The 71,775-nt window shown below is 43.5% G+C and overlaps 4 protein-coding genes across 5 annotated transcripts; 1 reads left to right on the forward strand and 3 right to left on the reverse strand.

Moving 5' to 3' along the window:
- Positions 1-2,358: 2,358 nt before the first annotated feature.
- LOC109772039 (cytokinin hydroxylase) lies at positions 2,359-5,001 on the reverse strand. The gene is made up of 5 exons (XM_020330731.4): positions 4,646-5,001; positions 4,325-4,554; positions 3,991-4,232; positions 3,123-3,522; positions 2,359-3,008 (listed from the first exon to the last, which is right to left on the reverse strand). The coding sequence occupies exons 1-5, from the start codon at positions 4,929-4,931 to the stop codon at positions 2,580-2,582; spliced, it is 1,587 nt and encodes a 528-aa protein (XP_020186320.1). The 5' UTR covers positions 4,932-5,001; the 3' UTR covers positions 2,359-2,579.
- Positions 5,002-10,560: 5,559 nt separating this feature from the next.
- LOC109772038 (probable ubiquitin receptor RAD23) lies at positions 10,561-16,322 on the forward strand. Its single transcript, XM_020330730.3, has 11 exons — positions 10,561-10,799; positions 12,804-12,965; positions 13,296-13,349; positions 13,943-14,031; positions 14,396-14,458; positions 14,592-14,769; positions 15,022-15,159; positions 15,248-15,364; positions 15,453-15,565; positions 15,647-15,725; positions 15,959-16,322. Exons 1-11 carry the CDS (start codon positions 10,734-10,736, stop codon positions 16,085-16,087), a joined length of 1,188 nt encoding a protein of 395 aa, XP_020186319.1. The 5' UTR covers positions 10,561-10,733; the 3' UTR covers positions 16,088-16,322.
- A 1,223-nt stretch (positions 16,323-17,545) lies between these two features.
- Positions 17,546-24,017, reverse strand: LOC109772037 (uncharacterized). 2 transcript variants are annotated; one of them, XM_073500329.1, is made up of 8 exons: positions 23,618-24,017; positions 21,672-21,824; positions 21,511-21,574; positions 21,346-21,429; positions 21,128-21,249; positions 20,724-20,791; positions 18,414-20,080; positions 17,546-18,332 (listed from the first exon to the last, which is right to left on the reverse strand). In XM_073500329.1, the coding sequence occupies exons 1-8, from the start codon at positions 23,752-23,754 to the stop codon at positions 17,946-17,948; spliced, it is 2,682 nt and encodes an 893-aa protein (XP_073356430.1). In that variant the 5' UTR covers positions 23,755-24,017; the 3' UTR covers positions 17,546-17,945. The 2 variants fall into 2 exon arrangements, with proteins under 2 accessions (XP_073356430.1, XP_045084846.2); XM_045228911.2 differs by having other exon boundaries at positions 17,546-20,080.
- Positions 24,018-48,910: 24,893 nt separating this feature from the next.
- Positions 48,911-51,180, reverse strand: LOC109772036 (cyclin-dependent kinase B1-1). Its single transcript, XM_040390363.3, is given in 4 exon segments — positions 48,911-49,263; positions 49,389-49,509; positions 50,530-50,814; positions 50,817-51,180. Coding segments are annotated over 4 exon segments (672 nt in total). The 5' UTR covers positions 50,895-51,180; the 3' UTR covers positions 48,911-49,075.
- Positions 51,181-71,775: the final 20,595 nt, after the last annotated feature.

Raw genomic sequence — 71,775 nt, forward strand, 5'->3', positions numbered from 1 at the left:
TGTTACACTTACATGTGGGACCGAACCAAAAAGAGATGAAATAATAACACCTCTCACACTTACATGTGGGAGCGACCTAAATAGAACAAACACACACACACTCTCTCTCCTCCGTCTCTCTCTCTCTCACTCACTCTCTGCACGGCATGGCGGCGATGCGGGGGGCACGCGGGAGCGACGGGAAAGATGCGGTCATTTTGCCCTGCATTTTCTCTCTCCCCAAACCCATGTCTTAACCCTCTCCACCGGTTCCATGTTGCTATCTCTGCACTTATCCTCCTATGGCTCGCCAAACCGAAGGCTAGGCGAGAGGGGCTCATGTCCTCCACTTTCTTTCTAGATTTGTGTTAGTTTGCGTCCTATATGGTTTGTTTGAGGTATATATGTCCAAATTGGAGGATCCAGATAGATTGTTTTGTGTCGTTGTTGGGCGTGGTCGTCTCCTTCGGCCTTAGCTCCACTACGATTATCCCTAGTACTTCGTACGATAACCTCCACGGTCTAGTGCTACTGGACATGTTCCCCCTCTATTTCTGATCTTCATAGGTGGATTTGAGCATGACACTATGCTCAGAGCTCGCGGTCTTTGTACCCTCTACTTTCCTTGTCTTGATCAGATATTTATCTTGCCAGAGTTGTCTTCCCTTATTTTTCTGCACCAACAAATTTCTCTATGTTCTTCATTAGCTTCCGTTTGAAATTGAATATATGGGTCCTGAGATGGGGAATGTTTCTCCATCTAATTGATTGGACTTGTCTCTTTTTATCTTACTTGGATTTCTATTGTTATTCTTATGTGCTAGAAGGAAGCCTTCCTTAGCACCGGTTTTCTTTTGTCCATGGCCTTGCTCCTTTTCAACCTTACGCTTGGAGGTCCACTTAACGGTCTTCTTGGGGTGTCCATACAAGCGGAGGCGTGCTAAATCTTATGGATTTGAAGTTCTCGCCAAGTTCAGGGGCATCATCTCCTGACTGTCAATGCAAACTTATTTTTTTCATAGGGGATGGTCCGGTTTGTTGATCTTGGTGTGTAGTCATCCTTCATCCACTATGACGCTAACATTGTCTTCAACCTCGGCCTTTGTTGACCAGAGCCATATGAGGCCTTGGCCATGGTGTCTGCGCCCACTAGTGGTCATGAGCTCCTGACGCTCATAGGTGGCGAGTGGTGAGTTGGTAGGCGGTGGGACAGAGATCTGGCATGCTGCTACACCAGGTGGTGATGATTGCACCTGCGTGCATATGGGCGACTTTCCATTCGCTTGTTCCAACCCTTGCTGATAGTATCAACACATATATTTTCTTCCTACAAGTGCTTAACTGTTGAGCTCAAATTTCTTTTTCCTTTTTGCCAGAATTGTAATTACAAAAGGGGCTTTTTGGTCCCTCTCATGTGCTTTCTAACCATAATAATATATGCAGGGAAATATGCCAAAAAATGAAAGTACAAACCTCCCGACGTATGAATGCACACAAAGAAACCACCAAAGAGTACCCCAAAACTACCCATGAACAAAATCATAACCAAGAACGTGGTACTCAAAGACAACGCCTTATAAAAGGAATTGTCGTATGTACACTAATGTTGCTAGGTCTAACCAAGAGGTCAAACGGCGTGGTTATCACCCCTAAAACGAAACTTTGAGCTAACACCTTCAACAAGAGTATCATGTATGTATGTCGACCCTTCTTACTCCAATCGAAAAGCCTAGGCCTAGTGTTTTCACCCCCAAAAACACATACTCATTGCGGACACTGTTGTCATCTAACCTTGTTGCACGTGAAGGTCTGAGCATCACAAGCCCGTCTTGATGTAGAATGAGCTATTAACCCGCTCGCTTCAAAGGAGAGCGACAAAAGCATGATGCCATCATGTCCACCATGTTTGGCATGCTGCACCGTCATTATGGACCGCGTCATCGATTTCAACCACACCCACATCCATTGCCCCAAAGCCTACCCGAGATCCACCGCCCACACCAATTCGGGCATGAACTCGTCCCGACCAGGCGCAAGTCGGTTTCACCCATGGTCACAATGCCATCGAGAAGGAGTCATTACCGAGGTCGATGACCTGACGTGGAGACCCACCCCCAAGCGACAACACTAGCGAAGCCGGGATCATGCGAGGAGTGATGTATTGGATCACCTCCAAGGTGAGGCAACACATAAATTAGCTGCATCGGCGGAGGAAGCGGAGAGGATTGAGTTGTGGCAGTTTAAGATATCTGCATGGTCTCTACGGTCTGCCCGGCGGTCGTTACACGCGGATGTGAGGTATCATTTGTTGTTTTAGAAGGTGCACATGTATCTTCTTTTTTTTTGTGCATAAAAATTCTTCTTTGTTTAGGATTACCATAACAAAAATTGTCATGTCGTTTGCATACATTGTAAGTAAATAACTAGTGCAGGAACTCCACTCTAGAAAGAATAGCAGCATATACCAGCCGGGACAACTGACAGGCCGGCCTTCCCAGTCAGTCAGTCAGACAGGTAGGGCAACCAATCAGAAAACACAAAATCTTTCTCTATAGCCGATCGAGGCGCGCGCCAAAGGAACAAAAATAAGTATGGAGGCCCTACGGCCGCAGCGGCCGGAGGTGGACGGGCACGCCGTACTTGGGGCGGAGGGTGAGCACGTTGACCGGCGCGTGGCGGTAGTCATCGGAGATGGTGAAGCGGAAGTTGGCCAGCAGCATGGCGAGGACGACCTTGGCCTCGAAGAGGGCGTACGCCTGCCCGACGCAGTTGCGCGGCCCGGCCGCGAACGGCAGGAACCGGCCGGCGCCCGCCGATGAGCGCCGCCCGGCGGCGAACCGCTCCGGGTGGAACTCATGCGCGTCGGCGCCCCAGATGGACTCGTCGTGGTGTATTGCCAGCACGGGTATCCACACCGAGAGCCCGCGCGGCAGGTGGAGATCCCCGAGCCGGATGTCCTCGAACGCCATCCGCGGCAGCAGCGTCGCCGGCGGGTACAGCCGCAGCGTCTCGTGGATGATCATCTGCAGCTGCAAATTCGCGCGCACACAAGAAAAAACATTAAGATTTTCGCTAAGAGCCGAACGATCAAATGACATAAGACCTTGCTTACGCATGCACGTGCACAGTACTGTAGGACATACCACGGTCAGTTTGGAGAGCTGGTCGGCCGACGGCGGGTCGTCGCCGCAGACCTGGGAGACCTCGGCGCGGGCCTTGTCCTGCCACTCGGGGTGCGTGGCGAGTAGCATGAGCGTCCAGGTGAGCAGCAGCGCCGACGTCTCGTGGCCGGCGAAGAAGAAGGTCTTGCACTCGTCGATCACCAGCCGCGTGTCGTAGCTGAACTTGCCGTCGTCGCCTGCACCCTTCTCCTTCTTCTTCTCCATCTCGGCGAGCAGCATGGCGAGGAGCCCCCGGCCGTACGTGGAGGTCGTCCGGCCCTCGTCGGCGATCTCGCGGCTCCGGCGGATGGACTCCAAGACGACGCCCTCCAGCTCGCCGTTCAGCCGCCCGATCTCCCTCCTGTACTTGCTGGGGAAGTACCTGCACGTACGGCAGCAACACGGATCGATGAGGCCATGATCGGCCGAACACACTCGTCCTCGAGCACATGTAGTGCACACTTGTTTACTCGTATGTGCGCGTACGGCAATGGACATATGCGCACGCACGGATGCGCCAGTGGATGATGGAATCAAACCAAAGCGCCGGACAAATTGGAGTCAGTGCCACTGCCCAAAAACTAACTGGACAGGGATGGGCTGCGCCTGCACGTCACATAGTTATCTAAGACCAATTACTGTGCTATAGCGGCTTAATCGGCTTGTTTATCTTAAGCTGTTAGGATAATTCCACACATTAGACTCGCATATGCACTATGCGAGATGTGGCTGCAAGTGAACCAAAGTGGCGACAAGGGCCAGGCAAGTAGCGAGGGAGTGAGTGGTGTGTTCGAGGCAGGCAAGAGAGGATCGAGCTGGCCGGCCTGGACGAGAGGTGATCGTGACTCACTGGCTGCCGGGGATCCAGAGGTAGCGGCTGGAGCGCGCGGTGAGGCGCTGCAGGTCCTCCAGGAGGTGGAAGATGCGCTTGCCGGTCTCGTAGCTGGTGTCGAACTCGGTCCGGGAGATGATGTCGCCGGTGAGCCGGGTCATGTGGCCGCCGATCTCCACCTCGCCGCGGCCGCGCGCCGCCGCATCCCGCAGCGACAGGATCGTCTGCTTCGTGCACTCCACCATGTGCCCCACACGCCCCTGCGTGCACGTACGTGCGATCCGAAGCTGCGGTCAGGAAAACGAACCGGTAGGCAATGCCACCATGTGTTCGACGAGGTGCGGCGACGTACCTTGAGCTTGTCAGGCATGAACGCCGGCGCGACGACGTGGCGCTGGTGCGACCACCTGGCGCCGTTGGCCATGAGCAGGCCGCGGCCGATGAAGTTCTTCGTGCCCTGCCGCTGCAGCCACGACTTGCCGGTGGCGTGGGCGTACTTGGACGACAGGAACTCCTTGATCATGTCCGTGTCCGTCAGGCACAGCCGCGGCTCGCTCCCGTACCAGTACACGAAAAGCTTCCCTGAAACGCGGAATCCCCATCGGTCAGTACGTACGCACGCCCGGCGGCCGGCGCGCAAGAGCAATGCGGTGGGGCTGTCTTAAATTCTCACCGTATGTCTGCGACCAGAGCACGTAATGGGGCATGAGGCGGCCGACGATGTCGTGGCTCAGGGACGTCATGTCGCCGGCGTTGGCCTCCGCAACGAGGGCCGACACCTGGCGTAGGTTGCCGACGAGCGGGCGCGGCGGGGGACCGTGGACGCCCTGCGCCGCCATGGTTCTACGGATCCTCATTGGCGTCAGGAAGTAGCAAGATAGGGTCACCCATACCGCCCTCAGAAGCAGCACCGAGACAACCGAGGCGATGGCGGTGATCATGGCCGCCACGAACGCCATTAGAGAATTGTATAGGATGTAACAAAGAGAGAAACTGAGATAGCGAGAATTGGAGGCGTTACTCTTAGCTGCCGCCTGCAATGCAGGCTTTCCCTGCGCTTCCCTGGGCTATATATATACCGATAGAGCTGGAGATTACTGGCACGTAGTAATTCCCAAATACCCTATTAAGATATTCTATTTCCTAAGATCGGTTGCCTTCTTACTTTTTATTATTTCCTAAAAAACGTATATCTTCTTTTCTTTCGTATCATAAACGGGCACGACTTGTTTACTGACTGATAAGGCGAGAGACAGTGCATTACCGTGTGAGAGAAAGGTTATTCTCCTTTGGTGCGGTCACTACATGAGTGGGCGCCTTAATTAGAGACTAATCTACGGGATTGGATTGCTATGCGCCGAGAGGGTTTACTCTTGTTTATTTAGAAGCAATTGATGTGGTCAATCTATCTTTCCACTAGCAAAAAGTAGTAGTGTATCACTCATATTTGGAAGCCATTTATCTCTCATAAAGATTTTGGGATATAAAGGGGGCGATTCTTAATTAGCTGCTAATAATATTCGTCCAACCTATGGCCAGAGTCTATTTCAAGATCGGTAGAGATCAGGCGCAAAGATCCTACCAAATTCATATGCCAAAAGTTGCATATACACATACAGGAGTCCCAATACACATAAATATATACCCACACAAAAAATACACACGTACATATATACAGAACATCTGCAATCGCTGACTGACAGGTGTGCTCCATGGACGCCAAGGAACTAGACGACCGCTATACAATAATTTTTACTCAATTTATTATGCAAAATGCTCCCTTTGTACGCATAGCTTACGTACCACAGAAGAGACAGCAATATAGTACACTGAGAAATTCCAAAATGAGCACTCGAGGGCAGCATCACAAGGATGGCACCAAATGCTGTTCTGCTAATTATAAGGCTTAGGCAGCGGCATTGGAGGTCCAGCCCCAGGATTTCTTGTCTGAATCAGGCTTAATTAAGAGTATCAGTGTACCATCATTGCATAGAGTATGCAATAACCTGGTCAATCCCTTAAAAAGAATTGGCAAATCTCATTCAGCATCGATAGCTTTATATATTCTCCATTCCCTCTCGCCGCACTTTTCCCATGGACGATTCCGATAGGAAACATAACCCATGGATGGTTCCGAAGCAAAGTTTTTCTTCTTCTGACAAGAGGCATAAACTAGCTTAGCAATCCTGCAAACGGAGCCTAAAAAGTGCAAAAGGAGGCCATTTTTGTTTTTGTTTTTCAAGAGCAAGCCAATTAAGCCTAGCTAGTTCTCTGCACCTCCGGCAACTTGGAGAAAGAAAATGCTGTGTGCTTGGGCTTTAGGCATGCGTACAAAACCTTAGCCTCACACAATATGATTGTTTAGTGTGGAGCTCTCACATTTATATATGCCAAGAAAGGAGAGAGCTCACAGTTCAGTTGGAACAGAAAACAGCGTGAATGAGCTGTATCCGATCGAGGCGAAGTCGGTGCGCCGGCAAATCCTGCTTAGTGCTCCTGCTAGTGACGGTTTAAGAAGAGCAGTTTAGTTCTCTGCGACTAATGATCTGATTTGGCAACTCTTTCCTATGGAAGATTTGGTTCACACACACTCTTGCAGAGAGAAAATATAACTGAAGGCCGAGTCGGTGCTGCTGCTCTTTTGCTGAAGTCTCAGGCAGTTTTCGCTGTTGTCGGTTTTCGGTCAGCCAGTAAAAGTAGGAAGCGCTCGCCGTAAGACCGGCTGTCAGTTGTAACCTCCTCTCTGGTCAAGAATTGGTCAGAGCACCTGCCATTTTTTCAAAGAAATGAACTGCAAGCTTTTTGTTGCTGAAAATAATGCGTAACGGTAGTCGAAAGCTGAAACTGAGCCTTTTCCCCACTGTGTAGAACAAGCAAACTCTGTCATGACTGAGTCATGACGCTTGAATTACAGTCTCTTCCTTGCTGGGAATGTGGATGACCACCTGGAGCATGCAAGGGGGCCACCAGACACAGTGTTGAAAAATCTCTCGCAGAAGTTATTAGTATATTATAAAGATAATAATGAAAGAATCATCCTCCGGTCTCTGCACAATTCGCCTTTACTCACATACCCCCGTTTCTGAAGAGATCAGACATCGTTCTCCTTCAGTTTTACTCTTCTGCGCAGTGCAATGCTACACCGTATCCACTCGACCCAAACCCGCTGCAAACGCTGGCCATGAGGCATTACAAAAAAAAATGATTGGATATATATGCAACCAATTCAACACAACCAAGGACGTATCTTGGAGCCGTTCCATGGGAGCGATTCTGGTATGAAATATCCTGCACGCATCATGGGCAAGAAAATCCATCCCTCGTGCCCAAATTTTTATAGCTTTACGTACTTATATCACACGATATCTTGCCAATGCCGGTGGGCATCTCCCAGCTCAGCGACTAAACTTGGCCAGCTTATGGCAAGCTAAGACGAAGAACTGGTCACCAGTTAGTGAGACTGATTATATTTAGCATTTAGCAAGCACATGTCCACACTACTAGTTAATGACATCTGTGGAGTGTGCATGTAAATATAGTGTAACTCGTACGTCACAGGGATCTCAGAATCTCAGTGAGACATAGCATAGCCACAGAGAACTCTGACTTGTGCAGTGGTTTTGCTTTCTAGAATGTTTATGGCAGCTATTAGCCGAGCTCTGCATATTCAGGAAGCAACTTGTTGCTAGACTATATCGGTTTGATTTTTCTGAACCTTTCAAAGAAACTCGGCGACGAAAGCCGCTTATAAACTTTAATAGGACTTTGTTAGATTAGTGGCACCGTTTGTCTGTCCACCATTCTTTTTGACAGTTCCTCCAACTTGGCAAATAATTTTATCTATGCCATTACAGCTCAAATATGTTGTCTATGTTACTGACTAAACTAAACTTCAGTCTTAGCTTAGCCGTATGTCCTGGCACTTAGAAACCGTGTGGCGTTAGTTTTTTTTTATTGTAAGCTAGTGCGGCGCTAGGTTTTTTTAGCTAGTGTGGCGCTAGGTGGACTGCTTTGTTTTTCTGAGGAATAGCTAGGGTTTTTTTAAGGCAAACTGAGGAATAGTTTTTTTTTTAGAAAACTGAGGAATAGCTAGGTGGACTGCCAGCCCAGTTTCCCTTCTTTTTAGAGGAGAGGCTACTAGGCCAGCTGGGCCATACATTCAGGGCCTGTGGGCCAAACCCTCAGCCCATTCTACTACTGCCGCGTACACGTTTGGGCCTAAACAGTGCACCGCATCGGACAACTACTTTTGGGGTAACTTTCGCCCGGGCTCGAACCCTATATTTCGTGAGGCGAAAGGAGGCGTACGGCGCCTGGAAAAGGATCCCCGAGTACAGCTCAGAAAGGCAGGATACCGAGGGATCCCCTGCGGACGACGCTCCGTGTGCACCGCGTGTGGCCGGTGAACCTCGGGCCGTGGCTGGGCACGCGCCGCGGTTCCGTTGGTCCCGCACGGTGTCTGCTGTTACGGAAGGCATGAAACAGCACACCGAGTTAATACGCCGCCGTCTGCTGCTATTTGGGAGGAGATCTTGCACTTACACCCCTGCGTTGATTGAGCTGCTTTAGCTGGCTAAACTTATGGGCACAAGTATAATTCTTTCCTTGACAAGCATAGGAAAGAATGATCCGGTGTGTGTATATAGCATGTACAGTTGCTCTCTTTCTTTGAGTTTATTCGGACCAAGCTGATTGTACCTAGGTAGAAGTTACAAATCGTCCTTGTTCTATGTGTGGCAAAGACAATACGACAATCTATGCAACTATAGAAAAAACAAGAAACACAATATACCAGTGAAGATTTTCCTACAAAAATCATTTATGAGCCTGGGCTTAGCTGCTCTCGACATCATAATCATCAATTCTCCTTGAGATTGGCGGTGTATGCTGTATTGAAGGTTGTATCTCTCCCGTATATTCACTAGAATTGAAAATGCCCCATCGCATTAAATCCTGGTAGGTTACGTTATGAGGCTTCCAGTACATTATAGCGATAGATGGCCATCGAACAATCGTTTTGTAAACATATCTTTCACATCCATTATGGAGCTCAAATAGGTCTGCCAGTGAGAGGACTTGCGGCCAACTTCATTGTATCATGTAGTCCGAAACCTGTGCGGAAAGTGGTTGGCTGGGTGAAACCAAGATATGGCTATGTCAAACTAAACGTTGATGCCGGATTTGACAGTGACACACTGGATGGTTCAGTCGGCGCAGTTCTTCGGGATCATAGCGAGCAGTTTATTGTTGTTGCTAACGAAAAACTTGATACTTGTTTTGATTCATTTACAGTGGAGGCAATAGTTGTCCGTTTGGTTGTGAATCTTGCATGCACCGTGGGTTGCAACAAAGTTGAAATTTGTTTAGATAATGTGGCTCGTTGAAGCTCTGAAAGAGGGTAGTTCTACCTCTGTTGCCAGTGCAATCTTCGTTGATTGCTACCTCTGTTGCCAATGCAATCGTCGCTGCCACTTTCTTCTCAGACTCACGAATCAGATGATCTCTGATTGCCTTGTTGGCGTGACATTGGAGTGAACGTGCAAAGGACAGACCACTCCTGCCTCAGGGCACCTGCCTACATCACCAACACAGAGCGACACAGAAAACTAAATCAAATATCTATCAGCCAAAGCTTGAGAAACTCAGGTTTGGGGATTGGAGATTGTTGTGCCTATCAACTAGATCTAGTGGGAACTTCATCCCGTCCTTCGCCATGGTCATCCGCATAATTCACCCCGGTGGACGCACTCCCATGTCCAGCGAGTAGTCTACACGAAGATGAGCAGTGCCGCGTGGCAAATTGGGCCATGTCTTCGATAGATTAGATGCTGCTTTTCCATGGACCAAAATCGCAAGACAGACAAAAAACGTCTATCCAAATTGAATTGCACTCACGCCGTACACAATGACCCCATCATACGAAACTGTTCCCACCAATATATCTTCAATACTATACTTTTCAGTGGAACTGAACTGACACCTGAGCCTCCATTTGCCAAATCCCAGTAGCACATGCAACGACCGTGATTACAGGAATATGAGCCTGGAAACCAAAACACCCCTCTCATTTTTGTACGCTTACTCGAGAAACCGATGGAGGTGTAGATTTCATGGCATTTGATTATGTGTTAAATTTATAATGATAATCATCGTGTATTTTTTTTACAACAACAAGGTAGTTTCAAGAATTGTGATGTTTAACAATTATATTGATTTTCAATATCTTTCATGGCGCACTTAACAAATTTACGGTGTATCGTAACTCTCTTACTGGAGTAGTTTTTTTTTAAAACACACAAGTAAAGAGCAGTTTGTTGGATGAAAATAGCATAAGCATGACAGATGCTTGTCAGTTGGTGAGAGTTTTTCCTTTTGAGACACGGAGTTGTCTGTGTTTGTAACACGCCAAACGCACATCACTGACATTAATCAGCAAGATGCCCCCGTCTAATCAGTGTCCCTGTCTATCTACTCTTTAGCTTTGAAGCCTCCTCTCCAACGTGAAAAACAAAAACCGATCAAGACACCAAAAGCGACCCTTGCAGAGAAGCACGGCCGTCTTAAAAATACAACAAACCAGAGGGGTTAACCCGCAAAACCACCCGTCCACGCACGGTGCGCCAGGGGCCCAAATAAAAAACAAAACAGAGAAAACTCGCCGCCTCCTTGTTCTCTCCCCTCTCTCTCTCCCCCCCCTCCGCCTCCGCCTCCTCTCGAACTCGTCGAGCGCCGCGACCGACGCACGCGCGCGCGGCGGCGAGATGAAGGTCTCCGTGAAGACGCTCAAGGGCTCCAAATTCGAGATCGAAGTGAACCCCGCCGACAAGGTACGGCCGCTCCCGCCCCGCCTCCCGATCTGTCCGTCTGTCGCCGCGAGGGTTGGCGTATCTGGGCGAGATTTAGGGTGTGGGTTATTGGGGTTGCCTGCGGGGCACGGTTTTCGCGCCGAGGGGTTGGTGGAGTTCGCGGGGAGCTGGCGAGGCGCGAGTCGTGTGCAGCGCGAGCGATGGTCCGCGAATCCAATCTGTGGTTCGTTTGGTTGGGCTCTGCTCTGGGCGGAGCGGGGAGCAGATGCGGAGTTCGTCTAGGTTATGGCCGCGTCGATGTGTAGGTTATGATTGTTTGGCGAATATACAGGGGTTTGGAATCTGTGAGGCTGTACTGATTGGTGTGTTACCAGATGCACAGCCAACTTGAATCCTGACCATGAACCAAAGTGTAGAAGCCAAGGGTCGCTCTCTTGGGACTTTCTCCTTACATGCTACAGGTGGCATCTATTGATGGACCTTTTCATTTGTGTGTGGATGAAACTCTTGAAATTGCAAGCCCTTAGCTGCCGTATTTTAGTGGCGGCTGGTGGTCTATGGGTTATGCTGTCATAACTGCAGAGAATTAATTTATGCAAAATGTAGAATGTAATGCTGGATTATTTTCCTCTCTGTCTGCTAGAGCAATTGAAGCTTTAGAAATACATACATTTGTTGGCTGGTAGAGAACAAGCCTTCTCTGGAATATGTGAATTTCCGTAATTGTTAGGACTATGTGACGAAGGTGGTTGTTCTTTTTTAAGTATTTTGCATCAAACCCAAGGAATGGAATACTGGCAACTATTAGAGGAAAATCAATGTTACAAATTGGAGTCAGTATTGGAGACAGGATTCCGGCTGGCCACATCTTTTTTATCTGTGGACTGTAGTTACCTTTTCTTGGTATGAATGTGCAAGTGCAGTTGCAGTACATAGTGTAGCAACAGAAAGGGAAGGGGCGTTATTAATTATTACTGTATTGCTACTTAGAATTTTGTTACTCATGTATTGTCTATCACTAGTGAAGCAAATAATAAAGAAATATTTGGGTTGACTAACTGAAATGAGATAATTATTTATAGTGACACATGTCATCACTTTATGTGCAACTTCCTTATGGTTGGCCCATTATGGACCATGACATGCGTAAACAAATCGTGACGTTTGAAGGTGGTTGTTCTTTTTCAAGTATTTTGTATCAAACCCAAGGAATGGAATACTGGCAACTATTAGAGGAAAATCAATGTTACAAATTGGAGTCAGTATTGGAGACAGGGTTCCGGCTGGCCACATCTTTTCTATCTGTTGACTGTAGCTACCTTTTCTTGGTATGAATGTGCAAGTGCAGTTGCAGTACATAGTGTAGCAACAGAAAGGGAAGGGGGGTTATTAATTATTACTGTATTGCTACTTAGAATTTTGTTACTCATGTATTGTCTATCACTAGTGAAGCAAATAATAAAGAAATATTTGGGTTGACTAACTGAAACGGGATAATTATTTATATAGTGATACATGTCATCACTTTATGTGCAACCCCCTTATGGTTGGCCCATTATGGGCCATGACATGTGCAAACAAATCGTGACGTTTGACGTTTCACAGTAACATACCAAACACAAGTTACATCTGGCTTTGTTTTCAAATACAGATACACCACTTGTAAACTATTTGCATGACGTTGCTAAAAGCTACTGCATTTGCTAGCTAGGGCCAACGGCAGGCGCATGCAGTCACTAAGTAACCAAGGATCTTTGCCAAACAATCATAGGTGTAAGATACTGGGGTCTTTGCCGTGTGGTTACATGGTATGGGGTTATGTAGGCTTTAGATTCTACCAGCATGGTAGAATCATAGGTGGGTCTTTGCCAAACAATCGTAGGTGTAAAGATATGGGGTCTTTGCAGTGTGGTTACATGGTATGTGGTTATGTAGCATTTAGATTCTACCAGCATGTGAATTCCTGGTTCTTTGGATTCTTTGCAATTGGAATGCTGTAACTTTGTAATTGATTCATTGATTCAGGTTTCTGATGTAAAGAAGCTCATTGAGAGTTCACAAGGGCAGAATGTGTACCCAGCTGATCAACAAATGCTCATATACCAAGGGACAGTTCTTAAGGATGAGACTACGTTGGAGGAAAACAAAGTTGTTGAAAACAACTTTCTTGTGATAATGCTTAGACAGGTATGCATCCTGCTTGATACTAGTTTATATATGTCATAAAATTGTGGAGTAGCATAGCAATGTGTAGAATGATAAAAAAATCATAACAATACCTTGTGCATCGGAAGTATTTGTTTCGGATATCAAGATCTTGAACTCTCGGAACGTAATGAACTTCAGTGTCTATTGGAATTGTCTTAAAAGTTGCAGGTGTTTCTATTTCTGATCCTAGTTTTTGTTAAACTTCGTTTTAGTATGGCTACAGCCTAGAGTTGCTTCAGGACTGTTTCTATTAACTGATCATACGATAGATGATTGTTATTATTGCTTCTGACTCTCGACCTTTCACAGAATAAGGGCTCATCAAGTGCAGCTCCATCTAAATCCAAGGAACCCTCAAATCAGGTGAGTTGGAACTTGATTACACTGATATGGGTTACTCACCACTAATGTCTATTTATGCTCTTTTGGTGCAAAAAATTCTTTCACCCGTACCATATATCCAAAACTTTGTCGTGATTCTTTGGGAGTTATTTGCAGACAGTACCTTTTGCCATATTTTTTCATTGAAACTATGATGGTACAGTTTAAGTTCGTTGTTTCTTTAATTGGCAGATAGTTAAGCTCTGAGCCAACTATATAGTTGAATTAGAATGGCAGATTTTACGAAGTACACAACTATGAGCTCCGACTCGACGCATTTTTGTCATATGTTTTTTTTTTCTGGTTAAGTCAAATTTCTCATTTCCTCACAAAAAATATATACTACTCCCTCCGTTCCTAAATATATGACCTTTTAGAGATTCCAATATGGACTACATGCAGATGTATATAGACATATTTTAGAGTGTAGATTCACTCATTTTACTCCGAATGTAGTCCATATTGAAATCTCTAAAAGGTCTTATATTTAGGAACGGAGGGAGTTCTATATATGACTTGCATTATGTGTTTTCTATTGGTGAGATTCTACTTTTTGACCTGCATTTATTACGCAGGCACCCCCTACTCAGACAGTGCCTGCTACTCCTGCCTCTCAAGCACCAGCCACGCCAGCACCTCAAGCAGTGGCTGCGCCAGCACCTATGTGAGTTTTACTCATATTAAAAAAAAACTGATTTGATCTTTTTCAGGCGTATTCTGTTGTGTTCAGGTTTTTTTTGGTCTCTTTAAAGATATTTTTTGTATATAAAATACCACCTTGCCATTTTAAATGACATGCCATGAGATGCACAAGTCTGTATTTCTTTCTTTTTTATCAGTCACAGAAGATGTGATATTTTAATATCTTGGTATAGTTCCTTTTTAACTTCAGCAGGAGAGTCTCAAAAGGTTGTTAGTAAGTGATAGCCTCCTATCAATGATTTGTAATTTTGTATTATTATTGTTATGCTATATGTCTAGTGGTTGTTGGCAGCTAGATAACCCTATCCTTACCTTTACCGACGCAGTGTACCTGTCAGTGCTCCTGGTCCAGCTGCCACCGCCTCCCCAGCTCCTGCTGTTGCTGTCTCGTGAGTTGATTTATGTTCTTTATTTCATCTTATTTTGATTTGTAATCTCGTAAAATGTTTTTCCAATTTGAAGAAGTTATATTACTTCCTCTTAACCCATTTGACATGATCTTTACTACCATCATTTGTACAGCACTGAAGCAGAAACTTATGGTCAGGCTGCTTCGAACCTTGTCGCGGGAGGCACCCTAGAGGCAACAATTCAGTCAATTCTAGAAATGGGTGGTGGAACATGGGACAGAGACACTGTGCTGCGTGCCCTACGTGCTGCATTCAACAACCCGGAGCGGGCTGTTGAGTATTTATATTCTGTAAGAAGATATATTCTCCCTTAGTTTGGTTATGACTTAATGTTCTTCAATATACACAAATAACTATTGCAGTGAACACATCATGTCTTGCTTACAAATGAGTAAATGACTAGATTATATGATCATGTGTCTTTTACAAACTTAGTTGTCTTCGAATCTATGTAATATGTACTACAGTAACTGCATGTTTTACACAACTTATATCGCAGATCTCTTGGCTATACAACTAATACCCTTCGATCTTTAATGTAGGGTATTCCTGAGCCGATGGAGATTCCTGCACCACCACCAAGTGCCCAGCCAGCTGATCCTGCCCTGGCTTCACAAGCAGCTCAACCTGCAGTTGCCTCTTCCGGTCCTAACGCTAGCCCCTTGGACCTCTTCCCTCAAGTACTCTCTCCCTCTCTCTCTCTCCCTCTATGTGGTCTGCGGTTACCTCTTTTACATATTTTTAACACTTGCCCTTTGTACCTTGCAGGCCCTGCCAAATGCTTCAGCAAATGCTGCTGGTGAAGGAAATCTGGATGTTTTGCGTAACAATGCACAATTCCGAAGCTTACTTTCTTTAGTGCAGGCCAACCCTCAAATCTTACAGGTACATTTCATGTTGGCTTGTTGCTCTTTCTCCTGTGTTAAGTAGTCTACTTGTGACAGTTGACTAACAGGATAATTTTTTTTTACAGCCATTGCTTCAAGAGCTGGGAAAGCAAAACCCTCAGATTTTGCAGCTGATTCAGGACAACCAAGCAGAGTTCCTTCGTTTAATCAATGAGCCAGCTGAGGGCGATGAAGACGAGTATGAATCTTTTTCATCTCCGTGACGTTTTACTTTGGGCTTTTTGCATGTTGCTTGACAATCCCATACTTGCTGAACCAGGAATCTACTAGAGCAGTTTGCTGAGGGTGTGCCTCAGACCATAGCTGTCACTCCTGAGGAGAATGAAGCTATACTTCGTGTAAGCTCATAGATCTTGAGAAAGTTTCTCCACAACTACCCGCATCTGCATTTCCATGTACTCCCTCCGTCCGAAATTACTTGTTGCGGAAATGGATGTATCTAGACGTATTTTAGTTCTAGATACATCCATTTTTATCCAATTCCGCGACAAGTAATTCCGGACGGAGGGAGTACTTTGTTATGCTTATTTGTGGCACCATGAAGAAACCTCACTGCATTTTGCATATGCAGCTTGAAGGAATGGGCTTTGACCGGGCGCTTGTTCTGGAGGTGTACTTCGCCTGCAACAAGGACGAGACCCTGGCCGCAAACTACCTGTTAGACCACATGAACGAGTTTGACGACGGAGCGCCGCAGTAAGACAAAGCAGGTTGTTTCTGAATACATGCACAAGCCCATGGGAACAAGGGTGTGGGGAGACTGATACTCCTGCACTCGCAGGGCAGGCCTTAGAGATCTTTTTGAGATTTTGTCTCGTCCTTTAGTTTGTAATTCTTTTCTGCCTTGCTATTAGTACATACTCTAGATCGTCTTTAAATGTTAATTCACAGACTTAACGACAGCGTATAAAAGTTCTCTGTCAGTTTTTACTGGATCTGCTGATCTAGTGATAGACGAAGTGGCTGTTTCTTCAGGTATCCTGGGTCCTTCGCTTCTGAACAAGCGCGGAACCCACCGGGTGGTCTCTGCGATTGAGCCCGTTCCTGTTGGCTTGTTGCCGTTACCTGCAGTGCCTATATTTGGCTCTCCTCTCTTGGCACGCTTTGATCGCTAGTGTTAGTTACGACTGACAAAAGCATGCAGCTTTCATTAAAATGAACATAGGTCTACAGGGGATTATCGACTTTGTCTAAATTTGTTTTGCACATTAAGAAAAAGCGCCTGTTGGGGCATATATAGAGGCCAACGCTTGCAAGCAGACTGCAACATTGCTAGCAACAAAACAAGCTTGTAGTGTGTACTAACGTATGCGGTGCCAAATTCGCGAAATCACTATTCTTCCATTTCCGGAGAGTGGGGTCTGGCACGGTGAAAACCCCACCGTTGTCATGCCCGTCACAGTCGAGAAAATCGTATATTTGCCACTTTGAACATGTGGCTTCGCAGAAATGCCACACACAAGATGGGCTTGGCAGAAATGCCACACAGCTAGTGGAAAAGGTTGCCCAAACGTCTTGTCTAGGTCTCAACCGCGACGTTTGAGAGCTTTTATTGTTGGAAAAGGGGTGGAGGAGCAGCGCCGCCGCGCCAGAGGAGAGGGCCGCTCGCACTCGCAGGGGATTTGGCGCGGGTGGAATCATGGCTCTGGCTCAAATCCGTCGCGGGTCTCCGTCGAGCCACCTTCGGTTGGACGCGCGCATGAGCCGTGCGTGCGTGGCGGCCGATCGATCCACCGCATCTGTTCGTCGATGGGGACCGTCTTCCAAAAATACAGTATCCCTGTAAGGTAACCTCCAGAGCTTTCATACCATGGTTCCTACTGAGAAGTACGTATATCAGCGAGCATGTTCAATCCACATTCTCCCGTTTCTCTTCACCTTTCCGTTCCCATGCTCGTCTCTATTTGACCCAGGATAACAGTAAGATGCATTTCAATGGTGCATACGGCATAGTCATATGAACATATGTTTCACGAGCAAATGGCATGTTCACAAAAAGACCATGGCAAGCAAGGAGCAACAACATAACCAGTAACACGGCACGCAGAATGATACTTCCTCCGTCCTATAATATAAGAGCAATTTTGACACTATTGTAGTGTCAAAACGCTCTTATATTACGAGACGGAGGGAGTAGATGTGGAGCAACAATAACCAATTTACCACACAGTATTAGACAGAGATTTTCTCGAAGCAAGAAGAATGATAGACGACATGGCGCAAATGATCCAGCGAGTACAACGAGTCTCAACTACCTCCATGCTTCAGTTCACCATGCCCAGGCCACCGTCTCACAAAAAATTACAGCGCATGCTTCAGCATTACAGTGCAGCTAACTCCATGCTTCAGTTCGCCATGCCCAAGCCACCGTCTCGCAAAATATTACAGAAAGACATCTATAGGAGGATGTTTCGCCGTTCAGATCAGAGCTCTATGCCTCCACAGCAGAATTTAATGAAACGCCAGTTGATAAGTTACTAGTACCTATCTATGGTAACCACTGATCAGCAGTTTAATCCAGAATAAGCAGAGTATATATAGAGTGACGGAAAAGGAGTTCATTCGTCGTCGTCGTCGTCATCATCATCAGAAATGTCTATCACGCCAGCCCAACTGCTTGGATTTGAAGGAGGTAAACCGGGCAGGTCGGCCGAACGAGGTGGAACCACCTGATCAGCGGCGATGGAGCAAGGAGCTGGTGGCTGTGACTGATCCATAGGGGCTTGGGTCATAGCTGGAGGCACAGCAGCAATGTCCATGATCGTAGATGGATCGGACCGATCTCCGTGGTCCGCAGGAGGGACGGCAGTGTCCATGCGCTGTGCTGCTGGCTGGGACTGGCCTCTAGGGGTTTCAGTCATCACCTGATCAGTGGGAGGGACAGCAGGAACGTCCTTGGATGGAGCTGGTGTCTTCGACATGCCTCTAGGGGCTTCAGTCATCACCTGATCAGTGGGAGGGACAGCAGGAACGTCCTTGGATGGAGTTGGTGTCTTGGACATACCTCTAGGGGCTTCAGTCATCACCTGATCAGCGGGAGAGACAGCAGGAACGTCCTTGGATGGAGCTGGTGTCTTGGACATACCTCTAGGGGCTTCAGCCGTCACCTGATCAGCGGGAGGGACAGCAGGAACGTCCTTGGATGGAACTGGTGGCTTGGACTGACCTCTAGGGGCTTCAGCCGTCACCTGATCAGTCGGCGGGACGACAGGAACGTTCATGCATGGAGCTGGTGCCTTGCACTGTTCTCCAGGGGCTTCAGTCATCACCTCATCATCGATAACAATGACCTCCAAGTGTCCAGATGAGATTTCCTCATCCAGTTTGGCCTTGATGGAGCTGATCCCACTGGTGCCTCGCTTCCTTGACCGTGAATATGTGATCTGAATCGCACGTTCCCTCTCTCTTTTTCTCCGCACACTTCTCTTGTTTACAAGCGGCTCGTCCGATCCACTCGAGCATTCCGGTTCATAGAAGTTCTGCCACAGACTAAAGCAAACATATTCTTTTTTCCCAGCACAACTCTTGGTTTTGCTCCTTGTCTTTTGCCTCTCCGACGCAGCACGGTTTGGTTGCTTCAGTTTACTCTGAGGGGCGGCAGGCTGAACAGTTGCTTTCCGAAAGTCTTCAAACTTATGTTGCTTTGGTGCCTTCACTGTGGAGCTGGTTTTGTTCGGTTGCTTCAGCATAGTTTGAGGGGCAGCATGCAGAGAAATGTGCTTCTGAGCCCCTCCATGCTCAAGTTTCTTGTGTGCCATCTGTGAGGAGATGTTGTCCGGTACTTTTGCATTGCCGCAACCAAAACTCTTCTCCGATGCAACCAAGTCTGGCTTCAGCTTTGTGAGAGGTGCAGCAGGTAGGCTTCTTGATGTTGCCACCCCATGTTTCTCGGATGCAACTGGGTCCTTCTCTAGCTTCAGTTTTTTTAGGGGCGTGGAAGGCGGGACACCGGAGTTCTCAACACCATCCGGCTTATGCAGCTTGCCTACTCTGTCTGGGGTGATACTTTTTGATGGTTTTGCAACCCCATGTTTCTGGAATGTAACAAAACCCTGCAACTGAGGAAAAGGCCCTATGGAGTAAAGGGAAGAGTCTTGCTCAAGCTTCATTTTCTGAGGGGGCGCAGCAGGCCATGGGACAGTGGATTTCTCAACACCCTCGGACTTGCACCACTTCTCTGCATTCCTGGATGTGCTGCTTCGTGGTGGTTTTGCACTGTTGCAAGTCCCTAGAGAGAAAGCTCCATATTCCTCCGATGCGGCCAAGTCCTGCACTAGCTTCAATTTTTTCTGGGATGCATAAGGCTTAACATCATCTGGCTCATGGAACTTTCCTGCCTTCCTGGAGGTGTTACTTCCCGACGATTTTGCATTGTCGCAACTCCCTAGTGAGAGAAACCCATGCTTCTCTGATGTAACAGATGTTTGCTTCCGTTTCAGTTGGCTCGAAAGGACATCCTCTGCCTTCTTTGAGGAGCTACTACCCACTGATTTTGCATTACTGCGACTCCCCATAGACAAAAGTTCAATATTCTCCCATGCAACAAACTCTTGCTTCGGCTTCAATCTTCTCCGACTGCGAGGGGCTGCAGACAAAACAATTGCTTTCTGCACTTCATCTGAATCTGATTGTTGTACAGCTCCTTGTGACTTGGTCATTTCAGTTGTTCCAGTCCGAAGAAGCAACTCTCCACCTGAAGAAGCCATGTTGTAAGTTGATGTGGCAACATGAATTTACTACAATAACAAGTTACCTATAGCAAGAATTGTCTTTGGTTTTGAAGTCTACGCGAACAATATTTCACACTAGTGTTGGAAGCACCAAAGTTCACATAATGAAATGATTAAGCAAAAAAATCACTATAGCAACATGTTTACACGACCCACCAAGTTACTCAAGTGTAAGTGTTCTGGAGTTACCATACAGTGGACTTGATCCTTCATTCGTAAGGCAACAGATGATCTATTTTTTGTCAGACATCATGGTTTTAGTTTCAGTGCCACTCCTGACACAAACATCTTGCTTTTTCACTTAATTGTATAGAATAAAGAATATATAATAGATAAACACCTACAACATCAGCAAAGAATTTTCTAATACAGGGCAACTATCTTGATTCTTGAATGCATTGCTACAGAATTAAAAATAAAATGTGGGCACAGACAGTTGTATGCTGAAAAATTAAGACACAAGAATGCAAGAATAGTCATATACCAAACAAAATTTAGGCGTAATAGTAAAACTGAAGCACGGCATCCAAGTTTGACCTTGATACTCTTTATGGTTAGTTCAGAGCTCATAACCAAAAGTGTATTAGATACTGATTCTGACTGTACCTTTTCGGACCATCCTTTGCCCTCGTGGTTTGGTTACCACATATGTACCACCACAATCCATCTTGTGGCTGCAGAAAATAGCATCAGTCAATACACCTTTGAAGTTCACCTTGCAAACATTAGTCAAAAGTAAATATTATCTAGAAATACATTAAGAGAAGTCATGGAGAGTATTAAAAATAACAAACAAGTGGCATATGCATCTAATTATGAGTTTGAGAGGTTATTCTGCATCTAAATGATTCAGAGCAATTAACAAGAAGAAATGCACCACCCAGAGTCCAAGGGCATATCTTTATCGACTTTGTGGGAGAAAACAACAATTAAGAATGTAAGGTGCAACTTTACAACTATATCGATAAACATCATGAGTTATATGTCAGGGTAAACTTATGCAGTCTTACTTGTGCCACTGGCAAAGCATGTTGCCACAGGTTGCATCTTCGCTAACATTCTCGATACAGCAGGAATCAGATGGAGGTCCCAAATTCGTTGCCCTCAGAAGTGTAACGCCACACCATTCACACTGAAATTTAACAATTTGAACATGCTAGTAAGAGGTAAACTAGAAAGAAATTTAACAAAAAGGAAACAATAAAAAGAGAACTATGGAAAGCAGTACCTTCCATGGAATCCCCTGGATGTTGCAGGATTTTTCCTCACTGAAATCATGGGTAGTGGTGATACGGTAGCCACCCGTCGGTCTCTGGGTAGGGTGGTGCAAGCATAAATCCAAATCATCAATGGGCCGTAATGGTTAAAAACATAGCTGCCAGAAAATACTAACCATGAGATCCTCAGCAGTGCAAGTGTTGATAGCATCCATCCAATCACGGAAAACAGGACCATGGCTGGTACATGAATGCACAGAAAAATTAAGCTACAGGCAGGCTGGGCGATGACTAAAATTTGAACACGTAACCTTAGTTAAAAGGAATAAGCATTTACCCGAGGTTCTTCATACCATGCTTTACAAATATGATTGCATGAATCATCAGATGCAGCAGGGCATTCTTCATATCAGCATTTGTGCGCCATTGCAGCATTGGCTCATAGAGTATTATTTTGCTCAGGTCTCCAAAGGAACAGGATCCGAAACAACTGCTTATAGACAATCAAATCAGTGCTTTCTTTATTTTATTTTCATATAAACTTTCTAAACACAATTTAATAGTTGAGCACAACACTACATAACACACATTTTATAGTTCAGAACCAACATATAGTAAGAAAGTGCTCTTGCTAAAGTCTATCCAGCTATTGGAATAATGAGCTCATTAATGATGTGTTGCCATCTACGTATAAAAAATGAATGTTGAGCTTAGCTCAAGCAAGCAGACAATGGGGAAAATGCTACTATATTTGAAAAAATAAATAATATTTGAAGTCATAGAGTGTTATGGTTTTGCTCATGTCTCCAAAGGAACAGGATCCGAAACAACTGCTTATAAACAATCAAATCAGTGCTTTCTGTTTTTCTTTATTTTATTTTCATACAAATGTTGCAAACACAATTTAATAATTGAGCAGAACAGTATATAACACACATTTTATAGTCCAGAATCAACATATAGTAAGAAAATGCTCTTGTTGAAGTATATCTAGCTAATGTGATAATGAGCTCATTAAGTAAAGTCCGGAATCAACATTAAGGATGTGCTTAATGTTGTCCAGAATCAACATTAAGGATGTGCTTAATGTTGTCCAGAATCAACATTAAGTATTTATTGTCATCTATAAAAATGAACGTTGAGCTTAGCTCAAGCAAGCAGTCAATGGGGAAAATGCTATATTTGAAAAAAAAAATCAAGGTTTGAAGTCATAGAGTATTATGGTTTTGCTCATGGCTCCAAAGGCAGAAACAAGTCAACAACTGCTTATAGACAATGAAATCAGTGCTTTCTTTATTTTATTTTCATATAAACTGTGCAAACACAATTTAATAATTGAGCAGAACAGTAGTATATAATACACATTTATAGTCCAGAATGAACATATAGTAAGAAAATGTTTTTGTTAAAGTATATCTAGCTAATGCAATAATAAGCTCATTAAGGATATGCTGCCATCTACAAAAATGAATGTTGAGCTTAGCTCAACCAAGCAGTCAATGGGAGTATATTTGAAAGCAAACACACACACACACACACAACAAGATCTGAAGTACCTTACTGTAAATAGCATCTGGAGCACAAACAATAATTTTTGTAGGAATACTTATTTTTTCCTGTATCTATAGACACACATGCAAAAATTTAAATACACCGATTTGACGTAATGCTGTAATAGCCAATGAATCATTTCCTTTTCCTAGGCATTTTTGCACTGTGAATAGATACGTACAGCGAAGCAATAACCTCTAGCAGAGTCTGCAATGCACATGTATTTACGCCTTACGAAACATGAGTTTGTAATCCTATTATTAAGGTTTTTTAATCTCGAACACCAACGGGGAAAATAAAACTCGGGCACCATCGATGTTGGAGCGAACTCTACGACACACGCAAAAAAAAAACTAATTTGAAGAACAACAACCCTCGGGAATCTGAACATTTTACACGATTCCCTCGGAAGCACCCAGCCTCCCACATGGAGAACAGGGAATGGAAGGCAAGATTACGAAGAATCGAAAGAAGAAGGAAAAAAAAGGCGTCTTTTATGTGAATCGAGGCGTCAAATGCTAAACAATGAAACATTTCTCTTTGAGGAGATTGGGAAGAATCCAAAGCACCACGATCCTAGGCAGGACTGTCGTTGGAAGACGCTAGAACAAATTCGGTGAGCAAGGCATCGCCTACCGGGGGCACCAACAAGAACCTACCTGCCCCCCACCCCCCCACCCCTGCCCCAACCCCAAAAATCGAAGAAACGGGGAGTGCAAGAGGCGCACGTACGTGGTCGTCCTCATGCGCGGGTAGGCCCACTCGACGGCGAAGGCGGCGGCGTCGAGCTCGCCGCGGAAGTAGAGCCGGTCGTAGTGGCAGAAGAGCTGCCACAAGTCCGGGCTCTCGTCGGCGTCCGGATCCGCCATGGCCTCCCCCGCTCACAAGCGCTCTCACACAAATGCAAGGACGAAGCGGCAGCAAGAGCCCTCCCTTCTTCTCGGGTGAGCGGCGACGGCAAGAAGAACCGGCGGGGAGAAAAGAGGAGGGGAAAAAATTTGGGGTTCTTGATCCTGGAGACGGCCGCCGCTGCCGGTGCATGCGAAATTGGCGAGAGAGAGGAGGGGTCTAGGGAGGCCTGTGCGACGGTGTGGGTAGTGGGTAGTGGGTGTGTCAGTGAGGCTGACGAGTGGGCCCGGGCGGAGACGCTGGTTCTGCGTGGGCGCTGTGTACTTGCGGGAAGGAGAGGGCAGGGAAGGGAGGGACCGAGGAGGGGAGGCTGGAGGTGAGGTGCTGTGTGCTTGTGTGGGTGGACGGCTGGGATTCTGCGGCGCTTGGTGGGGGCGCGACCTGAGCCGCCGGATGGGAGGGTCACGCGGGCTGGACTGGCTCTAGCTTTGGTTGGGTTCTCGCATGTGGGTGTGGGTGGCCCCGCGCCCGGCGGGCAGGGGCTACAGGAGTAGGGCTTCACAAGACCGGGAAAAGGGGCAAAGACGCTTCTCGCAGAAAGGACAGTAAATGGAAGTGTGCAACTTCTTTCAAACTGTGCCCATCTACCATCTTGTCGTTAACCTCTTTACTGTGCCCATCTTGTTAACCTTTTTTTTAGGGATCTTATCTTTTGCTTCTGCTACCTGTGCTCACCCTTGGCCCCTGGATTGAAGGGAATTTGCGGGGTTTCCGCAGCGAACTCGGCTCCATAGCATTGGCTTTGGAGCAGAGAGGAAAGCATTGTTGGAGCTTTTCTCTAAACACTGTTTTATTGCGGTGATTCTGAACACTGTTTCTACCCCATGATTTGCATCGCACAACAAATCGGAAGATTCGCCCGGGCCTCTGCTGCGCCGCGTGTAGCTGGAAGAAAGGGGGCGCGCTCTGGATATCGCAGAGGGATGCCAGAGCTTGGCTGCCTCGGGCCTCGGCCACCACGCAAGGGCATTCCCCTATCAAAAGAGAAAACTTCCCCATCCACTGAATGTTTTTCTCTCTTTCAAATGGGCTTCCAAGAATAATTTTGTGCTTCCGCGCGAAAAAAGAAGTGATTTTGTGCTATTCTTGTCTTTTAATCCTATTTGTACGGCTTTTTGTTCACGTGTTCCGAATGGGGCTCGATGTAGTATTTCACGGATGCTTTGCGGGAGAGAGCAAACTAGAAAAAAAAAATCAAGAACCAAGAGCAAACACATAAACTTGTTTTCTGAAGCACCATGTAACCCCAGTTTTGCATCACAAATGAATATGATCACCTATGAGACAAAAAACAGTGACAAAAAGAAGTGTCGCCTAATTAAGAGCAATTCTAGTAGAGTCTTTATAGTGGCCAATTGCCATAATAACTGTCAATATGGCAATTCTGACCAAAAAAAAACTAGCGGAGTCGACATACATGTCAGAATCACCAGGATTTATGAAGCGCTCTCAATATTTGGCCTCTCATGCTCCATATTTTGTGTGCCAACTTTTGTAGCGCCTCCATATGAGAGTTGTGTGTATGGCGCCAAGGAAACTTCAATCCACCACCTCGTGTGGGGACCAGAGAGAGACCGGAGAAAAAGAATGCCCCACTGATGAGTGGGTCCCATGATATGGAGGCAACCAACATGTATACGCTGCGCATCACCTTAGCAGCCTCCATAATGCATCGAGCGCGGTCCATATGCATATCGAGGTTGTCAACATGGCGACTCTGCTAAAGTTGCTCTAAATGGTGCTATTTATGGTGTCATATAGAGTTTGGTGGCATGGGATTTACTTACGAAACTTTACTTACTCGAGGATTATGAATGCACATTTTGGATCTTTAAACTTCAATGTTGAAATGTGTACTTGAGTAGTAAGGTTATGAGAGGTAAACACATGACATGCGAAGGTGAAAATGCAACTAATCCCCAAGTGGTTTTGGTAATTCATAACAACATATATCTCATTGAACTAATATCCATTTGAGATAAGTATTTCAGGATGTTCAATGATTGGCATGACATGGACTAGAGATGTGGACCCCTCAAAATGCTAAGGACAAGGATTGCGAAAAGCTCAAGACTCTACATTTTTGTTTAAATGATCCAAGATCACATTGAGTCCATAGGAAAGCCAATACTATTAAAAGGGGATGAGGTGTTGCTTAGGCTGGCCATAGTGGGAGTAACATAACCGGTAACATGCACTTGGGACTAGCAAACATGCTTATGTGGCACACAATTAAAGAAGAGAGAGAGGGTTAGAGTAACATAGGTAGATATCGTATCATGTTAAATGCTATGCTACTTTGCGTCATGCATGGCAATAAATACGATCATCTATGATACTACTTTATGATACTATGCACTATGGAGGTAGTATCATACACTAGTATCATATGCATGATACTAGTATATGATACTCCCCATTATTAGTAGCCTTAATGATCTATTTGCTCAAGTGCTTAGTGATATTGCTCCAAAACCCTCACCACTTTCTCTAGCCAAATATGTCCAAACCCTAATTCCCAACTCGGCCTCACCGATATTTCCCATTCGGAGCCACCGAGTTCATCTGGACTTAGCACAGCCAAAATCCTAACAATTCGGTTCCACCGATATGGATCTCAGTCCCACCTAGATGGCCTTGCTAGCTCTCTGTGACTTGTTGCAATCACTTCGGTCTTACCAAGATGTTGCAATCGGTCTCACCGAGATGGCATGACTGATTCTCGGTTGCATTATTGCTTCACTTCGGTCCCACCGAGATGATGCAATCGGTGCCACCGAGATGAGGTTTGCCCTAAGCCCTAGCACATCGGTCCCATCGAGTTGTTCCCGTTGGTCCCACCGAGATTCCTAACGTTCATATTTTTGCACAGATTAGTGCCACCGAGTTTTTTTGGTCGGTGCCACCGAGATGGGTCAAAAGTGTGTAGCGGTTGGATTTTTGTGTGGAGGCTATATATACCCCTCTGCCCCTTCTTTCTCATTGAGGAGAGCTATCAGAACATGCTTACACTTCCACCATTCATTTTCTAAGAGAGAACCACCTACTCATGTGTTGAGAGATCAAGAGATTCCATTCCTACCATTTGAACCTTGATTTCTAGCCTTCCCCAAGTTGCTTTCCACTCAAATCCTTCTTTCGCCATAGCCAAATCTGTGTGAGAGAGTTGAGTGTTGGGGAGAATATCATTTGAAGCACAAGGGCGAGGCTTTCATCATCAACACACTGTCTATTACCTTTTGGAGAGTGGTGTCTCTTAGATTGGTTAGGTGTCGCTTGGGAGCCCCCGTCATGATGTGGAGTTGAACCAAGAAGTTTGTAAGGGCAAGGAGATCGCCTACTTCGTGAAGATCTACCCGAGTGAGGCAAGTCCTTCATGGTCGATGGCCATGGTGGGATAGACAATGTTGCTTCTTCGTGGACCCTTCGTGGGTGGAGCCCTCCGTGGATTCGTGCAGCCGTTACCCTTCGTGGGTTGAAGTCTCCATCCACGTGGATGTACAATAGGACCACCTATTGGAACCACGCCAGAAACCTTCGTGTCTCCATAGCATTTGCCTTATCCAAACCCTTCCCATTACCTTAGTATGCAATGTTTTATATTCCGCCGCTATACTCTTAGAATTGCATGTGTAGGTTGATTGCTTGACTTGTCATAATTGCTAAAGTCCGTCCAAAACTAAAATTGGGGAAAGGAAAGATTTTTATTTGGTCAAGTAGTCTAATCCCCCTCTAGACATACTTTCAATCCTACAAGTGGTATCAGAGCTTTGGTCTCCGTAAGCCTTGATTTCCATTGCTTTGTTGATCATAGCCTTGGTTTCACAACCTAGAAGAGTATGGCGTCTACTGAGAGTAACTATCACAATAGAGGTACTTATTTTGATGGTACATATTTTGCTAGTTGGAAGCATAAGATGAAAATGCATATTCTTGGTCATAACCCCGCCGTTTGGGCTGTTGTTCGTATTGGCTTGCAAGGTGAATTCTTTGAGGATGGTAGAGAACCGGATCGTGAAGCGACCGTGGAAGAATTGAAGATGTTGCAATACAATGCTCAAGCTTGTGATGTTCTCTTCAATGGATTATGCCCCGAGGAATTCAACAAAATCAGCCGCCTTGAGAATGCAAAGGAAATTTGGTATACTTTGGTTGATATGCACGAAGGTACCGAATCCGTCAAAGATCCAAGTTGGATGTGCTTCAAAGTCAACTTGACAAGTTCAAGATGAAAGATGGTGAAGGAGTCGCTGAAATGTACTCTAGATTTGCTCTCATCACAAATGAGATTGCCGGCTTAGGAAGTGAAGAGATTGCTCTCATCAAGGAGATCCTTAGAGCTTTGGATGGCAAATATGATACCGTGTGCACATTGATCCAAATGATGCCCAATTACAAACATCTCAAGCCCACATAAGTCATTGGTAGAATTGTTGCTCATGAGATGTCACTCAAGGATAAGGAAGACCTCCACAACAAGTCAAGTGGTGCATACAAAGCTTCTCCTACAACATCAAGTGACAAGTTAGTCTCCAATGAAGAATTGATCTTAATGGTGAAAAGCTTCAACAAGTTCTACAAGAGTAGAAGCAAAGGGAGAAGCTCCAAGTCAAGGTCCTACAATGAGAAAAGATCTTCTAGTCGTGATCGTAATTGCTACAATTGTGGAAGACCCTGACACTATTCCAATGAGTGTATGGCTCCCTACAAGAAAAGGGAAGACTCATGAAAAAGGAGAAGTAGAAGAGACGAATCACCTCCGAGAGAGAGGAGTAGAGATGATTGTTATCACTACTAGGGAAAAGCCTAGTCATTACCACCAACACTAGTTAATAATAATCATCATAGTCATTACCACCAACACTAGTTATTTAATCATCATAGTCATAGTGTAGCACATCATCATCTTCAAACTCATTCTAGCTAGCTAATCACTCCTGCTGCTGCTCTCTCTCTCTCTCAGGTAAAATAGCATAGAACATGTGTAGCACTCCTGGTTCATCATATTGGAGCATGCAGATGAACCTGTCTCCTAATTGTGGCCCGCGCTTCTGATTGCTGCCCCCTAGTACTTCTCTGCTGCGATCCTTCACAATTTTGCTCCAGTCTTTGACTATTAAGACTTGCTCGCTTCAAGAAATTCTAAATGCACTCATGTGCAGTGTAGGATGTCTTGGCCGTAAGCTAACCATTTTCATGCGACCTTTAGCCTCGATCCAATGAGGCACAACTATCATTGGGAGTCCCCGTTGAAGAACATTGTAGTAACATACTTAGCAATAAAGTTTAGCTTAAAAAATAATGTATGCAAAAGATGCACCGAGGACAAATAGTAAAAATCTTACCATCTTTCCTAAATAGATGTGACCGTAGTTCAATACGCACGCTAGTGGTCGCACGTTTTGAGTTCTAATATTTCGAAGTCCAGGAAAATAATCTGTCTTGACAGTATCAAGATCCTCAAGCCATGAAACATAATGACTTATCTCCTCGCAGTTTAGTTCAGCCCTGGGACAGTAATAGGTCATGTCTACCAAGCGCCAGACATGTTTTTCTGAATAATAAGCTGTCAATAGAAATTAGTTGTCAACTATTTTTGAATAAACAATATCCAAGACATAAATATGGTTGAGAAACTCACATAATGGTAGAACTGGAGGCGTCTACACATCGACCCAGATGTCGATATTACCTTCAACTTCATCTTCCAGACGAATATCAAAGGTGATAAGCATATCAGGTTCAAATGCATAAGCCTTGCATAGTGCTCTCTAATTTTTGCATTCAAAATAGGTGTAGGTGTCTGCATTGTATAATTTTACGGCAAAAGTATAACCATGATTGGTCCTCAAGTGAACTCTCTTTACCTCCATACTTTCCATAGTACTGAAACCAATCTTATCCAAGACATACATTCTTGCATGGCAGGGGATACACTAGTAGAATAGTAAAAAAATAAAATTATAAGTTGAAGCAAAAGAAGCATAAGTCATGCTTAATTACGAAAAAAGACTTGTCGTTGTGACTTATTGTATCCACTTCGAAGGTCTCATCCAGCTTGATGCTGAAGCGCCTACCACCAACTAGGTGAGGCCTGTCACACAGGCCGCGCTCGCCTTCGCAGTATTCGCACATACCGAAATCCTTTTCATCGTCAGGCATTTCCTATGTTCATAGTTGAAACATTAATTGAAAATCGATCGAAGGCAACTACCAGGAAACTCAACACACGGATCACTATTACTCAATATGCAACGGGTTGACTTTAGGTCTGTCGAGTCTTCCTTCCTAAACTCTCATCTCACGTATATGGTGGGCACTCCCTCTCTGATATTGCGACCGTCGGTGATGGTCGCTACTCCTCCTTTACCTAGTGCATTACAAATATCTAGCACAAGGAAAAGAAAGAGAAGCGACCCCCACGACAACAGTCGACATTCTTCTTCTCTCATATATGGTGGACACTCCCTCACCGATTTTTCGACCGTCAATGATGGTTGCTACTCCTTCTTCCCCTAGTGCATAACAAAGGTCTAGTATAAAGAGAAGAAGGAGAAGCGACCCCCACAACAACAGTCGGCATTCTTCTTCTCTCATATATGGTGAAGACTCCCCCTCGCCGATTTTTTTACTGCCATGTATGGAGCCCTGACAGACTTAAAGTCAACTCGAAATGTCGTTTAATTCTCTTTCTAGAAAATCCGGGGCACTTGATATTTCCTACATATTCTAGCACAAGTCATGCTTAAATTCACGGAAAAAAGGCATGACCTTTGCTAAAATAGGACATATTGAGAGCCTGAAATTTGCCGGAACGGAAATGAATCAACACTCCGGCAAAACATAGGCCACTCGGATTTTCCCTGAGATACAAAGATGTCCATACACATACAACGATGCTTAAACTTGCAATTCCATCCGGATCAATTATCATAAGCATTCGCACATGAGCTCACCGACTAAATACCCTAGTTCTACTCTATTCAACACACCGAGGAGTGGAGAAGGATGAGGTGGACTTTTAGCTCACCGACTCGGGTGTAGAGGAAGTAGAGGTAGCTCGGATGATGATCACTCCAAGGAGACACGACTCTACAAAGCCCGCATATTCCACCGAGTACAATTTTAGATCATCAAATCTCATATAGCATTCTTTGATGACAAAGTGATAATGACATAAAAATAAATAAATTTTCCAATACATTTCTATATTGAAAAACAAAATTACAAAAAATTTCTATACCTAAATTTTCTTACTAAAAATAAACTAGTTCTATTAATTCAACTAGTTCAACTAAGCACTTACTATAAATAAAAATAATTAATTTTCTTACTAATTCAACTAGTTCAACTAAGTACTTACTATAAATAAAAATAATTAATTTTCTTACTAATTCAAGTAGTTCTATTAAGAACTTACTATAAATAAATTAGTTCTATTAACCACTTAAATTCTTTGTACATTCTACAAATTCTACCTATCTATACCATTGAAAAAACCTACATTCTACCTATCTATACTATCAACTAAATCTATCGAGGGAGGAGGGGCTGTGGAGGGAGGAGGGGCTATGGAGGGAGTAGGGGTTGTGGAGGGAGGAGGGGCTATGGAGGGAGGAGGTGCTGTTGATGGAGGGGCGACTAGAGGAGGGAGGAGCAGGGGGAGGGACGAGGGGAGGAGGAGAGGCAGCTAGAGGAGGGAGGAGTGGGGCGGAGGAGGGAGGAGGGGTAGCTAGAGGAGGTAGGAGGGAGGAGGAAGAGGAGAAGGAGGAGGCTTACCAAGGCAGGAGGACGGCGGCGACACCCACAACAATGCAACAACGTCGGCGGCAGCGGCGACGGGGGCGATGGTAGGAGGAGGACGGCGACCGCGATAGTGAGACATGAGAGTGAGAAAACGGGCGGGCGCGCGTGGGTATAAGGCTGGATTAGCAGTAGCGCGGTTTAGGAGAAAGCGCTACTACTACACTTAGCCTGGCGGCAATGGTGGGGTACTTTTAGTAGTAGCGCTCTTCGCCCTGGCCGTGCTACTGCTATGTTCATAGCAGTAGCGCCTTTTGTTGCACCGCGCTACTGCTAAGTAGCAGCAACGCCCCATTTTATCCAGCGCTACTGCAAAAGTTCTGTGTATAAGGTTTTCCCTAGTAGTGTATGAACGAAGACCCTCTCAAAGAAGCAAGAATTAAGAAAGGAAAGACAAGTCATAAAAGAGCTACACAAGACGAAGACATCAAGCTCATATTGGTGACTGGATTTACGGCTCCAACTCCGACAACTACTCTAAGAGAAACTATCACCCCGACTCCGAATATACACAAGATGAAGGTGTTGCTGGTCTTGCACTAGTATCATCCAACTCCCATGACATATTTGATTCACCAAATGAAGGAATTGGAAGATGCTTCATGGCTAAAGTCCCCAAGGTATCACACCCCGAGTATCTTGATTTCAATAGTGATGAAGATGATTTCCTAGGTGATGATGATTTGCTTGTTGATAAAACTAGTGCTGTGAGCTATAATGAACTTGCTAGTAATCATGCTAATCGAGATGAAAGAAATGAAAATGATAATAAGGAGATTGATTGTCTAAAAGAACTAAACACTCTTAAGTTAGCTCATGAAACAAATCAAGAGGATCATAGAGAGCTCCTAAGAACTCATGAGAAGCTACGCTTCGAGAAGCTAAATTTAAAGCAAGAGCATGAGTTCCTAAAATCAATCAATGATGATCTTCGAAAAAGGGTTCTTATTACATTGCCAAACATCTCCTCTTGTCTACTTACATGCCACAAGTTAAACCTAGTAACAAGAGCAAGAAAGATTCTTCTTCTAGTAGTAACAATAACCATGCAAAATCCAATATTGTTTCTTATAGTAATTCTCTTGATTCCACTAATGATTCTCTCAGCCAAGTTACACTTGAGCAAGAAAATAGCTTATTGAAGGGAATTATAGAGAAAGGTGTTTACAAGAGTCTTGTCGGGAGTAAGCAATTTGAGGAAATTGTACTCAAGCAAGGAAGACACCGGAAGAATCAAGGTGTTGGTTTTGAATGAAAGTTCAATGCAAATGGAGTTCAATGGGAAGAAGATCAATACCCCAAGACAAAGTTTGTTCCTCAACAAGAGAAGTATGACCCCACTTCATTTAAGGGAACACAAGCTCAAGATGATCTTTCACCACAAGACCACAAGCTAAAAGGCAAAGGACAAGCTTCAAGAGGAGATTGACTCATTTGAAGAAGCTCCTAAAGCCATGGTCAAGTGGGTTCCCAAGAATACGTCAAGCTCTACTTCATCAAGTTCAACTACAACTCCAAGGATTCCCATCAAGTTGATGTGGGTCCCAAAGAAGAAGAACTAGAGTGTTCTTGAGGGTGAATCCACCAATATACTTCACTCATGTTCATTTTGGCAAGGACTTGTGCAATCAACTTTCATATCTTGCACCAAGTTCATGGAGTCACAAACCCTCTTGTTGGTAAGACAAGGGACAAGGTAACCTAATGCTTTCATGGACATCATCATTTGTGCATTTTTCTCTATGTCTATGGATATCCTTGTATGTTCCTTGTTGGACTAACCCATGTAGGTATTGAAAGTGCAAAACTCCAAAGGATTGCTCCGAACTCTTGATGATCTACATCAACATTGAGCATCCACATCTTCACTATCTACATGAATTCATCATCGACAAAACCCAAGGTTAGTTCATCCCTCTTTGGGGGGTTATCACATCTAGGGGAGCTTCGCTCTAAAAATTGAGCTAAAGCAACTGTAATGGTGTGAACACATAATGCTTTATCTAAAAGTGGCAACCCCACTTGTGCTTAAACAATGAGTATGACCTATGATCAAATGTTCTCATTTGACTCCTAAGTCAATATACTCATATATAGATGACCTAGTCATCGCCAATTGCTTGATAGATTCTAAAATTGGTTGTGCATGTTTGACACATATTTCATTTGCTATTTTATTGTGTGAGCATGTTGATTTGCATATTTTCTCCATTTAAATACATCCATTTGTTGCTTTGATTGTCTTAGTTTTTGTTAGCCAAGTGGATGTATAAGAATTCCTAAGAACCTTCTTGATACGGGGCTAACCCGGTGTAGGCCGATCTTTCACGATTGGAGGGATTCCCACGATGAACACGAGGGGAATAAGAGGAAACACTCAAGAACAAGTCCAATCACACATCCACTAGACTAACAAACACATAGATCCACAAGATACAAGAACAACAAAGGGAAAGATAGAAGGTAAAGTTCATCTCCAAGAGGAGGCCTTGAATCCTAGACGGATCTTCTCGTGAGGGGCCTTGAATCCCGTAGGATCTTCTCACATGCTCACATGGAGGACTTGAACTGAAGGAAATATGCCCTAGATGCAATAATAAAGTTGTTATTTTATATTTACTTATATCATGATAAATGTTTATTATTCATGCTAGAATTGTATTAACCAGAAACTTGATACATGTGTGGATACATAGACAAAACACTGTGTCCCTAGTAAGCCTCTACTAGACTAGCTCGTTGATCAAAGATGGATAAGTTTCCTAACCATAGACATGTGTTGTCATTTGATGAATGGGATCACATCATTAGGAGAATGATGTGATGGACAAGACCCATCCGTTAGCTTAGCATGTTGATCGTTCAGTTTTATTGCTATAGCTTTCTTCATGTCATATACATATTCCTTTGACTATGAGATTATGCAACTCCCGGATACCAGAGGAATACCTTGTGTGCTATCAAACGTCACAACCTAACTGGGTGATTATAAAGATGCTCTACAGGTATCTCCGAAGGTGTTTGTTGGGTTGGCATAGATCGAGATTAGGATTTGTCACTCCGAGTATCGGAGAGGTATCTCTGGGCCCTCTCGGTAATGCACATCATAATAAGCCTTGCAAGCAATGTGACTAATAAGTTAGTTGCAGGATGATGCATTACAGAATGAGTAAAGAGACTTGCTGGTAACGAGATTGAACTAGGTATGATGATACCAAGGATCGAATCTCGAGCAAGTAACATACCGATGACAAAGGGAATGACGTATGTTGTCATTGCGGTTTGACCGACAAAGATCTTTGTAGAATATGTAGGAACCAATATGAGCATCCGGGTTCCGCTGTTGGTTATTGATCGGAGATGTGTCTCGGTCATGTCTACATAGTTCTCAAACCCGTAGGGTCCGCACGCTTAACGTTCGATGATGTTTTGTATTATGAGTTATGTGTTTTGGTGACCGAAGATTGTTCGGAGTCCCGGATGAGATCACAGACATGACGAGGAGTCTCGAAATGGTCGAGAGGTAAATATTGATATATTGGACAATGATATTCGGACAACGGAATGGTTCGGGTATATTTTGGAGTACCGAGGGGATTACCGGAACCCCCTGGGGAAGTAATGGGCCTTCATGGGCCATATGGGAGAGAGAGGGGAGCCCGCAAGGGGTGGCGCACGCCCCCCAAGGGAGTCCTAATTGGACAAGGGGGAGGGGGCGCAACCCCCTTTCCTCTTTCCCTCTTCCTCTCCCTCTCCTTCCCTTTTCCCCCTCCGAAAGAAAGGAAGGGGGGGCGACTAGGATTGGGAGCCCTAGTCAGTCCCCCTATGGCGCACCCCATGGACGACCTCCTCCCTCTCCTCCTTTATATACGGGGGCAGGGGGCACCCAAAGCACAATAGTTATTCTCTTAGCCGTGTGCGGTGCCCCCTCCACAGTTTACTCCTCTGGTCATAGCGTCGTAGTGCTTAGGCGAAGCCCTGCGCGGATCACATCACCATCACCTTCACCACGCCGTCGTGCTGACGAAACTCTCCCTCGACCCTCTGCTGGATCAAGAGTTTGAGGGACGTCATTGAGCTGAACGTGTGCTGAACTCGGAGGTGCCGTACGTTCAATGCTTGATCGGTTGAATCGAGAAGATGTTCGACTACATCAACCGCGTTCAGCAAATGCTTCCGCTTTCGGTCTATGAGGGTACGTGGACACACTCTCCCCCTCTCATTGCTATGCATCTACTAGATAGATCTTGCGTGATCGTAGGAATATTTTTGAAATCGCATGCTACGTTCCCCAACAGCGGTATCAGAGCCAGGTCTATGCGTAGATGATATGCACGAATAGAACACAAAGAGTTGTGGGCGATAATAGCCATACTGCTTACCACCAACGTCTTATTTTGATTCGGTGGTATTTTTGGATGAAGCGGTCCGGACCAACCTTACATGACCACGTTCATGAGACTGGTTCCACCGACAGACATCCAACTTGTTTTGCATAAAGGTGGCTGACGCGTGTCTGTTTCTCCAACTTTAGTTGAATCGAATTTGACTACGGCCGGTCCTTGTTGAAGGTTAAAACAACACACTTGAGGAAAAATCGTTGTGGTTTTGATGTGTAGGTAAGAACGGTTCTTGCTAGAAGCCCATAGGAGCCACGTAAAACTTGCAACAACAAAGTAGAGGATGTCTAACTTGTTTTTGCAGGGCATGTTGTGATATGATATGGTCAAGATATGATGTGATATAAGTTATTGTATGAGATGATCATGTTTTGTAGAAGTTATCGGCAACTGGCATGAGCCTTATGGTTGTCGCTTTATTGTATGAAATGCAATCGCCATGTAATTGCTTTACTTTATCACTATGCGGTAGCCATAGTTGTAGAAGCAATAGTTGGCAAGACGACAACGATGCTATGATGGATATCAAGGTGTCAAGCCGACGACGATGGAGATCATGACGGTGCTTTGGAGATGGAGATCAAAGGCACAAGATGATGATGGCCATATCATGTCACATATTTTGATTGCATGTGATGTTTATCTTTTATGCATCTTATTTTGCTTAGTACAGTGGTAGCATTATAAGATGATCCCTTACTAAATTTCAAGGTATAAGTGTTCTCCCTGAGTATGCACCGTTGCTACAGTTCGTCGTGCCGAGACACCACGTGATGATCAGGTGTGATAAGCTCTACGTTCACATACAATGGGTGCAAGACAGTTTTGCACATGCAAAATACTCAGGTTAAACTGGACGAGCCTAGCATGTACAAACATGGCCTCGGAACACTGAGACCGAAAGGTCGACGTGAATCATATAGTAGATATGATCAACATAGAGATGTTCACCATTGAAAACTACTCCATCTCACGTGATGATCGGACATGGTTTAGTTGATATGGATCACGTGATCATTTAGATGACTCGAGGGATGTCTATATAAGTGGGAGTTTGTAAGTAATATGATTAATTGAACTTAATTTATCATGAACTTAGTCCTGATAGTATTTTCATATCTATGTTGTAGATCAATAGCTCGCGTTTAGCTCCCAGTTTTATTTTTGATATGTTCCTAGAGAAAACTAAGTTGAAAGATGATAGTAGCAATGATGCGGACTGGGTCCGTGATCTGAGGATTATCCTCATTGCTACACAGAAGAATTATGTCCTTGATGCACCACTAGGTGATAAACCTGTTGTAGGAGCTGATGCAGACATTATGAACGTTTGACAAGCTTGGTATGGTGCACTCGGTATGATGACTACTTGATAGTTTAGTGCACCATACTTTACGACTTAGAACCGGGACTTCAAAAACGTTTTGAATGCCACATAGCATATGAGATTTTCCAAGAGCTGAAATTGGCATTTCAAACTCATGCCGTGTTAAGAGGTATGAGACCTCTGACAAGTACTTTGCCTACAAGATGGAAGAGAATAACTTAGCTAGTGAGCATGTGCTCAGAATGTCTGAGCACTACAATCACTTGAATCAAGTGGGAGTTAATCTTCCGGATAAGATAGTAATTGACAGACTTCTCTAGTCACCATCACCAAGTTACTAGAACTTCGTGATGAACTATAATATGCAAGGGATAACGGAAAAGATTCCCAAGCTCTTCGCGATGCTGAAATCGGCGAAGGTAGAAATCAAGAAAAAGCATCAAGTGTTGATGGTTGACAACACCACTAGTTTCAAGTAAAAGGGCAAAGGAAAGAAAGGGAACTTCAAGAAGAATGTCAAGCAAGTTGCCACTCCTGTGAAGAAGCCCAAAGCTAGACCTAAGCCCGAAACTGAGTGCTTCTACTGCAAAGGGAATGGTCACTAGAACCGGAACTACCCCAAATACTTGGCGGATAAGAAAGATGGCAAAGTGAACAAAAATATATTTGATATACATGTTATTGATGTGTACTTTACTAGTGTTCATAGTAACCCCAGGGTATTTGATACTGGTTCAGTTGCTAAGATTAGTAATTCGAAACAGGAGTAGCAAAATGAACAGAGACTAGTTAAGGGCAAGGTGGATGTGTGTTTGAAATGATTCCAAGGTTGATAAGATCACCATCGCACACTCCTTTTACCTTCGGGATTAGTTTTGAACCTAAAATAAATGTTATTTGGTGTTTGCGTTGAGCATGAATATGATTGGGTCATGTTTATTGCAATACGGTTATTCATTTAAGTCAAAGAATAATTGTTGTTCTATTTACTTGAATAAAACCTTCTATGGTCATACACTTAATATAAATGGTTTATTGGATCTCGATCGTAGTGATACACATATTCATAATATTGATGCCAAAATATGCAAAGTTGATAATGATAGTGCAACATACTTGTGGCACTACCGTTTAGGTCATATTGGTGTAAAGCACATGAAGACACTCCATGCGGATGGACTTTTGGAATCACTTGATTATGAATCATTTGATGCTTGCGAACCATGCCTCACGGGCAAGATGACTAAGACTCCGTTCTCCGGAACAATGAGCGACCACTGACTTATTGGAAATAATACATACCGATGTATACGGTCCGATGAGTGTTGAGGCTCGCGGCGGGTATCGTTATTTTCTGACCTTCACAGATGATTTAAGCAGATATGGGTATATCTACTTAATGAAACACAAGTCTGAAACATTTGAAAAAGTTCAAAGAATTTTAGAGTGAAGTGGAGAATCATCGTAACAAGAAAATAAAGTTTCTGCGATCTGATTGCGGAGGCGAATATTTGAGTTACGAGTTTGGCCTTCATTTAAAACAATGTGGAATAGTTTCACAACTCATGCCACCTGGAACACCATAGTGTAATGGTGTGTCCGAACGTCGTAACCGTACTTTATTAGATATGGTGCGATCTATGATGTCTCTTACCGTTACCACTATTATTTTGGGGTTATGCATTAGAGACAACTGCATTCACGTTAAAGAGGGCACCATCTAAATCTGTTGAGACGGCACGGTATGAACTATGGTTTGGCAAGAAACCTAAGCTGTCGTTTCTTAAAATTTGGGGTTGCGATGCTTATGTAAAAAAGCTTCAGCCTGGTAAGCTCGAACCCAAATCGGAGAAGAGCGTCTTCATAGGATACCCAAAAGAAACTATTGGGTACACCTTCTATCACAGATCCGAAGGCAAGATATTTTTTGCTAAGAATGGATCCTTTCTAAAGAAGGAGTTTCTCTCGAAAGAAGTGAGTGGGAGGAAAGTAGAACTTGATGAGGTAATTGTACCTTCTCTCAATTGGAAAGTAGTTCATCACAGAAATCAGTTCCAGTGATGCCTACACCAACTAGAGAGGAAGCTAATGATAATGATCATGAAAACTTCAGATCAAGTTACTACCGATCCTCGTAGGTCAACCAGAGCACGTTCCGCACTAGAGTGGTACAGTAATCCTGTTTTGGAAGTCATGTTACTAGACCATGACATACCTACGAACTATGAGGAAGCGATGATGAGCCCAGATTCCGATAAATGGCTTGAGGCCATGAAATCTGAGATAGGATCCATGTATGAGAACAAAGTGTGGACTTTGGTGGACTTGCCCGATGATCGGCAAGCCATTGAGAATAAATGGATCTTCAAGAGGAAGACGGACGCTGATGGTAGGGTTACTATCTACAAAGCTCGACTTGTCGCAAAAGGTTTTCAACAAGTTCAAGGTGTTGACTACGATGAGATTTTCTCACTCGTAGCGATGCTTAAGTCTGTCCGAATCATGTTAGCAATTGCCACATTTTATGAAATCTGGCAAATGGATGTCAAAACTGCATTCCTTAATGGATTTCTTAAAGAAGAGTTGTATATGATGCAACCAGAAGGTTTTGTCGATCCTAAAGGTGGTAACAAAGTGTGCAAACTCCAACGATCCATCTATGGACTGGTGCAAGCATCTCGGAGTTGCAATATACACTTTGATAAGGTGATCAAAGCATTTGGTTTTATACAGACTTATGGTTAAGCCTGTATTTACAAGAAAGTGAGTGGGAGCTCTGTAGAATTTCTGATAATACATGTGGATGACATATTGTTGATCGGAAATGATATAGAATTTTTGGATAGCATAAAAGGATACTTGAATAAGAATTTTTCAATGAAAGACCTCGGTGAAGCTGCTTACATATTGGGCATCAAGATCTATAGAGATAGATCAAGACGCTTGATAAGATTTTCAATGAGTACATACCTTGACAAGATTTTAAAGTAGTTCAAAATGGAATATTCAAAGAAGGAGTTCTTGCCTGTGTTGCAAAGGTGTGAAGTTGAGTAAGACTCAAAACCCGACCATGGCAGAAAATAGAAAGAGAATGAAAGTCATTCCCTATGCCTCAACCATAGGTTCTATAAAGTATGCTATGCTGTGTACCAGACCTATTGTGTACCTTGCCATGAGTTTGGCAAGGGGGTACGATAGTTATCCAAGAGTGGATCACCGTACAGCTGTCAAACTTATCCTTAGTTACCTAAGAGGACTAAGGAAATATTTCTCGGTTAAGGAGGTGATAAAGAGTTTGTCGTAAAGAGTTACATCGATGCAAGCTTTTACACCGATCCAAATTACTCCGAGTCTCAATCTGGATACGTATTGAAAGTGAGAGCAATTAGCTAGAGTAGCTCCATGCAGAGCATTGTAGACTGATACGTCTCGAACGTATCTATAATTTTTGATTGTTCCATGCTATTTATTATCTACCTAGGATGTTATATGTATTTACATGCTATTTTATATGATTTTTGGGACTAACCTATTAACCTAGAGCCCAGTGCCAGTTTTTGTTTTTTCCTTGTTTTTGAGTATCGCAGAAAAGGAAAACCAAATAGAGTCCAATTGACCTGAAATTTCATGGAGATTATTTTTGGACCAGAAGAAGCCCACGGAGTATCGGAGATGGACCAGAAGAGTCCCGAGGCACCCACGAGGGTGGGGGGGCGCACCCTACCCCCTGGGCGCGCCCTCCTACCTCGTGGCCGCCTCGGAGACCCCCCTGACTTGTTCCCGACGCCAAAAATCCCTATAAATATAGAAACCCCCGAAAAGAAACCTAGATTGGGAGTTCCGCCGCCGCAAGCCTCTGTAGCCACCAAAAACCAATCGGGACCCTGTTCCAGCACCTTGCCGGAGGGGGGATCCCTCACCGGTGGCCATCTTCATCATCCCGGCGCTCTCCATGACGAGGAGGGAGTAGTTCACCCTCGGGGCTGAGGGTATGTACCAGTAGGTATGTGTTTGATCTCTCTCTCTCTCTCGTGTTCTTGATTTGGCACGATCTTGATGTAGCGCGAGCTTTGCTACTATAGTTGGATCTTATGATGTTTCTCGCCCTCTACTCTCTTGTAATGGATTGAGTTTTCCCTTCGAAGTTATCTTATCAGATTGAGTCGTTAAGGATTTGAGAACACTTGATGTATGTCTTGCGTGGGATACCCGTGGTGACAATGGGGTATTCTATTGATTCACTTGATGTATGTTTTGGTGATCAACTTGCGGGTTCCGTGACCTTGGGAATCTATGCATAGGGGTTGGCACACGTTTTCGTCTGGACTCTTCGGTAGAAACTTTGAGGCACTCTTTGAAGTTCTTTGTGTTGGTTGAATAGATGAATCTGAGATTATGTGATGCATATCGTATAATCATACCCGCGGATACTTGAGGTGACATTAGGGTTTTGGTTGATTTGTGTCTTAAGGTGTTTTTCTAGTACCGACTCTATGATAGATCGAACGGAAAGAATAGCTTCGTGTTATTTTACTATGGACTCTTGAATAGATCGATCAGAAAGGATAACTTTGAGGTGGTTTCATACCCTACAATAATCTCTTCGCTTGTTCTCCGCTATTAGTGACTTTGGAGTGACTCTTTGTTGCATGTTGAGGGATAGTTATATGATCCAATTATGTTATTATTTTTGAGAGAACTTGCACTAGTGAAAGTATGAACCCTATGCCTTGTTTCCTAGCATTGCAATACCGTTTACGCTCACTTTTATCGCTTGTTACCTTGCTGTTTTTATAATTTCAGATTACAAAAACCTATATCTACCATCCATATTGCATTTGTATCACCATCTCTTCGCCGAACTAGTGCACCTATACAATTTACCATTGTATTGGGTGTGTTGGGACACAAGAGAATCTTTGTTATTTGGTTGCAGGGTTGTTTCAGAGAGACCATCTTCATCCTACGCCTCCCACGGATTGATAAACCTTAGGTCATCCACTTGATGGAAATTTGCTACTGTCCGACAAACCTCTGCACTTGGAGGCCCAACAACGTCTACAAGAAGAAGGTTGTGTAGTAGACATCAAGCAATTTCTGGCACTGTTGCCGGGGAGGTGAGTGCTTGAAGGTATATCTTTAGATCTTGCAATCGAATCTTTTAGTTTCTTGTTTTATCACTAGTTTATTCTATAAAAGAAAAACTACAAAAAAAATGGAATTAAGGTTGCCTCATATGCTTCATCTTTTTAATGTCTTCCGTGAAAATAAGGATTCCGATAATTGTGCCAAAGTGCTAGAAGAAGAATGCATTAAAATGTTTGGCACTAAAACTTTGAATGATGAGCATGATTGCAATGTTGTTAGTACGAACTCTTTGAATATCCATAGTACTAATGATGATTGCACTATTCATGATGAAAATGTCTCTTATAAGCATGTCAATTTTTGTGGAGTGCATAGAGTTTGCAAGTACACACCAAATAGGGAAGATAGATTTTGCAAGAGGCATATGTATTTAGAAACCAAATGGTTGCAAGAAAGGCTAGATGTTTGTGCTAAAAATTTAAATTTTCTTAGTCATCCTTGTGAACTTTGCAATGAACGTGGTCATTTAAATATCCAATGCAAATTGTTTCATGACCGTATCGTGTCCAAAAATTATGATGACTTGATTTCCCTTGCGCATCATAATGAACTTAGTTCGCTTGTGGGTTATGAAGAAATGAAACATATAACTAAGGATATGCCAGAATTTGTCCTTGATAAAGTTCTTGATTTTGATCTAGAGGAAATTTATATGTATTGTGCGGTGAATTGCATTGAAAATCCTTATATTGCCAATTACATAAATACAAGAAAACAAATAGAAGAGAATACAAATGAAAGGGAAGAGATTTCCCAATATCCTCCTATTCTTTCTTATGATGAATCAGGTAAAGAGGAGGAGCCTTCTATTCAACCAATCTCATTAATAAGGAGCTCCAAAAAGAGGATTAAACCCACACATGATGCGAAGAAGAAAAAGAAAAGACGGAGAAGCAAAGGTAAAAAGGCATCCCTCTCAAATGATGTTGCTCCTACTACTCATTGTGATGATAATAGTTGCTATAATATTGGTGCTATCCATACTATTAATGATGAGAGTGATTATGCTTATGATATGAAAAGGCCCAAGCTTGGGGATGCCATGTTTGATGAGAATGACATTTTTGAGAATTTATTTGCTGCAATTAATGTTTGTACCAAGCTTGGGGATGCTATGTTTAATGAAGATGATATTTTTAGTCTCCTAAGTTTTGACATGCAAATTTATTATGATGATAGCATGCCTCCTACCTATGATGATTATATTGATGAAAGTGGGTTTGGAAGAGTGTCAACTTTAGGAAGTAATGATCCCACTATTTTGGATGGTGTTGAATCTTATTGTGACAATTATGAAAGTAGATTTGGAGAGGTCATGACTTTATTTAGTAATGATTCCGCTATCTTGGAAGAGGTTTCAATCGATTATGATGAGAACAAAGTTGCTACTTATGATGATTATTATGATGACACTTATGCTATAAAAAGTAGTGATGATTATATTTATAAAACTTGTCATGATTATGATTACGCTTTTTCTAAACATTAATCTTTTAATATGGAAACAATTTATAGTATTCGAGTTTCTTATGATACTCCCACTATTCCGAATGAGAAGAATTTTGCTTATGTGGAGAGTACTAAATTTCTATGCTTGTAGATCATGAAAAGAATGCTTTATGTGCTGGCTATATGGTTGAATTCATTCATGATGCCACTGAAAATTATTATGAGGGAGGAACATATGCTTGTAGGAATTGCAATAATATCAAGTTTCCTCTCTATGTGCTTAAAGTTTTGAAGTAATGCTTGTTTTGCCTTCCTATGCTAGTTGATTATTGTTCCCATAAGTTGTTTGCTCACAAAATCCCTATGCATAGGAAGTTGGTTAGACTTAAATATGCTAGTCATATTCTTCATGATGCTCTCTTTATGTTTCAATTATTATCTTTTACGTGAGCATCATTGAAATCATCATGCCTAGCTAGGGGCGTTAAACAATAGCGCTTGTTGGGAGGCAACCCAATTTTATTTTTGTTCTTTGCTTTTGCTCCTGTTTAGTAATAAATAATTAATATAGCCTCTGTTTAGATGTGGTTTTATGTTTTAATTAGTGTTTGTGCCAAGTAAAACCTTTGGGAAGACTTGGGTGAAGTCTATGCGATCTTGCTGTAAAAAACAGAAACTTTTGCGCTCACGAGATTAGCTGCCATTTTTTTTTTACTGAAGAGTGCTTTTAGGTTGATTATTTTTTCATATGATTAATAGAAAAATTCCTCAGGTCCACCAATTTATTTCAGAATTTTTGGAGTTCCAGAAGTATTCGAATGATACAGATTACTGCAGACTGTTCTGTTTTTGACAGATTCTGTTTTCTATGTGTTGTTTGCTTATTTTGATGAATCTATGAGTAGTATCGGAGGGTATGAATCATAGGGAAGTTGGAATACAGTAGATATTACACCAATATGAATTTAGAATGAGTTCACAACAGTACCTAAGTGGTGGTTTTATTTTCTTATACTAACGGAGCTTACGAGTTTTCTGTTGTGAAGTTTTCAAGTTTTGGGTAAAGATTCGATGGACTATGGAATAAGGATTGGCAAGAGCCTAAGCTTGGGGATGCCCAAGGCTCCCCAAGGTAATATTGAAGGACAACAAAGAGCCTAAGCTTGGGGATGCTCCGGAAGGCATCCCCTCTTTCGTCTTCGTTCATCGGTAACCTTACTTGGAGCTATATTTTTATTCACCACATGATATGTATTTTGCTTGGAGCGTCATTCTATTTTATTTTGTTTTGGTTGCTGTTTGAATAATATACCAAGATATGAAATTCTTAAATGTTATAGAGTCTTCACATAGTTATTCAACTACTCATTGATCTTCACTTATATTTTTTGGAGTAGTTTGTCGTTTGCTCTAGTGCTTCACTTATATCTTTTAGAGCACGGTGGTGTTTTTATTATTGATCTCTCATGCTTCACTTATATTATTTTGAGAGTCTTTTAGAACAGCATGAATTTTCTTTGGTTATAAAATTAGTCCTAATATGATGGGCATTCAAGATGGGTATAATAAAAACTTTCATATAAAGTGCATTAAATACTATGAGAAGTTTGATACTTGATAATTGTTTTGAGATATAAAGATGGTGATATTAGAGTCGTGCTAGTTGAGTAATTGTGACATTGAGAAATACTTGTGTTGAGGTTTGCAAGTCCCGTAGCATGCACGTATGGTAACCGTTGTGTGACAAATTTGAAGCATGAGGCATTCTTTGATTGCTTTCCTTATGAGTGGCGGTTGTGGACGAGCAATGGTCTTTTCCTACCAATCTATCCCCCTAGGAGCATGCGCGTAGTGCTTGGTTTTGATGACTTGTAGATTTTTGCAATAAGTATGTGAGTTATTTATGACTAATGTTGAGTCCATGGATTATACGCACTCTCACCCTTCCATCATTGCTGGCCTCTTCGGTACCGTGCATTGCCCTTTCTCACCTCGAGAGTTGGTGCAACCTTCGCCGGTGCATCCAAACCCCGTGATATGATACGCTCTATCACACACATAAGCCTCCTTATATCTTCCTCAAAACAGCCACCATACCTACCTATTATGGCATTTCCATAGCCATTCCGAGATATTGCCATGCAACTTTCCACCGTTCCGTTTATTATGACACGCTTCATCATTGTCATATTGCCTTTCACGATCATGTAGTTGACATCGTATTTGTGGCAAAGCCACCGTCATAATTTCATACATGTCACTCTTGATTCATTGCACATCCCGGGACACCGTCGGAGGCATTCACATAGAGTCATATTTTGTTCTAAGTATCGAGTTGTAATTCTTGAGTTGTAAGTAAATAAAAGTGTGATGATCATCATTATTAGAACATTGTCCCATGTGAGGAAAGGATGATGGATACTATGATTCCCCCACAAGTCGGGATGAGACTCCGGACGAAAAATAAAAAAAAAATATAAAAGAGGCCAAAGAAGCCCAAAGAAAAAATAAAAATAAAAAAGAGGCCATAAAAAAAAGAGAAGGCCCAAATAAAAAAATGAGAGAAAAAAAGAGAAGGGGCAAGGTTACTATCTTTTTCCACACTTGTGCTTCAAAGTAGCACCATGATCTTCATGATAGAGAGTCTCTTATTTTGTCACATTCATATACTAGTAGGAATTTTTCATTATAGAACTTGGCTTGTATATTCCAATGATGGGCTTCCTCAAAATGCCCTAGGTCATCGTGAGCAAGCAAGTTGGTTGCACACCCACTTAGTTTCTTCTGTTTAGCTTTCATATATTTATAGCTCTAGTGCATCCGTTGCATGGAAATCCTCCTTGCATTGACATCAATTGATGGGCATCTCCATAGCCCATTGACTACCCGCGTCAATGTGAGACTTTCTCCTTTTTTGTCTTCTCACACAACCTCCATCATCATATTCTATTCCACCCATAGTGCTAGCTCATGCTCATATATTGCGTGAAAGTTGAAAGAGTTTGAAAAGGCTAAGTATGAAACAATTGCTTGGCTTATCATCAGGGTTGTGCATGATGGGAGCATTTTGTGTGACGGAAATGAAGCATGGCCAAACTATATGATTTTGTAGGGATAAGCTTTCTTTGGCAATGTTATTTTGATAAGACATAATTGCTTGGTTAGTATGCTTGAAGTATTATTATTTTTATGTCAATATTAAACTTTTGTCTTGAATCTTTTGGATATGAATATTCTTGCCACAATAAGGAAGATTACATTGATATATATGTTAGGTAGCATTCCACATCAAAAACTATGTTTTTATCATTTACCTACTCGAGGACGAGCAGGAATTAAGCTTGGGGATGCTTGATACGTCTCCAACGTATCTATAATTTTTTATTGTTCCATGCTATTATATTATCCATCTAGGATGTTTTATATGCATTTATATGCTATTTTATATGATTTTTGGGACTAACCTATTAACCTAGAGCCCAGTGCCAGTTTCTGTTTTTTCCTTGTTTTTGAGTATTGCAGAAAAGGAAAACCAAACGGAGTCCAATTGACCTGAAATTTCACGAAGATTATTTTTGGACCAGAAGAAGCCCACGGAGTATCGAAGATGGACCAGAAGAGTCCCGAGGCACCCACGAGGGTGGGGGGCGCGCCCCCCAACCTCGTGCCCGCCTCGGGGACCCCCCTGACTTGTTCCCGACACCAAAAATCCCTATAAATATAGAAACCCCCGAAAAGAAACCTAGATCGGGAGTTCTGCCGCCGCAAGCCTCTGTAGCCACCAAAAACCAATCAGGACCCTGTTCCGGCACCCTGCCGGAGGGGGGATCCCTCACCGGTGCCCATCTTCATCATCCCAGCGCTCTCCATGACGAGGAGGGAGTAGTTCACCCTTGGGGCTGAGGGTATGTACCAGTAGCTATGTGTTTGATCTCTCTCTCTCTCTCGTGTTCTTGATTTGGCACGATCTTGATGTAGCGCGAGCTTTGCTACTATAGTTGGATCTTATGATGTTTCTCCCCCTCTACTCTCTTGTAATGGATTGAGTTTTCCCTTCGAAGCTATCTTATCGGATTGAGTCTTTAAGGATTTGAGAATACTTGATGTATGTCTTGCGTGGGATACCCGTGGTGACAATGGGGTATTCTATTGATTCACTTGATGTATGTTTTGGTGATCAACTTGCTGGTTCCGTGACCTTGGGAATCTATGCATAAGGGTTGGCATATGTTTTTGTCTTGACTCTTCGATAGAAACTTTGAGGCACTCTTTGAAGTTCTTTGTGTTAGTTGAATAGATGAATCTGAGATTGTGTGATGCATATAGTATAATCATACCCGCGGATACTTGAGGTGACATTGGAGTATCTAGGTGACATTAGAGTTTTGGTTGATTTGTGTCTTAAGGTGTTTTTCTAGTACGAACTCTATGATAGATCGAACGGAAAGAATAGCTTCGTGTTATTTTACTATGGACTCTTGAATAGATCGATCAGAAAGGATAATTTTGAGGTGGTTTCGTACCCTACAATAATCTCTTCGTTTGTTCTCCGCTATTAGTGACTTTGGAGTGACTCTTTGTTGCATGTTGAGGGATAGTTATATGATCCAATTATGTTATTATTGTTGAGAGAATTTGCACTAGTGAAAGTATGAACCCTAGGCCTTGTTTCCTAGCATTGCAATACCGTTTACGCTCACTTTTATCGCTTGTTACCTTGCTGCTTTTATAATTCAAAAACCTATATCTACCCACTACTAGGAAAAAGGCTACTAGCAGCGCGGGTAAAATGACTACTAGCAGCGCGGGTACCCGCGAGTAGCGTGGGTGCACCCGCGCTACTACTAAAAATTTAGTAGTAGCGCTGGTGCACACCCGCGCTACTACTATCGAAATAGTAGTAGCGCTTCTAGTATACTAGGCGCTACTACTATGCTAGATAGTAGTAGCGTGTAGTTTTCCCCAGCGCTACTACTAACAAATTATAAATTAAAAAAAATAAAAATTACGTGCATTATTCATAGATAGAAATCAGGGACACGTCTAGTGCAAAATAAATTAAACACACACAACCGAAGGTGGCTACCTTCCCTAGTGTTCCACCACCAGCCTAAACAGACCACTTCTCTACATGTATCTACCAAGGCTCAGAGTTCAGACGCCGGAGGACCCGGATCCTCCCTCACCCTGAAAGATGGCGTCGAGGTCCTCCACCGTGCCATGAGTGATCACATGGACGATCATCCGTGCGACGCGGTCGCTGGGCTTCACGTCGAAGTCCACCTCTAAGTAGTTGAAGAGCACGACGCCCACCAGGCTGTCGTAGTCAGTGTCAATCACCCCTATGGCCACGTCGGGAAAGTGAAAACTTGTTAGTACGCATCAGCGTTCAAATCCGGTAGGGTATTTTCTTTCTTTTTAGCACATGCACATGCATCAATAGTAACAGCCGAAGGGTAGTCCTTACTTTTTGCACGAGACGTGAAGAAGGCCAGGTCCCCTCTTTGTTGCACGAATGAATCAAAGGAAGACACTACCACAAGACATGAAGAAGGCCGGGTCCCTTCTTCTGTAAATAGCTCAAGTGCCTGAAGTTGCAAGGAATCTTAATACAATAAACTCATAGTAATGCATAATAACAAGAAAAAAGAAAAAAAATCATGAATCCTAAAGAAAAAGATCATTATGTGAGTCAAGATAATGTGGGTAACAGTATTCATTAATAAGAAAAATGGGCTGAGATTTCTCAAGTGACATTTGTTTCACCAACAATGATTAATGACGAGGCATGTAAGATTTACATGCGCAGCATCAGCATACCCTCTGGTCCTTGCAAGAACTTGAAGACCAAGGTTCTAGCTTTCTCCCCACTGACTAGCACAAGTGCAGCAGCACCGTCACTGTACATTAACCCAAGATCTGCTTTTCATAGGAACAGTAAAAGCTCTACTTAACCCAAGATCTGCAATTTTCAGTATCATCTTCTCCTTGTCCATGGATCAGAAAACATAAATCAGAAAACAAAGGTCTAACTGATGAAGGACACCATGGCCATGGCAGTGTGCAATTCATTTGCATAACTGATACAAAAAACTCTACAAGAAAGTAAAGAAAGTTGTCTATTAGCCCGAAACAGACCTATCAAAATTAAACTGGACTCTACCATCTGCTATCCAATGAAAATTAACGATAGCATCCTCAAAATAAAGGCATGAAGATGAATTGATTCCAAAGCTAACAACAAGTTAATCTGTACTTGAGTGTATGCAAAATAGAGAACGCCAGCAGCAGTCAACATTGAGTTTCAATCATTATACTAGCACTACTTAGTTCCTAATTTAGTCTCCTGCAACTAGGCTAGAGTAGTAGAGTTTGCATATTTTTCGACGAATTCAAACCAGCTACAAGTTTACAGTGTAGTTTGCTCTGATTGCATATCAATGTTCTGCACGTTTCCGATGCAAAACTCAGAGTTCAGAATGGGCATATATGAGGAAGTGCCAAGTCCTCAGATCGATGGATAGGAGACTCAGCCGACGTAGCATCGGCAGAAAGCCAGGTGAGCAGGGCAAGGGCAAATCAGCCTCAAAACTAATTAAAATCGCTACCTTGACGACCTGAGTTGGGAGCGGCTTAGGGGCAGGCCCACGGCAGTAGGCGTCGACAAACTTCTTGAGGTCAGTGTCAAGGAACTCGAAGACGAGGTAGAGGACGGGCTTCCCTCCACCGCCAGCGCCGCCGCCCTTGGTGGCCTGCTCGACGGCGAGGAGGCGGACGATGTAGAGGGAGCTGGAGAGGAGGCGGAGGAGGGAGATCTCACGGAGCGCGGTGGTCGGGATCCCTTCGTCGTCTCGTCCATCTCCAGGCGGGTCTTCTTGAGCGCCACCACCTGGCCCGTCGCCTTGTCCTGCGCCTTGTACACCTTGCCGTAGGTGCCCTCCCCGACCTTCTCCAGCTTCTCGTACTTCTCCATGGTGCTTCCGACGGTCCGAGGTCGGCGTCGTCCTCCTCGATGCGGCTTGTGTGATGGGGGCGGAGGGAGGAGGCGCAAACCCTAGGTGGCCTGCCGCAGCACCACCTCGTACACCGCCTCCTCCATCACCGTCCGCGCCGCAGCACCACCTCATACACCGCCACCTCCATGCCGCGGCGGGGAGCAGCCTGGGCTGGCCGTCACGATGGGCCTTGTCGGCTGGGCGGTGGAGGAGGGCTGCGCGCGTGTGCGGCCACACGACGGAGGATCCCGACATGGATCAGACAAAGGGAGAGATCCCATTGGCAGAGGAGATGAGAGGAGGTGGAGGGGATGTGAATCGGGGGTGGGTGGGGTGCGGGACTGGGTGGACTGGGACGGTTGACGGGGTGGGGGATGGAACTGAAAGGCTAGCGGTAGTGCAGGGTATCTCACCGGCGCCACAGATATCAGCGATGGTTTAAAACCCACGCTACTACTACGGTCTTTCCGCGGGGCACGGTCGAGAATATTTACTAATAGCGTGTTATTTTTTGCCACACGCTACTAGTAAATAGTACTAGTAGCGCGGGTCATTATAGCGCGCTACTAGTAAATAGTAGTAGCGTGGGTAAATAAAGAGCGCTACTAGTAAGCGTCTGTGTATAAGCTTTTCCCTAGTAGTGACCATCCATATTGCACTTGTATCACCATCTCTTCGCCGAACTAGTGCACCTATACAATTTACCATTGTATTGGGTGTGTTGGGGACACAAGAGACTCTTTGTTATTTGGTTGCAGGGTTGTTTGAAAGAGACCATCTTCATCCTATGCCTCCCACGGGTTGATAAACCTTAGGTCATCCACTTGAGGGAAATTTACTACTGTCTTACAAACCTCTGCACTTGGAGGCCCAACAACGTCTACAAGAAGAAGGTTGTGTACTAGACATCATAGCCATAGAAATTTGCAAAATACATACAGATCTGAATGTGGCAGACCCGTTGACTAAACTTCCCTCATAAGCAAAACATGACCACACCTTAGTACTCTTTGGGTGTTAATCACATAGCGATGTGAACTAGATTATTGACTCTAGTAAACCCTTTGGGTGTTGGTCACATGGCGATGTGAACTATGGGTTTTAATCTCATAAAGATGTGAACTATTGGTGTTAAATCACATGGCGTTGTGAACTAGATTATTGACTCTAGTGCAAGTGGGAGACTGAAGTAAATATGCCCTAGAGGAAATAATAAAGTTGTTATTTTATATTTCCTTATATCATGATAAACGTTTATTATTCATGCTAGAATTGTATTAACCGGAAACTTGATACATGTGTGGATACATAGACAAAACACCGTGTCCCTAGTAAGCCTCTACTAGACAAGCTCGTTGATCAAAGATGGTTAAGTTTCCTAACCATAGACATGTGTTGTCATTTGATGAACGGGATCACATCATTAGGAGAATGATGTGATGGACAAGACCCATCCGTTAGCTTAGCATGTTGATCGTTCAGTTTTATTGCTATAGCTTTCTTCATGTCATATACATATTCCTTTGACTATGAGATTATGCAACTCCCGGATACCAGAGGAATACCTTGTGTTATCAAACGTCACAACGTAATTGGGTGATTATAAAGATGCTATACAGGTATCTCCGAAGGTGTTTGTTGGGTTGGCATAGATCGAGATTAGGATTTGTCAATCCGAATATCGGAGAGGTATCTCTGGGCCCTCTCGGTAATGCACATCATAATAAGCCTTGCAAGCAATGTGAATAATAAGTTAGTTGCGGGATGATGCATTACGGAACGAGTAAAGAGACTTGCCGACAACGAGATTAAACTAGGTATGAAGATACCGATGATCTAATCTCGGGCAAGTAACATACCGATGACAAAGAGAATGACGTATGTTGTCGTTGCGGTTTGACCGATAAAGGTCTTCGTAGAATATGTAGGAACCTATATGAGCATCCAGGTTCCGCTGTTGGTTATTGATCGGAGATGTGTCTCGGTCATGTCCACATAGTTCTCGAACCCGTAGGGTCCGCACGCTTAACGTTCGATGACGATTTGTATTATGAGTTATGTGTTTTTGTGACCGAAGATTGTTTGGAGTCCCGGATGAGATCACGGACATGACAAGGAGTCTCGAAATGAAGATTGATATATTGGACGATGATATTTGGACACCGGAATGGTTTCAGAATGGTTCGGGTATATTTCGGAGTACCGAGGGGTTACCAGAACCCCCCGGGGAAGTAATGGGCCTTCATGGGCCATAGGGGATAGAGAGAGGGGATCCCTCAAGGGGTGGCGTGCGCCCCCCAAGCGAGTCCAAATTGGACAAGGGGAGGGGGGCGCGGCCCGCTTTCCTCTTTCCTTCTCCCTCTCCTTCCGTTTCCCCCCTTCGAAAGAAAGGAAAGGGGGGGGGGCGACTAGGATTGGGAGTCCTAGTCGGTTTCCCCCCTATAGCACGCCCCATGGCCGGCCTCCTCCGTATCCTCCTTTATATACGGGGGCAGGGGGCACCCAAAGCACAACAGTTATTCTCTTAGCCGTGTGTGGTGCCCCCCTCCATAGTTTACTCCTCCGGTCATAGCGTCGTAGTGCTTAGGCGAAGCCCTACGCGGATCACATCACCATCACCGTCACCACGCCGTCGTGCTGACGAAACTCTCCCTTGACCCTCTGGCGGATCAAGAGTTCGAGGGACGTAATTTTGCTGAACATGTCATGAACTCGGAGGAGCCATACGTTCGGTGCTTGATCGGTTGAATCGAGAAGACATTGGACTACATCAACCGCGTTAAGCAAACGCTTCTGCTTTCGGTCTACGAGGGTACGTGGACACACTCTCCCCCTCTCGTTGCTATGCATCTCCTAGATAGATCTTGCGTGATCGTAGGATTTTTTTTGAAATTGCATGCTATGTTCCCCAACATGAACTCCATGGGAGTGGTAGTCTCTCTCTCTCTCTCTCGCTCTCAAGAGGAGGAGTGGCAGAAGGAGCAAAGCTCACTTAAGAATGAGCTATCACTTTGCTAAACCTAGAAAGGAGGTGGAGGTGGTCTATTTATAGTCTAAGCCACGAAGGGGTAAGTGGGAGAGGGATACAAGGCCATAGGCCCACAGCTGCGCACATGCAGTTACGGGACGCCCGGAGGGGTCGGACGTCCGGTGGCTCGGGACGGTCCGGACGTCCGGCACGCGTTGGAAGTCCGTTGACTTTTCTCGGGTGTAGCGGTGCTGGATTTCCGGTGGATGTCAGACGTCCGGGCGCTGGGACTCGTCAGACGTCCGGTGGTCTTCGATCGTCCGGCCGCGATAGCACCTGTCTGATGTAGTTCTTCTGGCCGTCTGGGATGCATCAAGTACCGGATGTTTGGTGTCGTCCGGACGTCCGGTGGTTGTAGCTTGTAGCAGCTCTGTTTCTTCCGTCTTCTCTTCCACGCTTCCCGCGCGGATGGTGTATGCGTTCCTTGGCGCTTGCGCTCCTCCTCGTCGTTCGTGAAGCTACGACAATACCTATGCATGCACACGAGAGGAATGTCAAGCAGTATACCGTCCCCGAAGGTGTCAAGTGAGCACGCGTAAAGGAGATGATTCACCTTTATGTATGTGAAGTATATGTCGCACGTGACACTTGTCAAACGGACTCTTGACATGGTGATGTCCGTAGGATGCTCCGCATAATCTCCCCCCCCTTGGGAAAGATCTGACCTTGGATCGAAAACCAAATCACCATGGGAAAGAGATGGCTTAGCCATGTAGAAATGTATGATCACCAAGTACTCATCGTCTTCAAGCTCGAAATGGGCACTCTCCAATGTCGCACCGTCTTGGGATGCCTTCAAAAGAAGCAAGAACAACAAACACTTGGAAAAACAAATGTGGTTAGCGTTAGTGAAAAGCCAAGCATTCAAGAGGTGATTCACCCAACAAGTGTCGTCATCAATCATAGCATATGGTGTGACAAAGGATTGTGACATGGCATGTAGGCACATAAATTGAGCACAAGCAAAGATATCATGGGGACAAGCATGTAAATGTGAGGTAGTGATGCAAATATGTGTGACAAGAGAATAAGCATCTACCTTAAGGTTGTTGCAAACATGCATCAAGCGCTCAATAAACGGTCTATGGTAGGCATAGGAAGCATTCACCACACCAAATGAAATGAAGTGTCTAAACACATGGGTCAAGTGCAAGACAATCCAAGCATAACGTGCATAGGGTTGTAGTGAAGATAGTATGGCACTCAACACAATAGAAAGAACAATTGTTCATCATGTGTGAGGCAAGCAAGGCAAGCATGTAGCAATCAATGGGACATGGCATATGTGAAGAAATGACATTGTTGCAACCAAGCATATGATAGAAGCAAGGAGTGCAAGAATTGGATGCAACACACAAGGTATATATGTCATGAGGCATGGCAATGTGGCGATCGTGAATGAAAGCAATATCACTAACATGTGCGCAATCAAGGGGTCCAAGATGACAAATAAGTCTCATGGTGCAAGCAACACAAATAGTATCATCCACAATATTCATGCTCATGGTTTTGGGTTTCTCGAAAGAGAAGGATATCACCTTGAAAGCATGTCCTTGTGCGTCGTTCACAATGCCGAAGCACAAGCAAGTGCGATGTAGAATCGTCGTGGTAGAAGGTGGTTCGCTCTCAAGAGCTCGGATGGTCAAATCACGTGAAGGGGAAGTCGAAACAAAGTCCAAGTATCCTACAAGTGCACAAAACAAAGCAAAGAACGTATGCGCATGGTAGATAAACACATCATCCATCATGATGGTTCTCTTCTCTTGCACATAACCACTAGAAGCACAAGTGCATGAATAATATGATGCAACAATGGAGATACTCATGGCACTAGGTATATGATGCAAAGAAGTAAGACAAGCATGCTTCACAAGTAATATGTCAAAATCTTCAAATATATGCGAGAATGCTATGGGAGCAATCTCATTAGCAAGACTAAAAGCATTATTGCACTCAATACATGTCAAATCATCTAGCATGAGAGAGGAAACACATGGAGATATATGACAAGAAGCAATAACAATCATGTGCAAAGCATGTAGATGGTTGTCATCAACTGCATGAAACGAGCAAGTATGAATCATCGGTGATGCAACAAGGCAAGTAACCATAGTAATCAAGTCGTGCAAACTAGTGGAGCAAAGATGCAACACACTAGAGCAAATCATGGCAATCATGTCATGTGAGCAAATAATAGGCATAGACAATGCAACATGACATATCGCAAGCACGAAAGCAAATCATGGTCAAAGTATCATCATAGGCATGGAGTAGAAAGCAAACATGGCAATAACAAGAAATATCTCCACCAAGCTTGCAAATACACATACAAGTACTAGAATCAATCATATGTGTAATGCAAAGCATGGGTCACAAATTCATGGCAAAGGTATATGAATGAGCATATCATGGAAAGTGAACATGGGAATATGGGCAAGTGATACATAATGGACAATAAGCCATAACCATGTGAGGGCCATGTAGAAGAAATGCGCGAAGTTTTTGCGCAATGCGAATGGTGGTAAGGATAATCCACGGGGTCCCAAGTCATTCTTGCTCTCTAGAGCTCGTTTTGTCAACTCATGGGATTGTGAGGGTGACAAGTAAGTATGGGTACCTACATAAAAGAGACACAAACAAAAGAAAGTGTGTGCATGGTAAATGTACACATCATCCATCATGATGTGTATGTGCACATGAGTTAGCACAAGATAAGCATCGCTCGAAGAAATTTCAGGCACGATAGAGAAATATGTCATCCATCATGAAAGAATAGTTATCATGTATAGGATGATGGGGACACAAATTAGAGCAAGTATGTGGCACAACAATAGCATTTTTATTCATGGGGAGCATATGGTGCACACAAGTATTGGGATAATGCAATGGATGTGATGGATCAAAATCTCCTAACACGTATGAGGAAACTATGGGGCCTCCTCATGAGAAATATCAGAAACATCATATCAAGAAAATGGACAACAATCAAAACAATGCATATCCGAAGCTAGGTGGTCATGACATGGCATATGATGGGTATGATGCAAAGGGAGCATATGAATATCATTGCAAGAAAAACAAATTCCAATAACCATGAGCTTTATCTATGCCATAAGTGCAAATTGGGTTTATCTTAATGGCATATGCATAGTCACTACAATGAGATTGTAAATATGGCATATGGTTGATCTCATGCATAGCATATGACAAGTCAAGAGGATTGTCAAACATGATGTGACCGAGAGAATTATCACAAGAAATCCTATGTAACATGGCATCACAACTAATAGACTCCACATGGCAATCATCAAACTCATCATAAATGGGTAAATCATCGCATGGGGAAATCATACTAGCATGAAGCATGGTAATAGGTGGATCAACATCATGCAAGCAATCAATGTCAAGAATGTCCACTAGTGGGACTAGAGCATCACCGTCACCTTTGTTACCTTTCTCATTCCACTCAAGTGGTGTAGGTGAGGTGGGAAAGACCAAATGGATCATTATCATCAACTTGATGGAACCATGTGGGGGGGGGGTTGCATCATATTCCACCATGGCCATCGTCTTGTCCAAAGGGAGGACGAAGTTGTCAAGTATCGGTGCGTCATCATATATGGGACCTAGCACCAAATGAGAAGACACAATAGAGGTAGAGATTAAGTCGTTAGAAATCAAAGTGGTCTCACATGACTTTTCAACTATCTCACTCTCTCTATGTGGTGGCTCACTCACTCCCTCAAAATAGGTGCACTCAAATTCACATATGGTGGAGTTGCTCATCTCACTCAAGTGGTGGGGGTTCTGGCTCTCCTCACATGGGAATTGGGGAAACTCATCATATATGGGGCTAGTGGTGAAGTCACTCTCACTCTCAATATGGTGGCACAAGTCACTCAAGTAACCATCATACGTCGGCATGGTCGAGGTGAAATGCTCAACCATCTCGTCACCGTCACCGTGGATGAAGGCCGAAGTTGGCACATCATCACTCTCCTCCATGACCAAAGAGAAAATCCCCTGCTCTATCATCTCGTCACCGTCGCCATGGATGAAGGACGAAGATGGCACATCATCACTCTCGCCTCCAAAGATGGAAGCATCATCCTTGCTCGTCACCATGTCGTTCGCCTCCAAAGCTTGGTCCTAGAATGGCTCCGTAGTCGTAGTCGTCACCGCACCATCTTGAAAAAGAGTCAAAGTAGACTCGGCATCATCAATGCCATAAAGAGGGATGGTGGTGGAGTCGAACTTGGGAGCATCGTCTTGGAGCTCGTCGGGCTTGGACATCATGGTGATACTAGCCTCATGCTCGCCATCTTGGAGCTTGGTCTTCAAGAAGTGCGCTTGGGGTGGAGAAGCCTTGGCCTTCATGAGTTCTTGTTCCACCTTGAGAGCACCAATGTAGTTGTCGTCGAGGGACTTGTAGTTCTTGAGGAAGATCAGCTTGGAGATGTCGTTGTTCAATCCCATCATGAAGTGGAACTTCACCAAAATGGGGTCGTCCACACCAGCTCGTCGCAATGGGAACATCTTCATCTTGTTGAAGTACTCGTCGATGGACTTGGATCCTTGGATGGTGTTTTCCAATTGTCGTAGAAGATGTTCCATGTAGTTGGAAGGCAAAAACCCTCGCCGCATAGCTTTCTTCGTCTTGGGCCAAGTCATGGCGAAGCTTGTCGAAGGTCTATGAAGCCACCTTATCAACGCATAGTCGTGGAAGTTTCTTGTGGCGTGATACGTCTCCGTCGTATCTACTTTTCCTAACACTTTTGCTCTTGTTTTGGACTCTAATTTGCATGATCTCAATGAAACTAACCCGAACTGACGTTGTTTTCAGCAGTACCATGGTGTTGTTTTTGTGTAGAAATAAAAGTTCTCGGATTGGAACGAAACTTTTGGGAGAATTGTTTTATAATAAAAGAAAAATATTGGAGCCAAGAACCACTGGAGGGGCCCCCTGGCTAGGCACAAGACACCAGGGCGCCCTGGTGGGTTGTGCCCACTTGGTGGCCCCGCAGACCCTAATTCCAACTCTATAAAATCCTGTTTTTGGAGAAAAAAATTCCTATTTCACGATACGGGGCCGCTTCCACCTCCTGTTCTTCATCGGGAGGCCAGATCTGGAGTCCGTTTGGGGCTCTGGAGAGAGGGATCTTCGATCTTCGTCATCACCAACCTCCTTCATCACCAATTCCATGATGCTCCCCACCGGGAGTGAGTAATTCCTTCGTAGGCTCGCTGGTTGGTGAGGAGTTGGATGAGATTCATCATGTAATCGAGTTAGTTTTGTTAGGGCTTGATCCCTGGTATCCACTATATTCTGAGATTGATGTTGTTATGACTTTGCCATGCTTAATGCTTGTCACTTTGGGCCCGGGTGCCATGATTTCAGAACTGAACCGTTTATGTTTTCACAATTATATCGATGTCCTAGATCCGATCTTGCAAGTCATATTCACCTATTACGTGTTATGATCCGTAAATCCCAGTGTGACAGTAATTGAGATACTTTCCGGTGATGACCGTAGTTTGAGGAGTTCATGTATTCACTATGTGTTAATGCTTTGTTCCGGTTCTCTATTAAAAGGAGGCCTTAATATCCCTTAGTTTCCTTATGGACCCCTCTGCCACGGGAGGGTAGGACAAAACATGTCATACAAGTTCTTTCCATAAGCACGTATGACTATTTACGGAATAGATACCTACATTATATTTATGAACTAGATCTAGTTTTGTATCGTCCTAGGTTATGACTATTATATGATGAATATCATCCAACGAATCCACCGATTCAATGCCTATGAATTTCTGATATGTCTCCAACGTATCTATAATTTTTGATTGTTCCATGCTGTTATATTATCATTCTTGGATGTTTTATAATCATTTTATAGTCATTTTATATCATTTTTTGGTACTAACCTATTGACATAGTGCCAAGTGCCAGTTGCTGTTTTTTTGCATGTTTTTTACATCGCAGGAAATCAATACCAAACGGAGTACAAACGCAGTGAAACTTTTTGTGGATTTTTTATGGACCAGAAGACATCCAGTGGGCCGAAGAAGCACCCGGGGGGTGCTCTGAGGGGAGCACAACCCACCAGGGTGCGCCTGGAGGCCCAGGCGCGCCCTGGTGGGTTGTGCCCACCTCGGGTGCCTCCTGAACCGCCTCTTTACTCTATAAATACCCCAATATTCCAGAAACCCTAGGGGAGTCGACGAAAATCAATTCCAGCTGCCGCAAGTTCCAGAACCACCGGATCCATTCTAGACACCATCACGGAGGGGTTCATCATGTCCATTGGCGCCTCTTCGATGATGCGTGAGTAGTTCTTTGTAGACCTACGGGTCCGTAGTTAGTAGCTAGATGGCTTCCTCTCTCTCTCTCTCTCTCTCTCTTGATTCTCAATACAATGGTCACTTGGAGATCCATATGATGTAACTCTTTTTGTGGTGTGTTTGTTGGGATCGGATGAACTTTGAGTTTATGACCAGATCTATCTTTTTATCCATGAAAGTTATTTGAGTCTTCTTTTATCTTTTATATGCATGATTGCTTATAGCCTCGTATTTCTTCTCCGATATTTAGGTTTTGTTTGGCCAACTTGATCTATTTATCTTGCAATGGGAAGAGGTGCTTTGTGATGGGTTCGATCTTACGGTGCTTGATCCCAGTGACAGAAGGGGAACCGACACGTATGTATTGTTTCTATTAAGGATAACAAGATGGGGTCTATTTCTACATAAATAGATCTTATCTACATCATGTCATCGTGTTCTTATTGCATTACTCTGTTTTTCCATGAACTTAATACACTAGATGCATGCTGGATAGCGGTCGATGTGTGGAGTAATAGTAGTAGATGCAGGAGGAGTCGGTCTACTAATCTTGGACGTGATGCCTATATAATGATCATCGCCTGGATATCATCATGATTATTTGAAGTTCTATCAATTGCCCAACAGGCCCAATAGTAATTCTTTTACCCACCGTTTGCTATTTTTCTCGAGAGAAGCCACTAGTGAAATCTACGCCCCCGGGTCTCTTTCTCATTATATTTGCCTTTGCGATCTATTTTATTTGCTATTATTTTCAGATCCATTAAACCTAAAATACAAAAATACCTTGCTGCAATTTATTTTATCTCGCGTTCCCGCGAGATCTATCTATCAAATTATTACAACTTTCTCATGTCCGTTTGCCAATTTCTGGCGCCGTTACCCGAAAGGGATTGACAACCCCTTTAATACGTCGGGTTGCGAGTATTTGTTATTTGTGTGCAGGTGTTGTTTATGTAGTGTTGCTTGGTTCTCCTACTGGTCCGATAACCTTGGTCTCATCACTGAGGGAAATACCTACTGTCATTGTGCTGCATCATCCCTTCCTCTTTGGGGAAATACTGACTTAGTCTAGCAGACATCAAAAGGAATTTCTGGCACCGTTGCCGGGGAGACATCATCAACATTTACTAGGTTCCTAATCACAAATCTCATCTCCTTTCAATTTACGTTATTTTCCATTTGCCTCTCGTTTGCCTCTCTCACTTCAACAAAAAAATTGCCGTTTTATTCGCCCTCTTTTTCGTTCACCGTTTTCTTGCCGGATCTGTTTTTGAGTGCAATCTTGTTGCGTAGTCATAGTGACTCAAGATAACACCAAGTTGTGTGATTTCTCAAATACCAACAACAATGATTTTATTGGCACTCCGATTGCTCCCGCCACTAGTGCGGAATCTTGTGATATTAATACTGCTTTGCTGAATCTTGTTATGAAAGATCAATTTTCCGGTACTCCTAATGAGGATGCCGCGTCCCATCTTAACATATTCGTGGAATTATGCGATATGCAAAAGAAAAAAGATGTGGACAATGATGTTGTGAAGATGAAATTATTTCCGTTTTCTTCGCGAGATCATGCAAAAATTTGGTTTTCTTCTTTGCCTCGCAATAGTATCGATTCTTGGAATAAGTGCAAAGATGCTTTTATCACTAAGTATTTTCCGCCTGCAAAAATTATTTCCTTTGGAACCCAGATCATGAATTCCAAGCAACATGAATAGGAGCATGTTGCACAATCTTGGGAAAGGATGAAAATGATGCTAAGGAATTGCCCAACTCATGGGTTAAATCTTTGGATGATCATACAAAATTTTTATGCGAGGTTGAATTTTGTTTCTCGTAATCTTTTAGATTCCGCCGCGGGTGGTACTTTTATGGAAAGGCTCCTACTAGTAAAAAAGTTAATTAGGTTGAAGAAATTTCTTCTTTGAGTGAAAAAGTTGATGCTCTTATTAAATTGGTTGCTAGTAAAAGTGCTCCTATTGATTTCAATGATATACCTTTGTCTACTTTGATTGAGAAAAATAGCGATGCCGTAGATGTGAATTTTATCTCGCGAAACAATTTCAATAACAATGCTTATAGAGGTAATTTTAATCCTAGGCCTTTTCCTAGTAATTCCTCTAATAATTATGGTAATTCCTATGGAAATCCTTCTTATAATAATAATAGGAACACCTCTGATCTTGAGAATAATATTAAAGAATTTATCAACGCTCAAAAAGTTTTCAACACTACAATGGAACAAAAGTTGAATAAGGTTGATGATTTGTCTAGAAGTGTTGATACAATTTCTCATGATGTAGAAGATCTCAAGATGAAAATTTTTGTGCCTAAGGTTGAGGAATCAATTAAAGCTCTTTTTGTTTCTATGGATGAAAGTAAGAAAAGAACTGTTATGCTTAGATCTAGAAATGAATTTTTAGAAAAGGCGTTTTCTAGTGATTGCTTTCATAAAAGTGATGAAGATCTTAAAACGATCGGTGTTTCTTCTATTGATTCCTTGTTTAGTAAAATTAATATTGATGAAAAAGGGACTGAAGAAGAGTCAACTTTAGCTAGAAGGCGTCCCGATAATTCAGAGGGTGAAAATCTTGTTGAGAAAATTGATAAAAGTGGGTTTGAAGACGTCAGAACTTTAACTAGTGATGTGCCCACTCTTTTGGATTACAAAGACTTTAATTATGATAGTTGCTCTTTGATTGATTGTATTTCTTTTGTTGCAATCCATGATAAATTCACCCCATGCTTATGAACAAAATAAAGCTTTTACTAAACATATTGTTGATGCTATGATGAAAGCTTTGGAAGAAAAGTTGGAATTAGGAGTTTCAATTCCTAGAAAATTACATGATGAGTGGGAACCTACTATCAAAGTCAAGATTAAAAATTATGAGTGTTTTGCTTGATGTGACTTGGGTGCTAGTGTTTCTACAATTTCAAAATCTTTATGTGATGTGCTTGGCCTTACCGATATTGAAAAATGTTCTTTAAATTTGCACTTGGCGGATTCTACTATTAAAAAGCCTGTGGGAAGAATTAATTATGTTCTTATTCTTGCAAATAGGAATTATGTGCCCATAGATTTTATTATTCTTGATATTGATTGCAATCCATCTTGTCCAATTATTCTTGGTAGACTTTTTTTACGCACTATTGGTGCCGTGATTGATATGAAAGAAGGCAATATTAAGTTCCAATTTCCACAAAGGAAGGGTATGGAACACTTCCCTAGAACAAGAATTAGGCCACCCTATGAATCAATCATGAGGGCATCTTATGGATCTAGAAACAAAGATGACAAAACTTAGATCCTTGATTTATGCCTAGCTAGGGCCATGAAACAATAGCGCTTGTTGGGAGGCAACCCAATGAATAAAATTTATTTTTGTCTTTTGCTTTGTGTTCTTGAGTGTTTGCACAATTATTCTACTGTTATGATTGTGTTTTTTGTGTTTTAATTAGTGTTTTTGCCAAGCAAAGCCTTTAGGATCTTCTTTGGTGATAGTTGTTTTGATCTTGCTGAAAAATAGAAACTTTTTCGTCCAGAGTTACAATTTTTAAAAATCCCAGAAGCGACGAAAAATTCTGATTTTTTACAGTAGATTGATATACAAATTTCTCAGGTTGTCCTAAGTTTTCAGAATTTTTGGAGTTACAGAAGTATTCGAAATATCCAGATTTCTACATACTGTTCTGTTTTTGACAGATTCTGTTTTCTTTGCATTGTGTGCTTGTTTTGATGATTCTATGGTTTTCTTTGAAGAGCTTTTGCCATAGAAAAGTTGGAATACAGTAGATATAATGCAAGAATAAAATATGAATGGGTTGCAACAGTACTTATAGTAGTGATTTGCTTTCTTATACTAACGGATCTCATGAAGGTTTTGTTGAGTTTTGTGTAATTGAAGTTTTCATGTTTTGGATGATGTTACGATGGATGAAGGAATAAGGAGTAAGAAGAGCCTAAGTTTGGGGATGCCCATGGCATACCAAGCTATTATCTATAGGGAAGCAAGAAACTAAGCTTGGGGATTCCCCGAGTGGCATTCCCTCTTTCTTCTAACGACCATCGATATTTTACTCGAAGCTATATTTTTATTCGTCACATACTATGAGTTTTGCTTGGAGCGTCTTGTATGATATGAGTCTTTGCTTGTTTTGATTTTTGTTTTAAGTCATGAATCCTTGCTGGACACACTTGTTTGAGAGAGCCAAAATTATGCCATGACTTGTTAGAATTGCTCTATATGCTTCACTTAAATCTTTATGAGCTATGGAATTGCTCTAGTGCTTCACTTATATCTTTTTGAGCATGGTGTGTGATACGTCTCCAACGTATCTATAATTTATGAAGTATTCATGCTATTATATTATCTGTTTTGGATGTTTATGGGCTTTACTAAACACTTTTATATTATTTTTGGGACTAACCTATTAACCGGAGGCCCAACCCAAATTGCTGTTTTCTTGCCTATTTCAGTGTTTCGAAGAAAAAGAATATCAAATGGAGTCCAAACGGAATAAAACCTTCGGGAGAGTTATTTTTGGAACGGAAGCAATCCAGGAGACTTGGAGTAGACGTCAGGGAAGCTTTGAGGATGCCACGAGGCAGGGAGGCGCGCCCCCACCCTCGTGGGCCCCTCGTGGCTCCCCTGACCGACTTCTTTCGCCTATATATGTCCATATACCCTAAAAACATCGGGGAGCAGAATAGATCGGGAGTTCCGCCGCCGCAAGCCTCTGTAGCCACCAAAAACCAATCGGGACCATGTTCCGGCACCCTGCCGGAGGGGGGATCCCTCAGCGGTGGCCATCTTCATCATCCCGGCGCTCTCCATGACGGGGAGGGAGTAGTTCACCCTCGGGGCTGAGGGTATGTACCAGTAGCTATGTGTTTGATCTCTCTCTCTCTCTCTCTCGTGTTCTTGATTTGGCACGATCTTGATGTATCGCGAGCTTTGCTATTATAGTTGGATCTTATGATGTTTCTCCCCCTCTACTCTCTTGTAATGGATTGAGTTTTCCCTTTAAGTTATCTTATCAGATTGAGTCTTTAAGGATTTGAGAACACTTGATGTATGTCTTGCATGTGCTTATCTGTGGTGACAATGGGATATAACGTGATCTACTTGATGTATGTTTTGGTGATCAACTTGCGGGTTCAGTGACCTTATGAACTTATGCATAGGGGTTGGCACACGTTTTCTTCTTGACTCTCCGGTAGAAACTTTGAGGCACTCTTTGAAGTACTTTGTGTTTGTTTGAATAGATGAATCTGAGATTGTGTGATGCATATCGTATAATCATACCCAAGGATACTTGAGGTGACATTGGAGTATCTAGGTGACATTAGGGTTTTGGTTGATTTGTGTCTTAAGGTGTTTTTCTAGTACGAACTCTATGATAGATCGAACGGAAAGAATAGCTTCATGTTATTTTACTACGGACTCTTGAATAGATCGATCAGAAAGGATAACTTTGAGGTGGTTTCGTACCCTACCATAATCTCTTCGTTTGTTCTCCGCTATTGGTGACTTTGGAGTGACTCTTTGTTGCATGTTGAGGGATAGTTATATGATCGAGTTATGTTATTATTGTTGAGAGAACTTGCACTAGTGAAAGTATGAACCCTAGGCCTTGTTTCAATGCATTGCAATACCGTTTGTGCTCACTTTTATCATTAGTTACCTTGCTGTTTTTATATTTTCAGATTACAAATACTCATATCTATCATCCATATTGCACTTGTATCACCATCTCTTCGCCGAACTAGTGCACCTATACAATTTACCATTGTATTGGGTGTGTTGGGGACACAAGAGACTCTTTGTTATTTGGTTGCAGGGTTGTTTGAGAGAGACCATCTTCATCCTACGCCTCCCACGGATTGATAAACCTTAGGTCATCCACTTGAGGGAAATTTGCTACTGTCCTACAAACCTCTGCACTTGGAGGCCCAACAACGTCTACAAGAAGAAGGTTGTGTAGTAGACATCAGTGTGCTTTAGTATTTTTGAAGAAATGCTCTCTTGCTTCACTTAGATTTATTTGAGAGTTAGTAATTTTTTAAAGAAATTCTCTCTTACTTCACTTAAATTAATTTGGGAGAAAGAAATATTATGCTCATGATCTTCACTTATATTTGTTTGAGCTTATCAAAAGCAACACATTAAAATTAGTTCCAAAGTGATAGATATCCAAGAAGGATATAATAAAAACTTTCATGAAGATCATTGGACAAAAGAAACTTGGGATTATTATCTATTTATCACTATGAAGAATCTGAAGGATGCCAAGACTAAGATTTTTTCCTCTAAGACGAGGGGAGGTAAGGAACTGTCATCTAGCTCTGCACTTGATTCCCTTCTATTTTGAGTAAACTTGCAACACCACCACATGCTATTAATCCTGATATGTCGCAATTATTGATGATGCTACTTATGCTATGGATAATGATTATGATGATGCTAGTACCTTGCTTGAGGATAACGTGCCACTAGGTGAATTTCTTGATGAACAACTTGCTATTGCTAAAGATATGTTGAAACTGATGTAATTATTGAAGCTAAAAATCTTGAAACACCTATTAGACCTATCTCTCCTAGATATGAAATGCCTAAGATACCTTAAGATCATGTTATGGATGAGGAGATAGCTAGAGACTTTCTTGCTTGCAATGATAGAGATGATCTTAAGAAATTATTATGCAAACTGAAAGAAAAATCTTTGAAAGCTAGAATGAAATGTGATCCTAAGTTTGCTACTTCACCTATCTTTGTTACTGATAAGGATTATGAATTCTCTGTCAACCCACAGTTAATTACTTTGGTTGAATCTGATCCTTTCCATGGCTATGAAACTGAAACTGTTGTGGCACACCTTACTAAATTAAATGATATAGCCACCCTATTTGTTCATGATGAGAAAATTTGCTAATATTATATCCTCAAATTATTTCCGTTCTCATTAAAGGGCGGTGCTAAGATATGGTACAATACTCTTGCTCCTGGTTGTGTGCGTAGTCCCCAGGATATGATTTATTACATCTCTGAAAAATATTTTCCTGCTCATAAGAAACAAGCTGCCTTACAGGAAATATTTAACTTTGTGCAAATTGAAGAAGGGAGTCACCCACAAGCTTGGGGGAGGCTTCTCCAATTTCTTAATGATTTGCCTGATCATCCACTTAAAAAAATGAAATACTTGATATCTTCTATAATGGACTAAACGATGCTTTTAGGGACTTCCTAGATAGTTGTGTTGGTTGTGTTTTCAGGGAACGAACTATTGAACAAGCTGAGGAATTACTGAATAACATATTGAAATATATGATGATTGGTCTCTTCCTGAACCACCGCTTAAACCCACTCTGAAGAAGAGGGGTATATTATTTCTCAGTCCCGAAGATATGCAGGAGGCCAAGAAATGTATGAAGGAAAAAGGTATTAAAGCCGAAGATGTCAAAATTTACCTCCTATTGAAGAAATACATGGACTTAATACACCACCCCCACGGGTGGTAGAGGAATAAGATGAGTTTCTTTAGGAAGTTTGTCTCCAAGAAAAATGCTAAGGGAGTCATTGGGGAATCATCAAACAATGACCTCCATACTCGGAGAAGGGCGGAGGTGCGGCCGTGTGAATGGCCGCATAATGCCTTTATGGAGGGGGCCGTGATTCATCAAGAGTTCACCCAGTTCGCTGCAAATTTTAGGCTAACCAACTTCATCGCAGCTGAGTGTGAACAATACCATCTCCTCACAAATTCCTTTGTGCAAAATTTTCATTTTCTGAGTAGGAATAATCCTCCCGAGGTGCAGTTTAATTTATATGCTGAAACCCGTCAGATACCACTCACTCGCTTTTGTGATATATGTTTGATCCCTTCTGACAGGGAAATAAGAGAGCCTAGACCTGCAGAGTTTGAGGACTTTTATCATACCCTGATAGTAGGAGATGAGAGAGGTGTATCGAGTGTTACTGCCACTAGCTTGCCGTTTCCTTGTGTGCATTATTTTTCTCTATTTATCACGCAGTGTTTAATTGCTAGAGAGAAGTCGGTGCACTCAGTGCTCCCGACTTCGCCATTTTACGCCGTGCACTATACAACGATAACACCTTTAGCCTAGGGGCTATTATTGTACACCGTTTGCACATTAATAGAACCAAGGGCAAAATTCATGATGGTATTTATGCTACTCGCTTAGCGAGTCACTTTAACGTTCAGATACGCCAACATGATTATCCTCTGTCCATGGTTTATCCAAATCACCAGGCATTGGTGGCTCACCAGTTTACTAATGATGCTGACTCTATTAATAATATTCGTTATAACCTGGTTTATAGCATGGAAACCCGTGATATTATTCCATTGCCTGCACCTTCTTTGTTTGATTCTATTGCCAGGGGCGGATACAGGGTCATGCCCGTGGATATTATTGCCTACCAAAACGCCCAGGCAGCTGCAGAGGAGGAGCCTCAGGAGTGGGACGCTCAGGTTCCTCCGCCGCAACACTTTGACATGGGACTGGATGGCTACTATGGATGGTGATTACCAAGCTAGGCCAAAAGCCTAAGCTTGGGGGAGTACGTATTTCCACCGTCATTATATTCATGATCACACATTTCATTCCAGTTGTCAGTGTTCACACTTTTTCATTGTATTATCCATCCTAGATTTATTTTTTCTCGCTTTCTTCTTGTGTGTTTGAAAAACTTTGAGAAAACCAAAAAAAATTCTTGCTTCTTTTCGGTTTTCCTTTCTAGTTTAATTAGTTGTAGTATTAAAAGAAAACCCAAAAAGATTTCTCGATTCTTCTTCTTGCTTGTTGGGAGCTCTCCCGTGTAAATAGTTTTTCTCATCTTTGTTTTTCTTTCTTTAATTTGCTTTCTTTAAGAAAAAACAAAAAACTCCAAAAATATTTTAGTGTGTTTCTCTGAATTTGTTTTCTTTTTATTGAGTCATACCAAGGAGAAGACCACGATGAAAATGTTGAGTGCCTCTCATATGCATTATTGACGATCTAACAAAGAGCCCAAATTGCTTTGTCTTCTCCTTTTGAATAAATTGTTTAGAAATTCTAGCTTCGTCCACGGCTCTCTCACACTATTATTATTTTCATATCATTCGGTCATGCAAGTGAAAGGCAATAATGATGATATTTGATGAACTGGTTGTGGCAGACAGAAACGGGTATGAACTCAACTTGTTATGTTTTTGTAAATATGTTTAACCTAGTATCCATGATTCAGCATATTATGATCAAACATGTTTGCAATGAAAATTAGAGATTATAGTTCCTCATGCCATCCTTAAGTAGCTAGGAGTGGATAATGATTTATCTTGGATGTTAACATTGCGTTAAAATGATTGTGATGTAGTATGATGATATGGTATCCTCCTCTAAATGTTTCAAGTGGCTTGACTTGGCACATGTTCATGCATGTAGTTGAATCAAAACCAACATAGCCTCTATGATATTTATGTTCATGGTGTCCATATCCTTCTCATGCTAGTATCCAATGTTCATTATTCATAATGCATGTTCATGACCATTTTCGATCTATAGCTGTCTGCTTCTCAACCTATTTGCTAGCCTTCACCTGTACTAAGCGGAAATACTGCTTGTGCATCAAAACCCTTAAACCAAAGTTATTCCAGATGAGTCCACCATATCGACCTATATGCGGTATTACCTTGCCATTCTAAGTAAATTTGGATGTGCCACCTCTAAAAACTTCAAATAATCATCTATTTTTGTGTGCATGGATTATTCATAGAGCAACTGGGGGTAGTCGGCATCTTCCATGCTAAGAGGGTTATTCTCATGATGAGTGTTTATTCACTCATCCTTGCACAACAGGGGCGGTAATAGGGATTCCCAGTCCCGAATTCAAAAATTGTAAATAATTAAAGAAAACTCCCCTAGGATTGTTGTTGGTATGGACGGTACCCGTGCACTACCGGAATTTGCTAATTTGCCGTCCGCTGGCGGACGGCAAAGAAGGTCTTTGCCGTCAGCTTGCAAAAAATGGACGGCAAAGAACTGGCTGATGGCAAAGAATGTCTTTGCCATCAGCCATTTCGTTGCCGTGCGCTGGCGGACGGCAAAGAATCTTTGCCGCCAGTGGGCGGATGGCAAAGAGGGAGTTGGGCCCCACCAACGAGCTGTTTAGAAAAAACCTAACGGCCCCCTCTTTGCCGTCCGCCAGCGGACGACAAAGAGCAAAAAAGCGGACGACAAAGGGGGGCGGACGGCAAAGAGATAACCTAACTAACGGCTCCCCACCCCGCCCCTCCCCCCCTCTCTCTCTTTCTATCCTCTCTCCCCGACGAGACTACCGCCAACCGCCGCCGCCCCCGCCACCAGCCACCCGCCGCCGCCCCGACCACCCGCCGCCCCTTGCCCCGTCGCCCCACCACCCGCCGGCGCCCCCTCGCCCCTTGCCCCACACCCCTCCCCTGCAGCGCCCCGACGTCCACCGCGCCCCCGCCGCCCCTTCCACGCCGGCCAGCCGCCCCGCCCCTCCCCTGCGTGGCTGTCCCCGCCCTGTCCCGCCGCGGCCTCCCCCTCCACCGGGCCGCCGCCGCCCCCCCGAGGAGCGCCGCCCGTCGCCGGCCCTCCCCGCCTCGTCGCCACCCTGCCTCGCCGCCACCCCGTCGTTGCCCCCTCCACGACCAGTTGCCGCCCCCCACAGTGAGCCCCTGCCCCTGTTTTATTTTCTGTTTATTTTCTGTTTTTCTTTTCTGTTTAGTTTAGGTTATCTAGTTTAACTTTTTTCTGTTTAGTTAATTTAGGTTATTTAGTTTAATTAGTTTAGGTTATTTAGTTTAAATAGTTTAGGTTATTTAGTTTAGTTTTTTTGTTTAGGTTTAGTTTTAGGTTTAATGAAAAAAGAAGAAGAAAAGTAGAATAAGTAGAAAGGGGGAGGAAGAAGAAGAAGAAGAAGAAGAAGAAGAAGAGGAGGAGGAGGAGGAGGAGGAGAAAGAAGAAGAGAAGAAAGAGAAGAAGAAGAAGAAAGAGGAGAGGAGAAGAAGAAGAAGAAGAAGAAGAAGAAGAAAGAGGAGAGGCGGAGAAGAAGAAGAAGAGAAGAAGAAAAGGAAAAAAGAGACCCCGACCCCCGACACCCGATCGACACCCCGACACCGACCCCCGACCCCCGACACCGCACCCCGACCCCGACCCCCGACCAACCGACACCCTGACAACACACCCCGACCCCGACACCCCGGCCCGACCCCGACACGACAACCCGGCACGACACCCCGACCCCGAGACCCTGACACCACACCCCGACCCCGACCACCGACACCCCGACACCTGACACCCCGACCACCGACACCCTGACACCACACCCACCCTTACCCCCGACCCCGACACCCTGACACCACACCCCGACCCCGACCCCGACCCCGACACGACACCCCGGCACGACACCCCGACCCCGACACCCTGTCACCACACCCCGACCCAGACCCTGACA

This window comes from Aegilops tauschii, chromosome 5 (genome assembly GCF_002575655.3).
Source record: "Aegilops tauschii subsp. strangulata cultivar AL8/78 chromosome 5, Aet v6.0, whole genome shotgun sequence".
In the NCBI taxonomy this organism is placed as follows: Eukaryota; Viridiplantae; Streptophyta; class Magnoliopsida; order Poales; family Poaceae; genus Aegilops; species Aegilops tauschii.

Coding starts and splice junctions, on each gene's coding strand:
- LOC109772039 (XM_020330731.4), bottom strand. CDS start 4,931: ATGGCGTTCGTGGCGGCCATGATCACCGCCATCGCCTCGGTTGTCTCG. Junction 4,555..4,645: donor GCTCTGGTCGCAGACATACG/GTGAGAATTTAA, acceptor TCCGCGTTTCAG/GGAAGCTTTTCGTGTACTGG. Junction 3,523..3,990: donor CTCTGGATCCCCGGCAGCCA/GTGAGTCACGAT, acceptor CCGTACGTGCAG/GTACTTCCCCAGCAAGTACA.
- LOC109772038 (XM_020330730.3), top strand. CDS start 10,734: ATGAAGGTCTCCGTGAAGACGCTCAAGGGCTCCAAATTCGAGATCGAA. Junction 10,800..12,803: donor AAGTGAACCCCGCCGACAAG/GTACGGCCGCTC, acceptor TCATTGATTCAG/GTTTCTGATGTAAAGAAGCT. Junction 15,726..15,958: donor AGAATGAAGCTATACTTCGT/GTAAGCTCATAG, acceptor TTGCATATGCAG/CTTGAAGGAATGGGCTTTGA.
- LOC109772037 (XM_045228911.2), bottom strand. CDS start 23,754: ATGGCGGATCCGGACGCCGACGAGAGCCCGGACTTGTGGCAGCTCTTC. Junction 21,825..23,617: donor CCGCGCATGAGGACGACCAC/GTACGTGCGCCT, acceptor GTCTATAAGCAG/TTGTTTCGGATCCTGTTCCT. Junction 20,792..21,127: donor ATGCTTTGCCAGTGGCACAA/GTAAGACTGCAT, acceptor TATTTTCTGCAG/CCACAAGATGGATTGTGGTG.